The 70,223-nt window shown below is 50.9% G+C and overlaps 1 protein-coding gene across 1 annotated transcript; it reads left to right on the plus strand.

Moving 5' to 3' along the window:
* The first annotated feature begins 270 nt into the window (after window positions 1-270).
* FRZB (frizzled related protein) lies at window positions 271-35,491 on the plus strand. The gene is made up of 6 exons (XM_068137834.1): window positions 271-803; window positions 14,844-14,891; window positions 17,636-17,701; window positions 27,042-27,246; window positions 29,480-29,543; window positions 34,190-35,491. The coding sequence occupies exons 1-6, from the start codon at window positions 350-352 to the stop codon at window positions 34,301-34,303; spliced, it is 951 nt and encodes a 316-aa protein (XP_067993935.1). The 5' UTR covers window positions 271-349; the 3' UTR covers window positions 34,304-35,491.
* The last annotated feature ends 34,732 nt before the right edge of the window (window positions 35,492-70,223 follow it).

The raw sequence follows: 70,223 nt of genomic DNA on the forward strand, positions 1-70,223 counted from the left end.
CATCAGAAAGGGAAGCTTCGCTCGCCCCCGCGGGGGCGGAGCGGTGCCCGCTGCCCCGGCTGCTCCCCCGCCGGGGCTCTTCTTTGTTCGGGGGCCAAACCCCGCGGCGGAGCGGGGCACCCGCAGCCCCGCCGGCTGGCGAGAGGCGGGCCCGGCGGAGCGGCGCGGCCCGGCCCAGCCCGTCCCGTCCCGCCCGAGGCGCGGAGGGGCCGGTCGGCGGGCGGGGCCCCCGCGGCGGCGCGGCTGCCGCTGCCGGCGCCGGAGGAGCCGCCCCCCCGCGCCGAGGTCTGCCCGCTCGGCCCCTCGGCTCGGCGCGGCGTGGCCGGGGCACGCCGTCGGGGCGGGCGGCATGTGGCGGGGGCTGCCGGTGCTGGCCCTGGCCGGGCTGCTGGTGCTGGGGCGGGCGCCGGCGGGGCGGGCGGCGGCCTGCGAGCCGGTGCGCATCCCGCTCTGCAAGCCGCTGCCCTGGAACATGACCAAGATGCCGAACCACCTGCACCACAGCACGCAGGCCAACGCCGTGCTGGCCATGGAGCAGTTCGAGGGGCTGCTGGGCACCAACTGCAGCCCCGACCTCCTCTTCTTCCTCTGCGCCATGTACGCGCCCATCTGCACCATCGACTTCCAGCATGAGCCCATCAAGCCCTGCAAGTCCGTCTGTGAGCGCGCCCGCGCCGGCTGCGAGCCGGTCCTCATCCGCTACCGCCACGCCTGGCCCGACAGCCTGGCCTGCGACGAGCTGCCGCTCTACGACCGCGGCGTCTGCATCTCCCCCGAGGCCATCGTCACCGCCGAGGGCGCCGGTGAGTGCCCCGGGGACGCAATGGGGCCGCTCCGCTCCGCGCCGCCGACCGGACAATGGGCAGCGGGGAGCGGAGCCCACCCCCGGGGAAGCCTTGCTGCACCTCCCGCAGCTTTCCTCCGAGCCTCTTTTCTAACCCTCCACTTTTTTTCCCAACCCTTCGGGGTTGGTTTGTTTTTTTTTCCTCTTCTCCCCGCCTTTCTTAGTCTCCTGGCTGCTCGCAAAGTTTGGCTGCGGGCATGTGTGACAAATGACAGCCCCGTCGAGCTTTTCTGGCAGCGCTCGGATCCCCCGGTTCACCTCACCGGGGACGTGTCGGTGCCCGCGGCCGCTGTTCCCTCTGGCCGGCCGACTCTTGGGAAGGTAGACCTACCCGAGGGAGCGCTACCGGCCCGTGTGTCCCGGTCCCTCACTTCAAGATGGGCAATGAAGTTGGTGGAAGGGTCTGGAGAACAGGTCTTGTGAGGAGGGGCTGAGGAACTGGGGTTGTTTAGGCTGGAGAAGAGGAGGGAGACCTGAAAGGAGAGTGTGGTGAGCTGAGCTCAGTCTCTTCTCCCCAGGAACTAGGGACAGGACTTCAAGTTGCTCCAGGGGAGGTTAAGTTTGATCAATGTGGAAAATTTCTTCCCCAAAACTGTTGTCAAGCCCTGGAACAGGCAGCCCAGGAAAGTGGTGGGGTCACCATCCCTGGGGGGTGTTTAAAAGTCCTGTAAATATAGTGCTGAGGGCCATGGTTTAGTGATGACCTGGCAGTGCTGGGTTAATGGTTGAACTCGATGGTTTTAAAGGTCTTTTCCGTCCCAAACGATTCTGTGATTCTCAGCATCCTTGAGCAAGCCAAAAGGCAGCCTCCAGCACTGAGGCAGCTCCAGCATAGCTCTCATGCTACCTGCCCCCCCACGGGCATCAGAGGGGGTGTTGGAGCCTCTCAGTTTTCTTGCTGAATGCCTTTTCACCGACTTTGCTCACTAGGGTCCCACAGGACAGCTGGCACTGGGTCTCCAGCTGCTCTCTGGGGGTCCTAGGGAGGCAGGGGCGAGGCAGAGGAACCTCCATGCTGCAAACTTACTGCTCCTCAGGGACCCTGCTCGGCTAGGGGTGGGCTCCTGTAGTGGCTGCCTTTGGGCTGAAGGAGTTCTCAGAGCACAGCTCCAAGATGGTGAGCTGAGCACTACAGAAATGCCAAACTGAAGGAGCTATTCAATAGGAGATTGAAGTGAGCCGGGGGGTGGCTGTCACGAGTGAGCTTTGACCTTTGTGGAATGACCACAGTTACAGAATACAGAATTAACCAGGTTGGAAAAGACCTCTGAGGTCATCAAGTCCAACCTATCACCCAACACCATCCAATCAACTCACCCATGGCACTGAGTGCCTCATCCAGGCTGGTTTTAAACACTGCCAGGGATGGTGACTCCACCACCTCCCTGGGCAGCACATCCCAAAGGCCAATCTCTCTGGGAAGAATTTCTTCCTAACATCCAACCTAAACTTCCCCTGATGCAGCTTGAGACTGTGTCCTCTTGTTCTGTTGCTGGTTGCCTGGGAGAAGAGACCAACCCTCACCTGGCTGCAACCTCCTTTCAGGTAGTTGTAGAGAACAATAAGGTCTCCCCTGAGCCTTCTCTTCTCCAGGCTAAGCAACCCCAGCTCCCTCAGCCTCTCCTCACAGAGCTGTGCTCTAGACCCCTGCCCACCCTTGTTGCCCTTCTCTGGACACATTCCAGCATCTCAACATCTTTCTTATAGTGAGGGGCCCAGAACTGGAGGAAAGCATTTGCTGCTGGTGGAACCAAGCTCTGTCTCCTTGCTGGAGGGCTGCAGGGTCAGTGAGGCTGCCAGATCTCTCAATCACAGGGCTGGGAGAGCACAGCTGGGGCAGGAGAGCAGCAGGTAGGGTCAAAGGCTGTGGCACAGAAGCACCCATGGGCTCCTTGTGGTGCCCTCCAGCTCTTTTGGTGCTCCCAGCTGCAGCAGCAGGTTGTGGCATCTTGATGAAGAGCAGCAGATCTCACCTCTCCGTCCTCCCCCAGCAGTGTCCTGTAAACAGAGGATGGAGTTTTTTTCACACCATGCTCAGCACAAGCATTTGACTGTGCTTCTGTGCTGTTACCAAATGCTTCTGTATCCCACTGCCAGCAGTGTCAAACACTGTCATTCCTGTTTTCCTCTCCTAATGGAGTCTCCTGGCTGTGCTCCCCAGCTCAGCCTTCCCAGGTAAGCTGCTCTCTCCAGTCACCCCTATTTATTTGTTGGCCAGCCTAACCCCTGCTTCTTCTCTGTCTGCGCTGAGTTACCTGCTCCACCTCTTCAAATGTCAATGCAGTCATCTCCAGTTCTTTCTATAGAATCATAGAATTGTCAGGGTTGGAAGGGACCTCAAGGATCATCCAGTTCCAGCTCCCCTGCCCTGTGCAGGGACACTTCACACTACAGCAGGTTGCTCACAGCCATATCCAGCCTGGCCTGAGAAAACTCCAGGGATGAGGCTTCCACCACCTCCCTGGGCAACCTCTTCCAGTGTCTCATGGGGAAGAACTTCCTAACATCCAATCTGAATCTACCCGTTTTCTTTCCATCCCCCCAAGTCCTATCATTACCTGACACCCTAAAAAGTCCCTCCCCAGCTCTCTTGTAGCCCCCTTAAAGATTTCTGTTCCTATTGATGTCTGTCTCACCCTTCTAACTGCTCCCCTCTCACCTTTCCACCCTTCCTCCCCCCACTCTTGTTCCCAGCCTGTGAACCCAACCATCTGTTTTTGCCTGCAGCTCCCTCACAGCTGCTCTGTCTCTCTGGGGAGGGGGTGGCCACAAGAGCTGCTGGGATGGGTTGGGCAAATGTGGGGTTTTTTTTTGACCATCAAGCACCTTTCTCTGTGAGGTGCTTTCAGAGCTGCCTTAAAAATGGCTCCATGCTCAAGCAGGCTTGGCAGGTCTGCAGCCCCTGGAAAGCAATTGCATTCAAATCTGGAGGGAGGAAGTTTGGCTAAAATTGCCCCCAAGTTACCTATTTCTGAGGACCTCAGCAGCACAATAAGCTCTTTGAGGGATTCCAGGGCCAGATCCATGAACACTCTCTTTCAGTGAATGAGAACCTGATGACATTTCTCATTTCTGGGCTGCAAATTGTGAACTGATGCTTTATGCACCAGGCTGAAAGAATCCTTCTTGGAGGAATAGAACTGCTCCTTTAGAAAGCAGAGGGGAGCATTCCTGTTCTAGGAAGAGGTAAGGTGAGCACTTCCAAATCCAATTCCCCAAATAAAGGTTTGCAGCCAAGCAGAAGACACAAATAACCAGCTGCCTAATGGGGACCAGGTGGAATAGCTGCTCCTATTTTCTCTGCTAGATACTCTACCCATTATTCTGCCTCTAAACTGCATTTATTGGGCAGGCAGAGACAGAAATCTGTTGGGGTCTTTTATGGTGGTTGTTGGCATTTTCTTCCCATGGGCTCCTGTTGTGGGAGATGATATTGCTTTATTCCTCAGGAGGGGAATTTTGATGTTTTTCTTTCATGTTTTTGCTGCCTGCAAAATAGAATCACAGAATCACTTGTCAGGGTTGGAAGGGAGCTCGAGGATCAGCCAATTCCAGCCCCCCTGCCATGGCCAGGGACACCTCACACTAGAGCAGCTTGCTCACAGCCACATCCAGCCTGGCCTGAATAAACCTCCAGGCATGAGGCTTCCACCACCTCCCTGGGCAACCTCTGCCAGTCTCTCACCACCCTCATGGGGAACAACTTCTTCCTAACATCCAATCTCAATCTACCCACTTCTAGTTTTGCTCCATTGCCCCCAGTCCTATCACTCCCTGACACCCTCAAAAGTCCCTCCCCAGCTTTCTTGTAGCCCCCTTCAGATACTGGAAGTCCACAAGAGGGTCTCCTCAGAGCCTTCTCTTCTCCACACTGAACAACCCCAACTCTCTCACTCTGTCTCCACAGCAGAGCAGCTCCAGCCCTCTGCTCATCCTCATGGCCCTTCTCTGGACACCTTCCAGCACCTCCAGATCCTTCCTGGCACAGAGGCTCCAGAACTGGACACAGTGCTCCAGGTGGGGTCTCAGCAGAGTGGAGCAGAGGGGGAGAATCCCCTCCCTGGCCCTGCTGGCCACACTTCTCTTGCTGCAGCCCAGGCTCTGCTTGGCTCTCTGGGCTGCAAGTGCTCACTGCTGGCTCCTGTTGAGCTTCTCATCCACCAGTACCTTGGGCTGCTGACACACTGGAAGGGGGAAGTAGCTGCTGCTATGTCTGTGGTGGAGAAGGATGATAAGAACAGAAGAAATGCTTAGGGCTCACTTAGAGGAAAAGCTCTGTAGAGCAGCTTGTGCTAGTCTCCAAAACCTGAGTGTGGGCTGCTCCACCAGTTTCCTAGGTTGGAGTTCTGAGGTTCCTCTAGTTGCAGGTGCCAGCATCAGACAGAGATCCCATGGGAAACCTTCTCTTTCTTGGTTTTTCATTGTCTGTGAGAAACAGTGGGGTCCTTTTACACCCAGGTAACTGGGGGATGATCTGAGCGCTGTGTGGCTGTTCTGGAGGGAGGTGTGGTACTGAATAGTTTGGCTTTTCTTGGGAGATCTGAGGCTGGGGTGGGACACAGCCCTGTGAGGAGAGGCTGAGGGAGCTGGGGTTGTTTAGCCTGGAGAAGAGGAGGCTCAGGGGAGACCTTCTTGCTGTCTACAACTCCCTCAAGGGAGGTTGTAACCAGGTGGGGGCTGGTCTCTTCTCCCAGGCAACCAGTGACAGAAGGAGAGGACACAGTCTCAAGCTGTGCAGGGGGAAGTTTAGGCTTGACCTAAGAAAGAAGTTCTTCCCAGAAAGAGAGATTTACCATTGGGATGTGCTGCCCAGGGAGGGGGTGAGGTCGACGGCCCTGGAGATGTTTAAAAAGAGGCCGAATGAGACACTCAGTGCCATGGTCTGGTTGATTAGTTAGGGTTGGGTGATTGGTTGGACTTGATGATTTTGGAGGTCTCCTCCAACCTGGCTGATTCTGTGATTCTATGAAGAAAGCTCTGGACAACATGTTGATGCGCCAGATGTGAGGTCAGTGCATGCTGATGGCTGGTGCGTGGCTTTTATCCTGCATTCCTGCCCTTTGCCTATTAGGGCTGACAGTGTTCTGCACACAGACCTGAATGCAAGCTGGCTCTGTATGCAGGACATCCCATTCACATAGAATCTTAGAATGGTCTGGGCTGGAAGTGACCTCCAAAGCGATCCACTCCAACCCCTCTGCAGTCAGCAGGGACATCCCCAACTAGATCAGGTTGCTCACAGCCCTGTTCAACCTCACCTTGAGTATCTCCAGGCATGGAGCCTCAACCACGTCCCTGGGAAACCTCTTCCAGTGTTCCACCACCCTCAGGCTGCAGAACTTGTTCCTCACATCCAATCTAAATCTGCTCTGCTCTACTTTGAAGCCATTGCCCCTGGTCCTGTCCCTGTAGGCCTTTGCAAACAGTCTCTCTGCAACCTTCTTGTAGCCCCCTTCAGGTCCTGGCAGGTTGCTCTTATGTCTGCCTGGAGCCTTCTCCTCACCAGGCTGAACACCCCCAGCTCCCTCAGCCTGTCCTTGGAGCAGAACTGCTCCAACCCCCTGAGCATTTTCATGGCCCTCCTCTGGACCCTCTCCATCAGGTCCATGTCCTTCCTGTGTTGAGGGCTCCAGACCTGCACACAGCACTGCAGGTGAGGTCTCAGCAGAGCAGAGCAAAGTGGCAGAATCACCTCTCTGGCTCTGCTGGCAATGCTGCTTTGGATGCAGCCCAGGCTGCCCTTGGCCTTCTGTGCTGCAAACTCACACTGCCTGCTCCATGTGTTTTGTTCTCCTTGTGTTGAGGGTGTGTGGTGACTCTACCTCAAATCTATCAAATTGTCTTCTTCCTTTTGTTCATTGTCCTATCAGCAGCAAGGAGTTCATGCAGACAAAAATGGTCATGAATCTGAAATTCCAAGAGTGGGACCTGTTCTTAATTTCCCACATAATCAATGGGCAGCCTGACCCCAGTCCTTGTTGCTGGTGGTGGAATGCTGACTCACTGCATGTGTTTGGCTGCTGCTGTCTGGCAGGGGGTTTGGTGCCTCAAAGTGATTTGTTTGTTCCTGTTTGGAAGAGGGAACTGGCAGCGCACAGAGCAGTGATGGATACCATGTGTATGGGAGGACAGAGCCCTCAGTTGGATATCTGTCTCATCCCATCTTATTTAGACAGAAGATAGCTTGAAGGCATCTTAGGTTGTTAATGAGATGTTGGAGGACCGGGAACCAGCATCACAAGGTATCAACTGTGTGTCCTCCATGCCCAAATTGTTCTGGGTGCTTGTCATGAGATGACTGAAACAGTGTGGCCAGCAGGAGCAGGGAGGTCATTCTGCCCTGTGCTCAGCACTGGTTAGGCCACACCTTGAGTCCTGTGTCCAGTTCTGGGCCCCTCAGTTTAGGAAAGATGTTGAGATGCTGGAAGGTGTCCAGAGAAGGGCAACAAGGCTGGGGAGGGGTCTGGAGCACAGCCCTGTGAGGAGAGGCTGAGGGAGCTGGGGTTGCTTAGCCTGGAGAGGAGGAGGCTCAGGGGAGAGCTTATTGCTCTCTACAACTCCCTGAAGGGAGGTTGTAGCCAGGTGGGGGTTGGTCTCTTCTCCCAGGCAACCAGCACCAGAACAAGAGGACACAGTCTCAAGCTGTGCCAGGGGAGGTTCAGGCTGGATGTTAGGAAGAAATTCTTCCCAGAAAGAGAGATTGGCCATTGGAATGTGCTGCCCAGGGAGGTGGTGGAGTCACCATCCCTGGAGCTGTTTAGGAAGAGACTGGATGGGGTGCTAATGGTGCCATGGTTTAGTTGATTAGGTGGTGTTGGGTGATAGGTTGGACTCGATGATCTCAAAGGTCTCTCTGAACCTGGTCTATTCCTATTCTATTCTATTCTATTCTATTCTATTCTATTCTATTCTATTCTATTCCTAACTCTGAATCATTTTAAAAGAATGCTACCTACTGAACATGAAAGTAATTAAAAGATCATTCAAGTGATGGAGAGGTATTCTCTTCAATCCACAAAACCCTGTCATTTCCCCAGTCAGGCCAAGTCCTGCATCCATGCCTAGCTGAATGTGTAGAAATCCACAAGGTGAATTCTCACAGAATCAAAGAGTGTTAGGTGCTGCAAGGGACCTGGAAAACTCATCCAGTCCAACCCCCCTGCCAGAGCAGCATCACCTACAGCAGGTCACACAGGAACACATCCAGGTGGGGTTTGAATATCTCCAGAGAGGGAGACTCCACAACCCCCCTGGGCAGCCTGCTCCAGGCCTCTGTCATCCTCACAGGATAAAAATTCTTCCTCCTGTTTCCATGGCACTTCCTCTGCCTCAGCTTCCACCACTGCCCCTTGTGCTGGCATTGGGCATCCCCCAGCAGAGCCTGGCTCCAGCCTCTGGGCACTCACCCTGCACAGCTTTAGCAACAGCAATGAGGTCACCTCTCAGGCTCCTCCTCTCCAAGCTCCAGAGCCCTCAGCTCCCTCAGGCTCTCCTCATGAGGAAGATATTCCACTCCCATAATCATCTTTGTAGCTCTGTGCTGGACTCTCTCAAGCAGTTCCCTGAGGTCCTTCTTGAACTGAGGGGCCCAGAACCGGACACAATATTCCAGATGTGGCCTCCCCAGGGCAGAGCAGAGTGGGAGGAGAATCTCTCTCAGGCTACTCACCTCAGCCCTTCTAATCCACCCCAGGATGCCATTGGCCTTCTTGGCCACCAGAGCATATTGCTGGCTCATGGTCAACCTCCCATCCACCAGGACCCCCAGGTCTCTTTCCCCTTCCCTGCTCTCCAGCAGCTCAGTCCCCAACCTATCCTGCTCCATGGGGTTATTCTTTCCCAGGTGCAAGACTCTCCCCTTGCCTTTGTTGAACTTAAATTCTGTGTTGTATCCTTCAAGGAAAGAATGAAGGAGCTGCTTCCCATACTTGTTTCTCATATGTTATTAACTTCATTTCCAAAACAGTGGTTTCCTAACTCCAGATGTTGTTTTCTGTGAGTCAGACTTTGCATAGCTCTGCCTGGAGCAGCAGAAATGCAGAGTGGTGTTAGGAGAGGGTTTTAGACTGTGCTGAGGAGGAGCAGTCATCCCAGGTTGTCATTTTAAAAGTTGAGATTTGTTTTAGGTCTTTGCTCAAGCCTAGGGAGCAGCCTCATTCCTCAGTCACTGAACAAAACCATTGCAAGCTTTAAGCCTTAACTGAAAAACGAAGAGTAAATAAGAGTACTTAAGTCTTGTTCCTGATGATAGCATTGATCATAGAATGGTTTGGGCTGGAAGGGACCTCAGGAAGTCATCCAGTCCCCCTCTGCAGTCAGCAGGGGTGTTCTCAAATCCAGCCTCACCTTGAATATCTCCAGGGATGGAGCCTCAACCACCTCCCTGGGCAACCTCTTCCAGTGTTCCACCACCCTCAGGCTGCAGAACTTGTTCCTCACATCCAATCTCAATCTGCTCTGCTCTACTTTGAAGCCATTGCCCCTGGTCCTGTCCCTGTAGGCCTTTGCAAACAGTCTCTCTGCAGCCTTCTTGTAGCCTCCTTCAGGTCCTGGCAGGTTGCTCTTAGGTCTGCCTGGAGTCTTCTCTTCTGCTTGAACACCCCCAGCTCCGCTCCCTCAGCCTGTCCTTGGAGCAGAGCTGCTCCAACCCCCTGAGCATTTTCAGGGCCCTCCTCTGGACCCTCTCCATCAGGTCCATGTCCTTCCTGTGTTGAGGGCTCCAGACCTGCACACAGCACTGCAGGTGAGGTCTCAGCAGAGCAGAGCAAAGTGGCAGAATCACCTCTCTGGCTCTGCTGGCAATGCTGCTTTGGATGCAGCCCAGGCTGCCCTTGGCCTTCTGTGCTGCAAGCTCACCCTGCCTTCTCCTGTCCAGCTTCTCCCCCACCAGCACCCCCAAGTCCTTTTCCTCAGGGCTGCTTTCTATCCCCTCCTCCCCCAGCCTGTATTGACAGTGAGGATTGTTCCAGCCCTGATGGGATAATGCCATCAGTTCAGCATGGCTGCCTCTGTAGGCTGGGTTACATAGGGTGGCTTTTGCAGTCTGAGCCTCAAGACCTAGGCTGCTAAATGTCCTCAAAAGCCATGAGGATGTGTTCTGTGGAATAACTCATTGTATGTTGTCATAGTGCAGGTTGCTCTGCAACTCAGAGCTCCAGAGATCTTTATCCATTTCTAACCAGCATCAGCTTTACAGCTGCTGCACTTTGCTGTGCATGGCTTTGCAATCAGATTATAGAATGCTGGGGTTTTTTTGGTTGGGAAAGACCTCCAAGGTCATCAAGTTCATCCTAAGACCGCCACAGCCATTAAACCATGTGCTCAAGTGCCATGTCCAAATGTTTCCTGAACACCTCCAGGAAGGGTGACTCCACCACTTCCCTGGGCAGCCTGTTCCAATCCCTGACCACTCTTTCAGTGGGATTTTTTATTTTCCTAGCATCAAATCTTCCCTGTAGTAAGAGCTGAAATAAACTGCAAATAAATCCACATTTGAAGAAGAAAGCCAAGCAGAGCCTGGGCTGCAGCAAGAGAAGTGTGGCCAGCAGGGCCAGGGAGGGGATTCTGCCCCTCTGCTCCACTCTGCTGAGACCCCACCTGGAGCACTGTGTCCAGTTCTGGAGCCTCTATTCCAGGAAGGATCTGGAGGTGCTGGAAGGTGTCCAGGGAAGGGCCATGAGGATGAGCAGAGGGCTGGAGCTGCTCTGCTCTGGAGACAGACTGAGAGAGTTGGGGTTGTTCAGTCTGCACAGGAGGTTCCACCTCAACATGTCTTCACTGTGAGGGTCACAGAGCACTGGAGCAGGCTGCCCAGAGAGGTTGTGGAGTCTCCTTCTCTGGAGCCATTCCATCCCTGTCTGGATGTGTTCCTGTGTGACCTGTGCTGGATTTTATGGTCCTGCTCTGGCAGGGGGCTTGGACTTGACGATCTCCGAGGTCCCTTCCAATCTCTGAGATCCTGTGATCTTGTGATTTGGCTTTTTGAAACACCATGAAGTCATTGCAAATAGGATGATTTAGGTTGGAAAAGTCCTTTTCAAGAAGATTGAGTCCAACCCTTGTTGAGTTAAAACTGTTACAAGTCACAGCTGTGAGTACTGGGTTCTACACTTGGCCACACTTCGCCCATGCAGAGCTACAGGCTGGGGACAGAATGGCTGGAGAGCAGCCAGGTACAGAGGGATCTGGGGGTCCTGGTAGAAAACAGTTGAACATGAGCCAGCAGTGTGCCCAGGCGGCCAAGAAGGCCAATGGCATCCTGGCCTGGATCAGGAATTGTGTGGCCAGCAGGAGCAGGGAAGTCATTGTGCCCCTGTGCTCAGCGCTGGTTAGGCCACACCTTGAGTCCTGTGTCCAGTTCTGGGCCCCTCAGTTTAAGAAAGATGTTGAGATGCTGGAAGGTGTCCAGAGAAGGGCAACAAAGCTGGGGAGAGGCCTTGAGCACAGCCCTGTGAGGAGAGGCTGAGGGAGCTGGGGTAGCTTAGCCTGGAGAAGAGGAGGCTCAGGGGAGACCTTCTTGCTCTCTCCAACTCCCTGCAGGGAGGTTGTAGCCAGGTGGGGGTTGGTCTCTTCTCCCAGGGAACCAGCACCAGAACAAGAGGACACAGTCTCAAACTGTGCCAGGGGAGGTTTAGGCTGGATGTTACAAAGAAGGTCTTTCCAGAAAGAGAGATTGGCCTTTGCTATGTGCTGCCCAGGGAGGTGGTAGAGTCACCATCCCTGGAGGTGTTTAGGAAGAGATTGGATGGGGCACTTGGTGCCATGGTTTAGTTGATCAGATGGTGTTGGGTGATAGGTTGGACTCGATGATCTTTGAGGTCTTTTCCAACCTGGTTATTCTATTCTATTCTATTCTATTCTATTCTATTCTATTCTATTCTATTCTATTCTATTCTATTCTATTCTATTCTATTCCATTCCATTCCATTCCATTCCATTCCATTCCATTCCATTCCATTCCATTCCACTCCACTCCACTCCACTCTACTCTGTTCTCTCTTCTTATGGCCTTGCCCTGCAGGGGAGCTCTGTTTTGCCTGCTGTGTGAGGTAAGGGGAAGGCAGAATGGAGTGGTGGAGGAGGTGAATGGTCCCCTGGATCCATCCGGGGGGGGTCTGAGGAGTTTCTGTGTGGTTCATAAATTGTAAATATACCTATATTGTACCTCTCTTGTATATTTTCTCCCTATCCATTCCATTTCATAGTTCCAGACTGCAGTTTTGCTTGTAAATAGAGCTTCATTTGCTTCCACCCCAAACTGAGCTAAGTGCGGGGGTTTTATCTTGGGGGTAGTTTCTCCAGATTAGTTGTGGAACAGAGGGGTGTGTGAGGGGGTGTAATTTCAACCTACCAGAAATAGGCTTGCTTTTCATGATGAAGTATATGGACAAATCCCTTGAGCTGTGTGATTTAATAAACAGTAGCTTGGAGATGAGAGGACTTTCCCAACGTGGGACACATGCCGCTTACCAACGTGTCTGGAAGCGCAGCTCTTTGGGCCTCGTTTTCCTTCTCTTCCTCATCTGTCCTTCAAAATAATCAGTATTCTCTGTTAAATGAGGGGAAAGGGAATGTCTGAAGCGTGAGAGAGTTGGGGTTGTTCAACCTGGAGAAGAGAAGGCTCCAAAGAGACCTAATTGTGGCCTTCCAGTATCTGAAGAGCGCTATGGGAAAGCTGGGGAGGGACTTTTGAGGGTGTCAGGGAGTGACAGGACTGGGGGGGATGGAGCAAAACTGGAAATGGGTAGATTGAGATTGGATGTTAGGAAGAAGTTGCTCCCCATGAGGGTGCTGAGACACTGGCAGAGGTTGCCCAGGGAGGTGGTGGAAGCCTCATGCCTGGAGGTTTTTGCAGCCAGGCTGGATGTGGCTGTGAGCAAGCTGCTGTAGTGTGAGGTGTCCCTGGCCATGGCAGGGGGGTTGGAACTGGATGATCTTCGAGGTCCCTTCCAGCAATGACAATTCTGTGATTCTATGATTTGTTTTGGCACTTGCTTCAATGATATGATTGTGGTTGGTTGGTTTGAATTTCCTCAGTAACCCCCAAAAGGCCAAAAACCAAAGTAATTTCTCCTTCCTCATCTAATGAAATGCAAACAGTATGTGTGTGCTTTCTGGAGGGGCACTCAGTTCATGCCACAAATTTCCATCCTCTTCCTCAAATTCCCATCCTCTTCCTAAACCTCCCAGGCTGTGCACCAGTAGAAATGTGTGGTGGGTTGAGATTACCCCTCCCTAACTGAGTGGAAATTACCCCCAGAGTAAATTTCCAACCCCCCCACTCACATCTTGGAAGTGAAAAGAAAGTTGTCTTTGCAAAAGGGAAACTAAAATCTAGAATCCTTTCCACACTGAACAACCCCAGCTTTCTCAGTCTGTCCATGGGAGAGGAGCTCCAGCCCTCTGCTCATCCTCATGGCCCTTCTCTGGACACCTTCCAGCACCTCCAGATCCTTCCTGCAATAGAGGCTCCAGAACTGGACACAGTGCTCCAGATGGGATCTCAGCAGAGTGGAGCAGAGGGGCAGAATCCCCTCCCTGGCCCTGCTGGCCACACTTCTCTTGCTGCAGCCCAGGCTGTGGTTGGCTCTCTGGGCTGCAAGTGCACACTGCTGGCTCCTGTTGAGCTTCTCCTCCACCAGCACTCCCAGGTCCTGTATCAAATCCCCTACTTTATTTACCTTTTTCCTCAAAGATGTCCAGAAAGTTTTTATTCTTCTTTATAACTAAGACACTATGCTAAAGTACCAGCCTCAAAGCAAAACAAAGTGGGACACATTTAATTTGCTTCAGCATTTAACGTGCTTCAGGTGAATAGAATAGAATAGAATAAAATAGAATAGAATAGAATAGAATAGAATAGAATAGAATAGAATAGAATAGGAGTAGAGTAGAATAGAATAGAATAGAATAGAATAGAATAGAATAGAATAGAATAGAATAGAATAGAATAGACCTGAATTGAATTGAATTGAATTGAATTGAATTGAATTGAATTGAATTGAATTGAATTGAATTAACCAGGTTGGAAAAGACCTTTGAGATCATCAAGCCAAACCTATCACCCAACACCATCTAATCAACTAAACCATGGCACCAAGTGCCTCATCCAGTCTCTTCCTAAATACCTCCAGGGATGGTGACTCCACCACCTCCCTGGGCAGCACATCCCAATGGCCAATCTCTCTTTCTATGAAGAACTTCTTCCTAACATCCAGCCTAAACCTCCCCTGGCAAAGCTTGAGACTGTGTCCTCTTGTTCTGGTGCTGGGTGCCTGGGAGAAGAGATCAACCCCCACCTGGCTACAACCTCCCTTCAGGGAGTTGTAGAGAGCAATAATGTCTCCCCTGAGCCTCCTCTTCTCCAGGCTAAGCAACCCCAGCTCCCTCAGCCTCTCCTCACAGGGCTGTGCTCCAGACCCCTCCCCAGCTTTGTTGCCCTTCTCTGGACACCTTCCAGCATCTCAACATCTTTCCTAAACTGAGGGGCCCAGAACTGCACACAGGACTCAAGGTGTGGCCTAACCAGTGCTGAGCACAGGGCAGAATGACCTCTGCTCCTGCTGGCCACACTGTTTCTAACCCAGGCCAGGATGCCATTGGCCCTCCTGGCTGCCTGGGCACACTGCTGGCTCATGTTCAGACTACCGTCAGCCAGTACCCCCCAGGTCCCTCTCTGTCTGGCTGCTCTCCAGCCACCCTGACCCCACCCTGTAGCACTGCATGGGGTTGTTGTGGCCAGTGTGTAGAACCCAGCACGTAGATGTGTCCAATCTGATGCCCTTGGCCTCTGCCCATCTGTCCAGCCTGTGAAGCTCACGTAGGAAGTCGTGTCGGCTTTGTAACAGGCTGGCCTGGCAAACGTCATCAGCTGTTTGTTGTCTAGCTTAGGAAGTTTCAATATGCTGCACATCAGAGGAAAAGCAAACATTTCAATAGCAAACCAGTCCAATATGAAACATACTGACCCTTCTTCATGTATTTTGCAAATCCCTGCCAGATTTCCCGATGGATTCCAACAACGGCAACTGCAGAGGCGCCGGCATCGGTAAGTACGTCCAGGTATCAGCCTGGGCCATGAGCTGCAGTCTCCCAAGTCCTTTTAATGTTTGGTTGAGGAAGAAGGATACTGTGTGATCACAGGATCAGAGGATGTCAGGGGTTGGAAGAGACCTCTGGAGATCATCGAGTCCCCCTTCCTAGAGCAGGACCATAGAATCCAGCACAGGTGGCACAGGAATGCATCTAGATGGGTGTGGAAAGGCTCCAGAGAAGGAGACTCCACAACCTCTCTGGGCAGCCTGCCCCAGTGCTCTATGACTCTCACAGTGAAGAAGTTCCTCCTCATGTTGAGGTGGAACCTTCTGTGCTGCAGTTTATATCCATTGCTCCTTGTCCTATCCCAGGGTGCAACTGATCAGAGCCTGTCCCCTCCTTCTTGACTCCCAGCCCTCAGATGTTTACTTTGGACTCATGATCCCCAGAGGTCCATTCCAACCCCTAACATCCTTTGATCCTGTCAAAAGGTTCTGTAAACTGCAGTGGACATCCTTCAAAAAGCCTGCTGCAGTTAGAACAACTTGATAAAAGTATGCCTCTGAATAAGCTTCACTTGAAATTGCCCTGGGCATGGAACTGTGTCTGAAAGGTTTCTCTCCCTTAGGAAGAGAGACTGAGAGCCCTGGGGCTATTTATTTTGGACAAGAGATGCCTGAGAGGGGATCTCAGCCTCTCCTCACCAGGCAGTGCTCCAGTCCCTTCAGCATCCTTGCAGCCCTCCCTTGGACTCTCTCCAGCAGATCCCTGTCCCTCCTGAACTGGGGAGCCCAGAACTGGATGCAACATTTCAGGTGTGGCCTCAGCAGGGCAGAGTAGAGGGGGAGGAGAACCTCCCTGCATCTGCTGGACACACTCCTCTCAATGCACCCCAGGATCCTATTTGCCTTCTTGACCTTCTTGCTGTCCCATGCAGAACTTGTTGTCCACCAGCACTCCCAGGTCCTTCTCCCCAGGGCTGCTCTCCAGCAGATCCCCTCCCAACCTGTACTGCTGCAGTTCATTATTCAAGGGGCAAGGATGGAAACTACAGCACAGGAGGTTCCACCTCAGCATGAGGAAGAACTTCTTCACTGTGAGGCTCACAGAGCACTGGAAGAGGCTGCCCAGAGAGGTTGTGGAGTCTCCTTCTCTGAAGCCTTTCCAGCCCTGTCTGGATGTGTTCCTGTGTGACCTGTGCTGGATTCTGTGGTCCTGCTCTGGCTGAGGGGGTGAACTGTAAGATCTTCTGAGATCTCTTCCAACCCCTAACATCCTCTGATCCTGTGAGCTAAGATAGAGCTTTCATTGAGAACATGGCCAGGTCTACAAGAACAGGACTTACAAAAGGTATTCATCAAACTAATAGCAGAAAAGAATCCAAGACTGTCTCTAAAACTGAGGGGACTGCAAGGTTGTGCTTTCTTCTCTTGTAATTGAGATTATTTTCTTCTGCTTGTGCCACAAAGCAGAAGAGTCTTAAAGTCTATGGCTTGTTGGACTTGAACACTGAGTTTGGGTCCTAGGAGCACATCTCTCATGGCCTGTTCCAATGCAGCTTATAAAATGGGCCATAATTTGGCCTAAAGTATGCCTGTGAGCTCCCCCAGGCAGAAAGGAAGCCAAAAATCACTTCCTCTCCCTGACTTTGTTTTTCTTTAAGCACAAAAGCTGAAGTCTGGAGGGGTTCTATATATAGATTCCTGAGGATGTGTTTGAAATTCAAGGGCACAATAGTACTCTCCTTCTGAAATGTTCTCCTCTTTCCTGTGCTGCATTTTCAACTACCAAAAAAAACCCATAAAAGACCCCAAACCCAAAGCAACCCTTTCAATAGAAAGGGTTGAGGAAGATAAAGGTAAAGGGTTGAGAAAGATTTGAGAAATCCCTAACCATGACATTCCATGCTTGGTTTGGTTTTAATATGCAGAAATCTTACACAGCAAATCACAGAATCACAGAACATTAGAGGTTGGAAGGCACCTCCAGAGATCAGAGACAGCAAGTTCTGCATGGGACAGCAATGTGCCCTTGTGGCTAAGAGGGTCAATGGGATCCTGGGGTGCAGCAAGCAAAGTGCGGCCAGCAGGGCTAGGGAGGTTCTGCTCCCTCTCTGCTCTGCCCTGCTGAGACCACACCTGCAATACTGTGACCAATTCTGGCCTCCCCAGTTCAAGAGAGACAGAGAGCTGCTGCAGAGAGTCCAAGGGAGAGCCAGGAGGATGCTTAGGGGACTTGAGCATCTCCCCTGTGAAGAGAGACTGAGAGCCCTGGGGCTGTTTAGTCTGGAGAAGAGAAGGCTGAGAGGGGATCTGATCAATGTCTATCAAGAGCTGAGGGCTGGGGGTCAAGTGGAGGGGGCCAAGCTCTTTTGGGTGCTGCACAGCAATAAGCCAAGGACCAATGGAGACAAACTTGACCAGAGAAGGTTTCAGCTCAACATGAGGAGAAACTTCTTTGCAGTGAGGGTGACAGAGGCCTGGAGCAGGCTGCCCAGAGAAGCTGTGGAGTCTTTCTCTGGAGCCTTTCCATCCCCAGCTGGATGCATTCCTGTGCAGACTCCCCTGGGTGATGCTGCCGTGGCAGGGGGGTTGGACTGGGTGATCTCTGGAGGTCCCTTCCAACCTCTAATGTACTGTGGTGCTGTGATTCTCCTACCTCTTGATAGCCACCCTTCCTGTCCTTCAGGTGGTTACGAGGTCTCCCCTAAGCCTTCTCTCCTGTTTTCTGCCTAAAGCAAGCTTTCTGGTTTCACAGAGCGCTGCAAGTGCAAGCCGATAAAAGCCACCCAGAAGACCTATCTGCGAAACAACTACAACTACGGTAAGAGCAGCTGCTTGGCCAGCTCCCAGCTCCTCCAAGCCCACACTAAGGGGAAGTTTCTCATTAAAAAACAACAACAAAACCCCCAGACAAACAAACAAACAGAAAGCCAACAGTATCCATTTCCTGTGGTTAATGCAGTGGTGCTTATTCTATGATCAGGTGGATCATAGAACGGTGGATGTGGGGCAGGCTGTGGATGTGGTCTACCTGGTCTTCAGCAAGGCCTTTGACACTGTCCCCCACAGCAAACTGCTGGCTAAGCTGTCAGCCCCTGGCTTGGAGGGGAGCACACTGTGATGGGTTAGGAACTGGCTGGAGGCCGAGCCCAGAGAGCAGTGGTGAATGGTGCCACATCCAGCTGGCAGCCAGTCACTAGTGGTGTGCCCCAGGGATCAGTGCTGGGCCCCATCCTGTTTAACACCTTTATTGATGATCTGGATGAGGGCATTGAGTCCATCATCAGTAAATTTGCAGATGACAGCAAGCTGGGGGCAGGAGTTGATCTGCTGGAGGGTAGAGAGGCTCTGCAGAGAGACCTCGACAGGCTGGACAGATGGGCAGAGTCCAAGGGCAGGAGATTGAACACATCCAAGTGCCAGGTTCTGCACATTGGCCACAGCAACCCCAGGCAGAGCTACAGGCTGGGGTCAGAGTGGCTGAGAGCAGCCAGGCAGAGAGGGACCTGGGGGTGCTGGTTGATGATAGTCTGAACATGAGCCAGCAGTGTGCCCAGGCAGCCAAGAGGGCCAATGGCATCCTGGCCTGCATCAGGAACAGTGTGGCCAGCAGGAGCAGGGAGGTCATTCTGCCCCTGTACCCTGCACTGGTTAGGCCACACCTCGAGTCCTGTGTCCAGTTCTGGGCCCCACAGTTTATGAAGGAGGTTGACTTGCTGGAAGGTGTCCAGAGAAGGACAACAAAGTTGGTGAGGGGCTTGGAACACAGCCCTGTGAGGAGAGGCTGAGGGAGCTGGGGCTGCTTAGCCTGGAGAAGAGAAGGCTCAGAGGAGACCTTATTGCTGTCTACAACTCCCTGAAGGGAGGTTGTAGACAGGCAGAGTTTGGTCTCTTCTCCCAGGCAACCAGCACCAGAACAAGAGGACACAGTCTCAGGCTGTGCCAGGGGAGGTTTAGGCTGGAGGTGAGGAGGAAGTTCTATACAGAGAGAGTGATTGCCCATTGGAATGGGCTGCCTGGGGAGGTGGCAGAGTCACCATCACTGGAGGTGTTCAGGAGGAGACTTGATAGGGTGCTTGGTTGCATGGTCTAGTTGATTAGGTGTTGTTGGATGATAGGTTGGACGTGATGATCTTGAAGGTCTCTTCCAACCTGGTCTATTCTATTCTATTCTATTCTATTCTGTTCTGTTCTGTTCTGTTCTGTTCTGTTCTGTTCTGTTCTACTTAGCCCCCACAAGAACACAGCCAAGGTCAGGAAGCCAGAAGCAGCAACCAGTTAGTATCTGTTAGAGCACAGAGACTAGAAAGAGCTGAGAAAGTTAGTTTATACAACTAGCCTTGTGTTAGTTCTCAGACCAAGGGGATTATTTAGACCCCTTATAATTATTTTCCCTTTTCCATCCAACAGTAATTTCTTTACATTCTATCACTTGTCCTCAAGAGCTGTGGAAAACTTTCCTAGGCGTCAGCCTAAAACTGCCACAGATGCTGCGCCTGAACAGCCCCCTTGATTTCCAGCCCTGGGTTATGCTGCCAGGAACACCCAGGAAAGTGCATGGTGTCCATCTCATGTCTTCTCTTGTCCAGCTTGTCCTGGTCTTCAGGCATAGCACAGGGCCAGTGTGGTGGGTTGAAATTGCACACACACCCACTCCCCCTCCCCCCAGCTAATCTGGAGATCTACCCCCCCAGATAAATCAGCAGACTTAGCTGAGTTCAGGATGGAAGCAAGTGAAGCTCTATTTACAAGCAAACTGAAGTCTAGAGACATGAAATGCAATGGACATGGACAAAACATAGAAGAGATGTACACTAGATAGGTACTTACAATGTACACACAACACAGAAACTCCTCAGACCCCCCTGGGTTGATCCAGGGGGACCATTCACCTCCTCCCTCGCTCCCTTCCTCCTTCCTGTTACCTCACACAGTAGTCAAAACAGACCAAGGGGATTATTTAGAGCTCATCATTATTTGCCCTTTACATCCAATGGTAATTTCTTTACATTCTACCACTTTCTGCTCAGTCTGTGGAAAGCTTTCCTAGGCATCAGCCTACAGCTGCCACACCTGGCAAGGCCACAGAAGAGAGAGAAGTTGCAAGCAGAAGGGACAGAAGAAGAGCAAGAACTGTTTGTGCCTCTGCTCTATATCCCCACTAGCAAGCCAATGAACTCTATAGACCTTAGCATTAGTTTTCTTTTGCATCCAATGGCAATAGTTTGATTTTTGCTTTCAGTCTTTGCAGCCAGGGACTAGGCTAAAGTTTCCCCTTAGAATCATAGAATTGTCAGGGTTGGAAGGGACCTCAAGGATCAGCCAGTTCCAACCCCCCTGCCATGGCCAGGGACACCTCACACTACAGCAGCTTGCTCACAGCCACATCCAGCCTGGCCTGAAAAACCTCCAGGGTTGAGGCTTCCACCACCTCCCTGGGCAACCTCTGCCAGTCTCTCACCACCCTCATGGGGAACAGCCTCATCCTAACATCCAATCTCAATCTACCCATTTCTAGTTTTGCTCCATTCCCCCCAGTCCTATCACTCCCTGACACCCTCAAAAGTCCCTCCCCAGCTTTCCTGTAGCCCCCTTCAGATACTGGAAGGCCACAAGAAGGCCTCAGAGCCTTCTCTTCTCCAGACTGTAAAACCCCAATTCTCTCACTCTGTCTCCAGAGCAGAGCAGCTCCAGCCTTCTGCTCATCCTCATGGCCCTTCTCTGGACACCTTCCAGCACCTCCAGACCCTTCCTGGAATAGAGGCTCCAGAACTGGACACAGTGCTCCAGGTGGGGTCTCAGCAGAGTGGAGCAGAGGGGGAGAATCCCCTCCCTGGCCCTGCTTGGCTTTCTGGGCTGCAAGTGCACACTGCTGGCTCCTGTTGAGCTTCTGCTCCCCCAGCATCCCCAAAGCCTTTTCTTCAGGGCTGCTCTCAAGCCAGTCCCTGCCCAGCCTATATAAGTGCCTGGGATTGCCCTGACACAGCTGCAGGACCTTGCACTTGGTCTTGTTGAACCTCATGAGGTTGTCATGGGCCCTGCTCTCCAGCCTGTCCAAAGTCCCCCTGGATGGATCCCTTCCCTCCAGCCTGTCTGCTGCACCACACAGCTAGGTGTCATCAGCAAGCCTTCTGAGGGTACCTCAATGCCACTGTCCATGGCACCAACAAAGATGTTAAACAAGCCTGGTCCCAGTACGGACTCCACTTGCCACTGGCCTCCACTTAAAGATCAAACTGTGACAGCCAGTGTGGCCTTTTAGGCTGGATACCTCAAAAAAGAAGAAGCCCCAACATTGAAACCTCCAGTGAGTAGAGTGCCCAGCCCTGTGGGTGGACACAGGCAGTAGTCTAGTTCTTCCCATAAATCCTGCACCCTCATGGATCTGGCTGCAAAGTGTGGCAGTTGTAGGCTGATGCCTAGGAAAATTCCCCACAGATTGAACAGAAAGTGGTAGGGTGTAAAGAAATTGACATTGGATGCAAAAGAAAGATCATGATAAGGTGTAACTCACAGAATCACCAAGGTTGGAAGAGACCTCGAGGATCATCGAGTCCAACCTGTCACCACAGACCTCATGACTAAACCATGGCCCCAAGTGCCACATCCAATCCCCTCTTGAACACCTCCAGGGATGGTGACTCCACCACCTCCCTGGGCAGCACATCCCAATGGCTAACAACTCTCTCAGGGAAGAACTTTCTCCTCACCTCCAGCCTAAACTTCCCCTGGCACAGCTTGAGACTGTGTCCTCTTGTTCTGGTGCTGGTTGCCTGGGAGAAGAGACCAACCCCCAACCTGGCTACAACCTCCCTTCAGGTCGTTGTAGACATAATCCCCTTGGTCTGTTACTAATATAAAGTTAGTTGTGTAAGCTTTCTCTCTTTCTGACTTCTTTGCTCTAGCAGATACCAGCTGGTAGCTTTTGCTTGGCTGCTGCTGACCTTGGCTACGTTCTTTGCTGTGGCTAAGTACTAAAAAGCTATTCTCTGCTCATCTCTCTCTCTCTCTTACCTTCTATAAGGTAGGGGGAAGGGAGCAGGGAGGTGGCGAAGCTGGTGGTAACCCCCTGGTTTTATCCAGGGGGGTTCTTGTGTTGTTTGTGTATCATAATTCCATGTAAATATTGAATGTTTTGTACAGATTCATTGCATTTCCTGCTTGAGATTGGAGCTTTGCTTGCAAACAGAGCTTCATTTGCTTTTCCAGCTGAGCTGCTCTGGCAATTTCATTTTGGGGATAATTTCAACCCACCCCACAAAGTTACTGTCTCTCTCTTTCTTCCCTCTCTGCCCCCATGGGAGAGAGACTCTCTCTTACCTGGTAATGATGGGGGAGTAGCAGAGGCCTCTTTGGCCTGGCTAACTTTTATTTCCTGCACAAGCTTGGCCTGTTCAGGCCTAATGCCAGGGTGAAAAGGATGGGGGCAGTTCAGGTCTGGCCAGCCTGAAAGCATCCTAGCAATGGGTGGGGAGGAAGAAAGAGCCTTGGGGGTTTGGGTGAACCTCAGGTAGGGAGAAGTGTTGGGGTTTTTGGTCTGGTGTAAAGGAACTTGGATGTTAAGTTTAGACTGGGGATTTCTTTGGACTTTACATGTTTCTGTGCTCCCCACTGTGCTTGGTAGTTTGTGTAGTGTATGAATTGCTTTTCCATTTGACCTTTCCCTCACTCTCCAATCCATTTGTGTGTCAGCCTTACTGTTTCGCCCCTTTTGTAGCACCAGAGCAACCTGTTCCCCTCTCCAACTAGGACAGCCAGGCTGCTATTTTCCCTCACACTGTTTGCAGCACATCAGGGCTGATGAAGGCAGTGAGTACACACCACAGGAACTGAAGAGCTGGGCCATCCTTTCCTCCATTGATCATGGGAATGGCCTTAGGCTCAGTGAACTTTAAAGGCTTCATTTCAATGGCAGTGATTGCATAATATATAATATAGATCTAGAAATGGAATGCATTTATATCTTAATACAAATATCAAATAGAGATATAGTTATATATTAATATAGATATAGAACTGTGTAGATCTAGGAATACATTTATGTCTTAATATATATATCAAATAGATATATAGTTATATATTAATATAGATATAGAACTGTATAGATCTAGAAAGGGAATACATTTATGTCTTAATGTATATATCAAATAGAGATATAGTTACATATTAATATAGATATAGAACTGTATTGATCTAGAAAGGGAATACATTTATGTCTTAATGTATATATCAAATAGAGATATAGTTACATATTAATATAGATATAGAACTGTATTGATCTAGAAAGGGAATACATTTATGTCTTAATGTATATATCAAATAGAGATATAGTTATATATTAATATAGATATAGAATTACATATTAATATACACTTATATATTATATATATAGAGAGAAATCCAATATATTTCTAAAGATGATGGATTTATATGGATTTATATCACTTCTCCTCAAGAGCTGTGGAAAACTTTCCTAGGCATCAGCCTAAAACTGCCACAGATGCTATGCCTGAACAGCCCCCTTGATTTCCAGCCCTGGGTTATGCTGCCAGGAACACCCAGGAAAGTGCATGGTGTCCATCTCATGTCTTCTCTTGTCCAGCTTGTCCTGGTCTTCAGGCATATCACAGGGCCATTGTGGTGGGTTGGTCAGATAACCATGGTCAGATAACCATGGTCAGATATGCCTTTGTTACAGTTTCTATTAAACTTCAATAATGGCAACAACAACAACAACAACAATAGTAATAATAGTATCACTCAAACATCATTGGGTGGTTCATTTATTCTTTACTTTTTTTAGGGGACTGCTCAGTTTTATCTTGTTTGGGTGGATTTGTCTGGAAAACAATTCCAGAGGGACTGCTCTGGGCTCCTGCAGGTGGTGGAGAGTTGCTGAGCGTGCTCCTGCTCATCATCTCTCCAGGGTTGGGAAAGGAAAGAGGTTTCAAAACCCCTGTGAAATAAGTCCAGATGAAAGCAAGGGGAAGGGTTTGGTTTGCTCTTAAAATAAGGAAGTGGAGCACTTGGGGTCAGTTGTATCTGTTGGATGCACAACTGTTGGATGCTCAAAGCAGAGTTTGAGTTGAATCTAGCCAGGGAGATTAAAGGGAATACTAAGAACTTTTACAGGTATATTAATGGGAAGAAGAAGACTAGGGAAGGTGTGGGCCCCCTCAGAAAGGAAAATGGTGACATGGTCACATGTGATGAGGAAAAGGCTGAGGTACTTAATAACTTCTTTACCTCAGTCTTCACTGCAAGGGCCTCTAGCCACACTCCTGATGTTATAGAAGACAAAGCCAGGGACGGGGAGGAAGAACTGCCCATTGTAAGTGCAGATCAGGTTCGTGATCATCTGAAGAACCTGAAAGTGTTCAAGTCCATGGGACCCGACGGGTTACACCCACGGGTGCTGAGAGAACTGGCAGATGAGGTTGCTAAACCCCTCTCTATTATATTTCAAAAGTCCTGGCAGTCTGGTGAAGTCCCCACAGACTGGAAAAGGGGAAACATTGCCCCCATCTTCAAAAAGGGCAAGAAGGAGGAACCAGGGAACTACAGGCCAGTCAGTCTCACCTCTGTGCCTGGAAAGATCATGGAACAGATCCTCCTGGAGTCACTGCTCGCTCAAAAGAATAGTGAAGAGGTGATTGGGAACAGTCAGCATGGCTTTGCCAAGGGCAAATCCTGCCTGACCAACCTGGTGGCCTTCTATGAGCAGGTGACAAAATTAATAGATGAGGGGCGAGCAACTGATGTCATTTACCTGGACCTGAGCAAAGCCTTCGACACTGTCCCGCACCACATCCTGGTCTCCAAACTGGTGACACATGGGTTTGATGGGTGGACCACTAGATGGATAAGGAACTGGCTTGATGGCCGCACCCAAAGAGTGGCTGTCAATGGCTCCATGTCCCAGTGGAGGCCAGTGACAAGTGGAGTCCCTCAGGGATCAGTCCTGGGACCTGTCTTATTCAACATCTTTATGGGGGACATGGACAGTGGCATTGAGTGCACCCTCAGCAAGTTTGCTGATGACACCAAGCTGTGTGGTGCAGCAGACACGCTGGAGGGAAGGGAGGCCATCCAGAGGGACCTTGACAGGCTGGAGAGGTGGGCACAAGCCAACCTCATGAAGTTCAATAAGAGCAAGTGCAGGGTCCTGCATCTGGGTCGAGGCAATCCCAGGCACAAATACAGGCTGGGCAGTGACTGGCTGGAGGGTAGCCCTGAGGAGAGAGACTTGGGGGTGCTGGTGGACAAAAAGCTCAACAGGAGCTCTCAGTGTGCACTTGCAGCCCACAAAGCCAATCAGATCCTGGGCTGCATCAGGAGAAGTGTGGCTAGCAGGTCGAGGGAGGTGATCCTCCCCCTCTACTCAGCCCTGGTGAGACCCCACCTGGAGTACTGTGTCCAGTTCTGGAGCCCCTATTACAAGAGGGATGTGGAGGTGCTGGAACGTGTCCAGAGAAGGGCCACGAGGATGATCAGAGGGCTGGAGCACCTCTCCTATGAGGACAGACTGAAGGAGTTGGGGCTGTACAGTCTGCAGAAGAGAAGGCTCCGAGGAGACCTAATTGTCGCCTTCCAGTATCTGAAGGGGGCCTACAGGAAGGCTGGGGAAGGACTTCTCAGGATATCAGGTAGTGATAGGACTAGGGGGAATGGAATGAAGCTGGAGGTGGGGAGATTCAGGCTGGATGTGAGGAGGAGGTTCTTCACCATGAGAGTGGTGAAACCCTGGAATGGGTTGTCCAGGGAGGTGGTCGAGGCCCCGTCCCTGGGGGTGTTTAAGAGCAGGCTGGATGAGGCTCTGTCCAGCCTGATCTAGTGTGGGGTGTCCCTGCCCATGGCAGGGGGGTTGGAACTAGATGATCCTTGTGGTCCCTTCCAACCCTGAATGAAACTATGAAACTATGAAACTATACTAATTGCTGGCAGCTGTAGTTAAGGTGGCAGCAATATGTTGCCGATTGATGCTCTATATGGGCAGTGTATGTGAAGAGAGGAGATGTTCCCTGGGTCTTTTACTTCTATACTCCCTTTTCCCCCCCATAGGTTAGGAGGAATTTGGAATGCAGGGGATCTGTTTGTGGAAGGGGAGTCTTGTTTGCTGGCTGTGAAAGACTGGGCATTGTCTTGAGGATGGCCTCAGGATTGGCTTTGCATTTGGAGGTGGTGTTCAGCTCCCTGCTCACCACGAGAGAAATGGAAAATTGTAGTTAAGGAGGCTGCAATATGTTGCTGATGGATGGTCTGTATGGGCAGTGCATGAGAAGAGAGAAGATGTTCCCTGGTTCTTTGTCTTCCATATTCCCTTTATTTATTGCATAGCTAAAGGAGAAATTTGGAATGCAGGGGACCTGTTTGTGGAAGGGGAGTCTTGTTTGCTGGGTGTGAAAGATTGGGGCATCATCCTCTGGAGCATGGCCTCAGAATTGGCTTTGTATTTGGAGGTGGTGCTCAGCTCCCTGCTCACCATGAGAGAAATGGATTGCCTCTGAAAGGCAAATAGAAAGGAAGGGTGAGGGAGGAAACAATTAGATGGGTCAGCAGGTCACAATCAGGAGCGTTTGGAGTTCATAAAGAGCAGGGCAGATTGGTGCTGGGCAGTGCACTGAAGGGAGAATAAAACTGGTGAGGGCCTGTCATGTAGCAGAAGTAGTGAAACAAGCAGCTTTGATGCACATCCCCCTGTCCTTGAAAGGTTGAGAGTGGCAAATGAAGTTTGGTCATCGGTGCGGCAAGCAAAGAGGGAGCAGATACAGCTTGAGGGAGCAGATACAGCTTGAGGGAGGAGGAGAGCGCATGGTTGCATATACTTAAAGTAGGAAGGGTGCAGAAGAAGGGATGCTAAAGCCCAACTTGCAAAGACATGAATCCAACTTCAACAGCCCTGTTTAAGGCCAACTTCAACAGGACATAAATCCAGCCCCCATGTAGCTGCTGCTCGTGGCCATGCTGTTAGAAGCTAGACTGAGCTGGCTGGAGCCTCTTGGTGGATGGTGCAGTGAGGAAATGAAGAGATGGGGGCAGGGAGTTCAGCTAAGCTTTTGATAATGAACCATACAAAAGACTAATCCCAGAGGTCACCCAAAGCAGCTCAGGGGGGAGCTGCATTCTCTGCTGCTAACTGCTCTCTTTGTGCCTTTCCCAAGTCATCCGGGCTAAAGTGAAGGAGGTGAAGACTAAATGTCACGATGTCACTGCAGTAGTGGAAGTAAAGGAGGTCCTCAAATCTTCCCTGGTCAACATCCCAAAGGACACTGTAAACCTTCACACCAACTCTGGCTGCCTGTGCCCCCCTCTCAGCGCCAATGAGGAGTACATCATTATGGGCTATGAAGATGAGGAGCGCTCCAGGTAACGCTTCCTGCGTTGTGCTTGAAGCTGGTTTTGTTGCCCTGCCTGTAAAGCTGAACTTCAGAGCCACCAGGAAAGGCAAACTTGCTGTTACTCTCTTGTGGTGGGGTTGAGATTACTCCCCCCCTCCCCCCAGCTAATTGGAAATTACCCTCAGAATACATTCCCCCCCCCCAAAAAAAAAAGCCCCCAAACTCAGAATTCAGAAGGGAAATGAAAGTTATATTTACAAAAGGTAAACTTAAATCTACAAGTATAAAATGTGATGAATGTGTGCCAAATAGATTTACAGGTATTTGCAATTCAGGAAAAAAATAAACAAATACAAGCTTTCCCTTGTACAGAACTACACCTCCCTGGATAGCCTCCTTCAAATCAACTTCCCTTCCCTTCCCTTCCCTTCCCTTCCCTTCCCTTCCCTTCCCTTCCCTTCCCTTCCCTTCCCTTCCCTTCCCTTCCCTTCCCTTCCCTTCCCTTCCCTTCCCTTCCCTTCCCTTCCCTTCCCTTCCCTTCCCTTCCCTTCCCTTCCCTTCCCTTCCCTTCCCTTTTCCCTTCCCTTCCCCTTCCCTTTTCCCTTCCCTTCCCTTCCCTTCCCTTCCCTTCCCTTCCCTTCCCTTCCCTTCCCTTCCCTTCCCTTCCCTTCCCTTCCCTTCCCTTCCCTTCCCTTCCCTTCCCTTCCCTTTTCCCTTCCCTTCCCTTCCCTTTTCCCTTCCCTTTTCCCTTCCCTTCCCTTCCCTTCCCTCTTCCCTTCCCTTCCCTTCCCTTCCCTTCCCTTCCCTTCCCTTCCCTTCCCTTCCCTTCCCTTCCCTTCCCTTCCCTTCCCTTCCCTTCCCTTCCCTTCCCTTCCCTTCCCTTCCCTTCCCTTCCCTTTTCCCTTCCCTTCCCTTCCCTTTTCCCTTCCCTTCCCTTCCCTTCCCTTTTCCCTTCCCTTCCCTTCCCTTTTCCCTTCCCTTCCCTTCCCTTTTCCCTTCCCTTCCCTTCCCTTTTCCCTTCCCTTTTCCCTTCCCTTCCCTTCCCTTTTCCCTTCCCTTCCCTTCCCTTCCCTTCCCTTCCCTTCCCTTCCCTTCCCTTCCCTTCCCTTCCCTTCCCTTCCCTTCCCTTCCCTTCCCTTCCCTTCCCTTCCCTTCCCTTCCCTTCCCTTCCCTTTTCCCTTCCCTTCCCTTTTCCCTTCCCTTCCCTTCCCTTCCCTTCCCTTCCCTTCCCTTCCCTTCCCTTCCCTTCCCTTCCCTTCCCTTCCCTTCCCTTCCCTTCCCTTCCCTTCCCTTCCCTTCCCTTCCCTTCCCTTTTCCCTTCCCTTCCCTTTTCCCTTCCCTTTTCCCTTCCCTTTTCCCTTCCCTTTTCCCTTCCCTTTTCCCTTCCCTTCTGTGATTCTAGGAAAATATCCAATATTTACATGTATTTACAATTTATAAACAACACAAGAACCTCCCCCAGACAAAAAAACCCCAGGGGGTTACTAACAGCTTCCCCCTTCCTGCACCCTTCCCCCACTCTATACAGGGAAAAGAGAAAGAGAAGAGCAGAGAGTAGCTTGGTAGTACTTAGCCACCACAAAAAAGACAGCCAGGGTCAGATACAGTCAAGCAAAAGCTACCAGCTAGACTTAGAATCACAGAATTGTCAGGGTTGGAAGGGACCTCAAGGATAAGCCAGTTCCAACCCCCCTGCCATGGCCAGGGACACCTCACACTACAGCAGCTTGCTCACAGCCACAGCCTGGCTGCAAAAACCTCCAGGCATGAGGCTTCCACCACCTCCCTGGGCAACCTGTGCCAGTCTCTCACCACCCTCATGGGGAAGAACTTCTTCCTAACATCCAATCCCAATCTACCCATTTCTAGTTTTGCTCCATTCCCCCCAGTCCTGTCACTCCCTGACACCCTCAAAAGTCCCTTCCCAGCTTTCTTGTAGCTCCCTTCAGATACTGGAAGGCCACAAGAAGGTCTCCTTGGAGCCTTCTCTTCTCCAGACTGAACAATCCCAACTCCCTCAGTCTGTCCTTATAGGAGAGGAGCTCCAGCCCTCTGCTCATCCTTGTGGCCCTTCTCTGGACACATCCCAGCAATTAAGACGCTAGGCTAAAGTACCAGTCTCAAGCTATGACATCTCTGTATATCTCCTAAGTGGAATTCAGGGAGGAGAAGGCTCTCTGCAAGCACAGAGACCTTAGTCCTGCAGGTGTATAGCTTGTGCCTGTGTGCTGACAGAGTGACTGGTTGTCTGTGCTGTGCAGGTTGCTCCTGGTGGAAGGCTCCATAGCTGAGAAATGGAAAGATCGTCTTGGCAAGAAAGTCAAGGTAAGGAAATACCTCCCCCCAAGCAGATACCCTGCAGATACCATGAAGCATCTGCCTGGACCTGGTCTTGCTTTCTTTGACAAAGTGACTATGTCAGGAGATAAGGGATGACCTATGGATCTGATTACAGAATCAGCTGGGATGGAAGAGACCCATAAGATCACCAAGTGCAACCAATCACCCAGCCCTATCGTATCAGCCAGACCTTGGCACTGAGTGCCTCATCCAGGGATGTCAACCCCACTACCCCTCTGGGCAGCACATCCTAATGGCCAAGCTCTTTCTGGGAAGAATTTCTTTCTAAGATCAAGCCTAAACTTCCCCCTGCACAGCTTGAGACTGTGTCCTCTTGTTCTGTCACTGTAGCCTAGGAGACGACATAAACCCCCACCTGGCTGCAGCCTCCCTTCAGGGAGGTGTCGAGAGCAAGAAGGTCTTCCCTGAGCCTCCTATTCTCCTGTGTAAACACCCCCAGTTCCCTCAGCCTCTCCTCACAGGGCTGTGCTCCAGACCCCTCCCTAGCCTCCTTGCCTTTCTCTGGACACATTCAAGCATCTTAACATCTTTCTTTGGCACACTCCCTCACAACATCCTGCTGGCCAATTGGAGAGATACGGAATTGCTGGGTGGAGTGTTCAGACGGTAAGGAATTGGCTGGGTGGTCCCATCCAGAGGGTGATGCTCAATGGCTTGGAGTCCAGATGGAGAGTAGTGACAGTGATGGCCCTCAGGGGTCCTTAGTGGGACCTGTGCTGTTTAATACTTCTGTCAGTGCTGTAGACACAGAGATTGCATGCACCATCAGCAGTGTGCAGATGGCACCGAGCTGAGTGGTGCTGTTGATGCCCCAGAGGGACAGGATGGCATCCAGAGGGACCTGGACAGGCTGCAGAGGTGGTGCCCAGGGGAACCTCATGAGGCTCAACAACTGGGCTGGAACAATCCTCACTGTCAATACAGGCTGGGGGAGGAGGGGATAGAAAGCAGCCCTGAGGAAAAGGACTTGGGGGTGCTGGTGGATGAGAAGCTGGACAGGAGCAGGCAGGGTGAGCTTGCAGCACAGAAGGCCAAGGGCAGCCTGGGCTGCATCCAAAGCAGCATTGGCAGCAGAGCCAGAGAGGTGATTCTGCCACTTTGCTCTGCTCTGCTGAGACCTCACCTGCAGTGCTGTGTGCAGGTCTGGAGCCCTCAACACAGGAAGGACATGGACCTGATGGAGAGGGCCCTGAAAATGCTCAGGGTGTTGGAGCAGCTTTCCTTTCAGCCAGGCTGAAAGGACTGGGGGTGTTCAGCCTGGAGAGGAGAAGGCTCTTGGGAGACATTAGAGCTGCATTTCAATATCTGAAGAGGATCTACAGGAGGGCTGGGGAGGGACTGTGTAGAAGGCATGGTGGTGATGAGGGGCAATGGTCTGAATGTCTGTCAATATCTGAGGGCTGGGGGTCAAGAGGGAGGAGACCAATCAAGAGGCTCTGCTCAGCTGCACCCTGGGATATACAAGGTACAGTGGATGGAAACTACAGCACAGGAGGTTCTACCTCAACATGAGGAGGAACTTCTTCAGTGTGAGGGTCACAGCACTGGAGTAGGCTGCCCAGAAACAGTGTGGAGTCTCCTTCTCTGGAGCGTTTCAAGCCCCACCTGGATGCATTCCTGTGCAGACTACCCTGAGTGATGCTGCTCTGGCAGGGGGTTTGGACTGGATGATCTCTGGAGGTCCCTTCCAACTTCTAATGTACTGTGAGACTGTGTGACATCCTCAACTATAGAATCACAGAATGGTCCAGGGCAGAAGGGACCTCCAAAGGTCATCCAGTCCAACAATCATCAGGGGCATCCCCAACTAGATCAGGTTGCTCACAGCCCTCTCCAGCCTCACCTTGAATATCTCCAGGGATGGGGCCTCAACCACCTCCCTGGGCAACCTCTTCCAGTGTTCCACCACCCTCATGGTGCAGAACTTCTTCCTCACATCCAATCTAAATCTGCTCTGCTCTGCTTTGAAGCCATTGCCCCGGTCCTGTCCCTGCAGGCCTTTGCAAACAGTCTCTCTGCAGCCTTCTTGTAGCCCCCTTCAGGTCCTGGCAGGTTGCTCTTAGGTCTCCCTGGAGCCTTCTCTTCTCCTTGCTAAACACCCCCAGCTCCCTCAGCCTGTCCTCACAGCAGAGCTGCTCCAACCCCTGATCATGGCCCTCCTCTGGACCCTCTCCATCAGGTCCATGTCCTTCCTGTGTTGAGGGCTCCAGACCTGCACACAGCACTGCAGGTGAGGTCTCAGCAGAGCAGAGCAAAGTGGCAGAATCACCTCTCTGGCTCTGCTGGCAATGCTGCTTTGGATGCAGCCCAGGCTGCCCTTGGCCTTCTGTGCTGCAAGCTCACCCTGCCTGCTCCTGTCCATATATTGCAATATTTTCTAATTTGGATGGATTCCAAGTTGTGGAAGGATTTCCTTTCCATCTTCTGCTGCACTGCAAAGTATCAGCAATTTCAGCATGGTTAGGTGTGCCTTTCTAGACAGAATGTTCTTGTTTTGACACCATTTCTCCATTCCTGATTCAACACTGGTGGTGCAAACCAGGCTGCTCTCCCACTCAGCACTTCCTTCAGCAATGTGAAAGGTGGCTGACAGGACAGCAAAGTTCTGGTCACAGACATGGGATTTGCTGTGCACATCCACAGAGATTACATGAGTGAAGATACAAGGATGTTATTTCAAGTTGTTGCTTGATTTGGCAGAACTTTCATTGGAGCAGAGGATGTTAGGGCTTGGAAGAGACCTCTGGAGATCATCGAGTCCAACCCCCCTGCCAGAGCAGGACCAGAGAATCCAGCACAGGTCACACAGGAACACATCCAGATGGGGCTGGAAAGGCTTCAGAGAAGGAGACTCCACAACCTCTCTGGGCAGCCTGCTCCAGGCCTCTGTGACCCTCACAGTGAAGAAGTTCCTCCTCATGTTGAGGTGGAACCTCCTGTGCTGTCGTTTATATCCATTGCCCCTTGCCCTCTCCTGGGGTGCAACTGAGCAGAGCCTCTCCCTGTCCCTTCCTTCTTGACCCCCAGCCCTCAGATATTGATAGACATTGATCAGATCCCCTCTCAGTCTTCTCTCCACACTAAACAGCCCCAGGGCTCTCAGCCTCTCCTCACCAGGCAGTGCTCCAGTCCCTTCAGCATCCTTGCAGCCCTCCCTTGGACTCTCTCCAGCAGATCCCTGTCCCTCCTGAACTGGGGAGCCCAGAGCTGGATGCAATATTTCAGGTGTGGCCTCAGCAGGACAGAGTAGAGGGGGAGGAGAACCTCCCTGCATCTGCTGGACACACTCCTCTCAATGCACCCCAGGATCCCATTGGCCTTCTTGGCCATCAGCACTACATCTATGCCTCTTTCTTTCTTCTTCTGCGACCTCTTTTGTAAGTATGGTCAGCAGGAGCAGGGAGGTCATTCTGCCCTGTGCTCAGCAATGGTTAGGCCACACCTTGAGTCCTGTGTCCAGTTCTGGGCACCTCAGTTTAAGAAAGATGTTGAGATGCTGGAAGGTTTCCAGAGAAGGGCAACAAAGCTGGGGAGGGGTCTGGAGCACAAGGCTGAGGAGGGGTCTGGAGCACAGCCCTGTGAGAAGAGGCTGAGGGAGCTGGGGTTGCTTAGCCTGGAGAAGAGGAGGCTCAGGGGAGACCGTCTTGCTTTCTACAACTGCCTGAAGAGAGGCTGTAGCCAGGTGGGGGTTGGTCTCTTCTCCCAGGCAACAGTGACAGAAGGAGAGGACACAGTCTCAAGCTGCACCAGGGGAGGTTTGGGCTGGATGTGAGGAAGAAATACTTCACAGGAATACAGACTGGCTGTTGGATGTACTGCCCAGGGAGGTGGTGGAGTCACCATCCCTGGCAGTGTTTAAAACCAGCCTGGATGAGGCACTCAGTGCCATGGGTGAGTTGGTTAGATGATGTTGAGTGATAGGTTGGACCTGATGACCCTGAAGGTCTTTTCACAGAATCATAGAATCAACAAGGTTGGAAAAGACCTAAAAGATCATCAAGTCCAACCTGTCACCCAGCACCTCATGACTACTAAACCATGGCACCAAGTGCCACGTCCAGTCCCCTCTTGAGCAGTTCCAGGGATGGTGACTCCACCACCTCCCTGGGCAGCACATCCCAATGGCTAACAACTCTCTGTGAAGAACTTTGGAGTAGAGTAGAGAGAGTAGAGTGAGCAGAGTAGAGTAGAGTAGAGTAGAGTAGAATAGAATAAGGATAGAATAGAATAGAATAGAATAGAATAGAATAGAATAGAATAGAATAGAATAGAATAGAATAGAATAGAATAGAATAGAATAGAATAGAATAGAATAGAATAGAATAGAATAGACCAGGTTGGAAGAGACCTTTGAGATCATTAAGTCCAACCTATCATCCAGCACTACCTAATCAACTAAACCATGGCACCAAGCACCCCATCCAGTCTCCTCCTAAACACCTCCAGGGATGGTGACTCCACCACCTCCCTGGGCAGCACATTCCCATGGCCAAGCTCTCTCTCTGTGAAGAATTTCCTCCTGACATCCAGTCTGAACCTCCTTCTCCTCACCTCCAGCCTAACCTGGTTAATTGTGTGTTCTTAATTCGCTTCTCTTGTCCTTCCTGCAGCGCTGGGACCAGAAGCTTCGCCCCCTGGGGAAGGGGAAGGGAGAGGCTGGGCACAGCGAGGCTGTGGCCCCCAGGCCTGGCAGAGCCAGCAGTGCCCGGCAGGCACGGAGCTAGAGGTGGGCCGCCCTGCGCTGGACATGCAGTGGGGGGGGGGCCTCTCTCCCAAGACTTCACTGTTGGAGCAGCCAAGGAGAAATTGCACTATTGCACGTTATATTCTATTGTTTACTACAAAATAATTGGGTTTAGCTTATCATAGTTGGGTTGGGTTTTATCCTCCCTCTTCTCTCCTTTTCTGCCTCTTGTTTTTTTCCTTCTGGATATGTGCAAGCAAGATCTGGAAAGAACTTTTTGTCTTCTTGTTGGTTTGTGGTTTTTTTATCCCCCCTTCTTTTGCCTTTGGTTTATTTTTTCCCCCCCACCTGTTACTAAGAACTGTAGGAAACTGCCCTTGTGAGATGGGTTAAGACAAGGAGGTGGTGAATTGACCATTCTAGCTCCTGGGCCTTCTTAGGGAGAAAAAGCCTGCAAGCAGGAATGAGCTCTGGCAAAAGCCAGCACTTAAAGTTGTGACTCTGTAGTGGCTTCTCCCTTCACCCTCTTCCTTGGCCACTTTCCTGTGTTGGAGGGAGGCTGTTACCTGGTCTGAAGTGCCCTCATTTGTTTTGGGTTTTATTCTTAGTTGTTATTCTGCAATATCTCTCAAGGGATCCTGTTAAGAGAATGGTTTGAATCAGTACACCTTTGTATAAGCTCTCTTAAAAAATAAACCACTTGTGTAAGCCAAAGCCTAACTGAAAATGTTTCCTGCAGCAAGACCTGGTGTGCTTGTACACAGGGGCCCTGGGGTTTTTGCAGTGCTCTTGCAGGGGAGGTTGTGTGGTTCTGTTCCACAGTCACAGAATGGGCTGGCTTGGAAGGGACCTCCAAAGCTTATCCAGTCCAACCCCCTCTGCAGTCAGCAGGAGCATCCCCAACTCAATCAGGTTGCCCAGAGCCCTCTCCAGCCTCACCTTGAAGATCTCCAGGGATGTGGACCCAACCCCAGGACCTGATGTACAATTTACTTCTCCTCTTACAATGGCAGGTTTGGTTTTTTTTTTTCCTCCCCCTTTTCTTTCTTTTCTCTGCTGAGGTGTAGGAGTAGACAGACTTACCAGGCCTGCTTCTCAGCACAGGTCTGCACTTTTATCCTTTGGATTTTGTGGTGTTATTCTTCAATCTGTGCCTACATAAACAAGCATTCAGTGCTCAGTAAAATATGTCCAATAAAAAGAACTGTAGTTGCCAACACAGACCTTATCTCACTCCTGAACCAGTGTCATTCTTTGTTGTGCTCCTGGTGAAAATAGGGGGGGGGGGGGGAGGGGAAGAAAAAAAGAGGAAAAGAAATCCTCTTCATTTTTGTGCTCTTGCAGAATTCTTTGCAGATAGCCACAACACACAGGAAATCACCCTTCTGTTTTCCTGCTCTCCCATACTCACAAAGAGAGTCACAGATGGCATTGGGTTGGAAGGGACCCTCAAAGCTCATCTTGTCCAATCCCCCTGCAGGCAGCAGGGACAGCCCCAGCTAGAGCAGGCTGACCAGGGCCACATCGAGTCTGATTGTGAATGTCTCCAGGGATGGGGCACATCTCTGGGCAACCTGTTCCAGTATTACACCACTCTCATTGAGCAGAACTTCCTCCTGAGGACCAACCTAAATCTGCCCAGCGTGAAGACAGGATAGCTTTCATCTTCCCTTTTTACCTGCAAACTAGAGCATCATGGTCAATCACTCAGGAGCATTTGAGTCGCTCTGGGAAGAGTGCTCCATAACCCTTAGGAACATTTGCTTGTTTCCTTTCAGAAGGAGTTGGCTTGGAGCAATCTCAAGCACTGATACAGGCTGGGCAGGGACTGGCTTGAGAGCAGCCCTGAAGAAAAGGCTGTGGGGGTGCTGGGGGATGAGAAGCTCAACAGGAGCCAGCAGTGAGCACTTGCAGCCCAGAGAGCCAAGCAGAGCCTGGGCTGCAGCAAGAGAAGTGTGGCCAGCAGGGCCAGGGAGGGGATTCTGCCCCTCTGCTCCACTCTGCTGAGACCCCACCTGGAGCACTGTGTCCAGTTCTGGAGCCTCTATTCCAGGAAGGATCTGGAGGTGCTGGAAGGTGTCCAGAGAAGGGCCAAGAGGATGAGCAGAGGGCTGGAGCTGCTCTGCTGTGGAGACAGACAGAGAGTTGGGGTTGTTCAGTCTGGAGAAGAGAAGGCTCCAAGGAGACCTTCTTGTGGCCTTCCAGTATCTGCAGGGGGCTACAGGAAAGCTGGGGAGGGACTTTTGAGGGTGTGAGGGAGGGATAGGACTGGGGGAATGGAGCAAAACTAGAAATGGGTAGATTGAGATTGGATGTTAGGAAGAAGTTGTTCCCCATGAGGGTGGTGAGAGACTGGCAGAGGTTGCCCAGGGAGGTGGTGGAAGCCTCATCCCTGGAGGTGTTGAAGGCCCAGACTGGATGTGGCAGTGAGCAAGCTGCTGTAGTGTGAGGTGTCCCTGCCCATGGCAGTGGAGTTGGAACTGGCTGATCCTTGAGGTCCCTTCCAACCCTGACAATTCTGTAATCTGTTTGTTGGGAGCCATCACTACAAGCTTACAGAAGGGAGGCAAACAGGCTGGCATGTAGCAGCCAACTCATGAGCTGGGGACAAGGTGCTTATTTTGCAGGGTAGCACACACAGCTCCGTGTGCATGCGTGCCCAAGTGTCATGGGATGTATAGAAGGGGCTGATTGAAGCCAGGCCTTTCCCACAGCTGGCTTACATTAGTGCAGAGAGAAAAATATGCAGCTTTTAAACCTCTGGGGCTAATTAGCCCGACATGGTGCTTATCAGAAGGCACCTGTGGTAGGTTGAAATGGCCTCCCCCCCCCCAGCCCAGCATAAAATCGCCAGATCAGATCAGTTGGCAAGCAGCTGAAGCTCTATTTACAAGCAGGACTGCAATCTAGAAATAAGGAATGCAGTGAATATGTCCAAAATATACAACATGTACCATTTATAAACAGCACAAGAACCCCCCCTGGACAAAACCAGGGGGTTACCCACAACTTCCCCTTCTCCTCTCCCTTCCCCCCACTACAAGGCAAGAGGGAGAGAAGAGCAGAGAGTAGCTTGTTAATGATTTCTTTGCATCCTACTTACCTGATAAGTCATTTGCATTCTATTTACATGGCAATTTACTTCATTCTACCACTTTGCTACTGGATGTATGGAAAATTATCCTAGGCAGCAGCACAATCCTTGCCCTGAGCAGCTCAGCGAGGCAGGAGGAATAAACCCCAAAGCTGCTTATTGCCAAGCAACCTCTCCAGTGCCTGGCTTGCCTCGACTTATGGCTTTCATAAACCTCCTCTGGAGATGTTGGCAATGGCAGGAAAATTAAGGCAGACGGAGTTGAGCCCGGCTGTGGTTATTTTGGTTCCCTGAAAGCCGGCCACAAGCAGAGCGTAGATGGTGAGAACAACTTTCCCATTCATGCTAATGAGAAGAGCAGGATTCAGCTGGAGGGGGCTGCAGTGGGCAGCTGGAGGCCTCCTGCTTTCAGAAAGCTTTTGTTCAGAGAAAAATGCAAACTTGAGCTCCTCGGGGAGGCTGGGGGTGTGCTGTGTGTGTGCTGCGGTGCCAGGGGGCAAGTGGAATTTGTCAGCGGTTTTAAAGGGAGAAAAAGCTATCACACGGGATGTGTCCCAGAGCTCAGCTGGAATCAGGGGAGGAGGAGGGGGATCACAGACTCACAGAATGGCAAGGGTCAGGAGGGACCTCTGGAAACCATCTAGTCCGACACCGCCCTGCTAAAGCAGGTTCATCCAGAGCAGGTTGCAGCCTTGATAAGGCTTCTAGGCATCCGGTCCATCGAGGCTGAAAAAGGGAACAGACACATAGAATCAGAAACGTTCATTCAGGTGGGAAAAGAGCCTCAGCATCACCAAGTCCAGCCCAGAACCCTACTCTACAAGGATCACCCCTAAACCACAGCCCCAAGCACCACATCCGAACCACTGTGAAACACATCCAGCCTTGGGGACTCCACCACCTCCCTGGGCAGCACATTCCAAGCCCTGACCACTCTTGATGGGAAAAAAAATTCTTCCTCCTGTCCAGTCTGAACCTGCCCTGCTGCAGCTTGAGGCTCTTCCCTCTTCTCCTATGGCTAATGAGCTGTGAGAAGAGACCAGCACCAAGCTCTCCACAACCTCCTTTCAGGGAACTGTAGAGAGCCATGAGGTCTCCCCTCAGCCTCCTCTGCTTCACACTAACCATCCCCAGCTCCTTCAGTTGCTCTCCATCAGATTTCTTCTCCAGGCCCTTCCCAGCTTCCTTGCCCTCCTCTGCCCTGGCTCCAGCACCTCCACATCTCTCTTGTCTTGAGGTGCCCAGAACTGGACACAGCATTCGAGGTGTGGCCTCCCCAGAGCTGAGTGCCAGGGGACAATCCCCTCCCTGCTGCTGCTGGACACAGCATTGCTGATCCCAGCCAGGATGCATTTGGCTTTCTTGGCCAGCTGGGCACACTGCTGGCTCCTTTCAGGTACCTGTAGAGAGCCATGAGGTCTCCCCTCAGTCTCCTCTTTTCCAAACTAACCATCCCCAGCTCCCTCAGCTGCTCTTCATAAAAGCCAAAGCATTGGCCAAGAGTAGTATCAATGGGTTGATGAAAGAACTCTACTCCGAGTTACACCCTGGCCACATCCAGTGCCTGCTGACAAAAGCTTTTGGGGGCTGCCAGTTCCAGTCTTCAGTTCCCATGCATATGACTGCTCTTCTGTAAAGTGCCAAAATCAATACCATAAAAGGCTGTAATCAGGTCTGGAGCCTTCAATATAGGAAGGACATGGACCTGATGGAGCAGGTCCAGTGGAGGGCCACAAAAATGATGAAGGGGTTGGAGCAGCTCTGCTCTGAGGACAGGCTGAGGGAGCTGGGGTGTTCAGCCTACAACTTCCTGAAGGGAGGTTGTAGCCAGGTGGGGGTTAGCCTCTTCTGCCAGGCAACCAGTGACAGAAGGAGAGGACACAGTCTCAAGCTGCACCAGGGGAGGTTTGGGCTGGATGTGAGAAAGAAATTCTTCCCAGAAAGAGAGATTGGCCATTGGGATGTGCTGCCCAGGGAGGTGGTGGAGTCACCATCCCTGGCAGTGTTTAAAACCAGCCTGGATGAGGCACTCAGTGCCATGGGTGAGTTGATTAGATGGTGTTGGGTGATAGGTTGGACTTGATGATCTCTGAGGTCTTTTCCAGCCTGGTTGATTCTGTGCTCCCTCTTCTGCACTACACTTACTGAACGCCCTCCTTCCTGCACCTTGAATCATAGAATCATTTAGGCTGGAAAAGGCCTTTAAGGTGCTGAAGCCCAACAGGTAGTCCAACGCTACGAAGTCTGCTGCTGAGGTGTCCCTCAAAGGTCTTTTCTGACCTGGTTAATTCTGTGATATTTTGGGTTTGTTTTCTTGGTTTATTGGGCTTTTTTGGTTGGTTGGTTGGGGTTTTTGTTTGGTCTTTTTTGGTTGGTTGGAGTATTTTTGTTTGGTCTTTTTTGGTTGGTTGGGTTTTTTTGTTTGGTCTTTTTTGGTTGGTTGGAGTATTTTTGTTTGGTCTTTTTTGGTTGGTTGGGGTTTCGTGTTTGGTCTTTTCTGGTTGGTTGGTTGGTGGGGTTTTCTTTGTTGTTGTTTGTGGGGGGTATTGGTTTGTTTGGTTTTGGTTTTGGGGTTTTTTTTGGGGGGTGTGTGTGGTTTTTTGTTGTTCCCAGATTGAGTATCTGAGTAAGTGAACCTTGGTCACCAGGTTTGACCTCTGTAATCCCAGCTTGTTCAAGCTGTTTGTCCAAGTGCCTGTTCCCCTCCAAAGTGTGGGATAATCAGGCTTCTCCAGCCCCTCTTCCCATGGACTTCACAGAGAACCTCTTAGTCCCTGTGCTCCCCCTTGCTGGTGTTGTTTTCCTGCTTCCCAGGCCACACAGAGCCTTTACCCTGGCGCCCTTGCTCCGACAGCCCATCTGATGTTTCCTGAGGGCTTCCTCTGCGATAGAGGCTTCCCTCCCGTTCCCCGCTGGATGCCGATCCTGCCTTTCCCCTTGCAGCTCTCTCTTTCTGCTTGCTTGTGGCTTTCTGCCCTGCTCTCCCCTGCCTGCTTCCTGGCTGCTTATCTCCCTTTCTTCCGCTCATTGTCCCCCGTGCCTGCAGCTGGAGCCAAGCCTGCTGCCGCTGGCTGATGGCTGCCAGGGACGTTTCTGAATCACAGAATGGCCTGGGTTGAAAGAGACCTCCCAAGGTCATCTAGTCCAATCCTCTCTGCAGTCAGCAGCATCATCCTTAACTAGTTCAGGTTTGCCTCCTCCCCTCACCTTGTGTTTCCCTTTCAAGGTGGGCCGCGGGAGTCAGTTAGGGTAACACATCCAGGTTTGGGGACTCCAGCACCTCCCTGGGCAGCACATTCCAAGGTCTGACCACTCTTGATGGGAAAAAAGCATTCCTACTCTCCAATCTAAACCTACCCAGTCATAGCTTGAGGCTCTTCCCTCTTGTTCTATGGCTAATCACCTGTGAGAAGAGATCATCACCAAGCTCTCCACAACCTCCTTTCAGGGAGCTGTAGAGAGCCAGGAGGCCTCCCCTCAGCCTCCTCTGCTTCACACTAACCATCCCCAGCTCCTTCAGTTGCTCTTCATCAGATTTCTTCTCCAGGCCCTTCACAGCTTCCTGCCCAAGCTTCATAAAGGATAAACTTCTTTACAGTGAGGGTGACAGAACCCTGGAGCAGGCTGCCCAGAGAGGCTGTGGAGTCTCCTTCTCTGGAGCCTTTCCAACCCCACCTGGGTGCATTCCTGTTCAGACTCCCCTGGGTGATGCTGCTGTGGCAGGGAGATTAGACTGGATGATCTCTGGAGGTCCTTTTGAATCTCTAACATTCAGTGATAAACTGAAATTCCCAAGAGCTCTTGGTACATCCTTGACTCTGTGACAGCCCTCATGTCAAATCTCAGATTTCTTCCCCCAGCCCACCCCAGCCTGCCAAGGACTGCATATGCTGGAGCTGCTGAGAGGGAGGCCTGGCTTCATCTCACCTGCGTGGGTGGACAAAAGATTCTTTTCTTGCTTTGCCCTCCTGGAAATGACTGTGCCTGAAACCAGAGCAAAACAAACCAGCCCCAGCCCCCAAACAGCTGATAGTTCATATTGCAGGCTGTGCAACTATTCAGTGGCTTAAATATTCCAGCTCAAGCCTGACAGCTTGGCAAGAGAGAGCTGGATGTGATTAGAAGGAGAAGTGTTGGGCAGCCTTAAATACCACAATGTTGAGAAGCCCTTCAGCTGATATCTAAGTACTGACTAACACCACATTGCCCAGCATGGCCAGTTCCTCCTCCAGCACAAAACACAGCACAGGATGTTCTTAGCATACTACTTAAGGAATTAATAAAAGAAGATAGTTGACTCTCAGGCCATGGTTTTAGCACGTTCCTGCTTGCTTAACGTCACAGTGCATCTGCAGCTGGCAGGAGGGCTGGCTGGGGACAGGGCTGGGGAGGATATTCAGCCCACAAGCTCTGCTTCAAAGAGGTTCTCATCCAGCCAGCTGTGGCAACTGTTTGGTATCACAGAATCACAGAAACATTCAGGTTGGAAAAGAGCCTCAGCATCACCAAGTCCAGCCCAGAACCCTACTCTACAAGGATCACCCCTAAACCACAGCCCCAAGCATCACATCCAAAACACCTTCAAACACATCCAGCCTTGGGGACTCCACCACCTCCCTGGGCAGCACATTCCAATCCCTGACCACTCCTGATGTGAAAAAATTCTTCCTCGTGTCCAGTCTAAGCCTGCCCTGCTGCAGATTGAAGCTCTTCCTTCTTCTTCTATGGCTAATCACCTGTGAGAAGAGACCAGCACCAAGCTCTCCACAACCTCCTTTCAAGGAACTGAGGACTCCCCTCAGCCTCCTCTGCTTCACACTAACCATCCCCAGCTCCTTCAGTTGCTCTTCATCAGATTTCTTCTCCAGGCCCTTCCCAGCTTCCTTGCCCTCCTCTGCCCTGGCTCCAGCACCTCCACATCTCTCTTGTCTTGAGGTGCCCAAAACTGGACACAGCACTGGAGGTGTGGCCTCCCCAGAGCTGAGTGCCAGGGGACAATCCCCTCCCTGCTGCTGCTGGACACAGCATTGCTGATCCCAGCCAGGATGCCTTTGGCTTTCTTGGCCAGCTGGGCACACTGCTGGCTCCTCTTCAGCTGCTTGTCCATTAGCACCCCCAGGTCCCTTTCTGCCAGCAGTTTTCCAGCCACACTGCCCCAAGCCTGGAACACTGCTTGGGGTTGTTGCAACCCAAGTGTAGGTCTTAGCACTTAGCTTTGTCAAAGCTCATAAGTGGAGCCCAAAATATTCTTGTGCATTCCAGGTGTTTCTGGATGTGGCTTCAGTGTGGTGGGTTGAGGAAATACTCCCCCCAGCATGACTTCTGAGAAATTCCCCCCAAATATATCACCAGACTAGCTCAGAAGGTTTTGGAAGGAAATTAAAGTCTATTTACAAGCAGTGAATATCTACAATCTCTCTCTCTCTCTCTCTTTCTCTCTCTCTCTCTCCCTCTCTCTGTCTCTATCATGTCTCTCATCTTTATAGAATAGAATAGAATAGAATAGAATAGAATAGAATAGAATAGAATAGAATAGAATAGAATAGACCAGGTTGGAAGAGACCTTCAAGATCATCATGTCCAACCTATCATCCAATACCACCCAACCAACTAACCCATGCAACCAAGCACCCTGTCAAGTCTCCTCCTGAACACCTCCAATGATGGTGACTCCACCACCTCCCTGGGCAGCACATTCCAATGGCCATTCTCTCTGTGTAAAACTTCCTCCTGACCTCCAGCCTGAACCTCCCCTGGTGCAGCCTGAGACTGTGTCCTCTTGTTCTGGTACTGGCTGCCTGGGAGAAGAGACCAACCTCTGCCTGTCTACAACTCCCCTTCAGGTAGTTGTAGAGGGCAATAAGGTCACCCCTGAGTCTCCTCTTCTTCAGGCTAAGCAACCCCTGCTCCCTCAGCCTCTCCTCACAGGGCTGTGGTCCAAGCCCCTCACCAACTTTATTGCCCTTCTCTGGACACGCTCCAGCGAGTCAACCTCCTTCCTAAACTGAGGTGCCCAGAACTGGACACAGTATCTCTCTCTCTCTCTCTCTGTCTCTCTCATCTTTATCTCATCTCTCTCTCTATCTCTATCTCTGTCATCTCTCATCTCTATATCTCTATCTCTACCCCATCTCATCTCTCTTTCTCTCTCTTTACTATTTATAAGCAACACAGAGACTCCCCTGGATGAAACCAGGGCGCTACCAAGAGCTTCCCTTCCTCCATCTCTTTCTCCCCCTTGCCCCTGTACAAGGGAAAGAGAGAAAGGAGAAAGCAGAGAGTGTAGCTGTTAGCACTTAGCCACAACAAAGAACACAGCCGAGGTCAGCAACAGCCAAGCAGAAGCCACCAGCTAGTATCAGCTAGAGCCAAGAGAGAGAGACAGAACAGTTTATACAACTAACTTTATGCCAGTCAGCAGGCCAAGGGAGGTATTTAGACCTTATCATTGTTTTCCTTTTGCCTCCAGTGGTGATTTACAGTATCACAGTATCACAGTATAACTTAGGTTGGAAAGGACCTCGAGGATCATCGAGTCCAACCTATCAACACAGACCCCATGACTAGAGCATGGCACCAAGTGCCACGTCCAATCTCCCCTTGAACATCTCCAGGGACGGTGACTCCACCACCTCCCTGGGCAGCACATTCCAATGACGAATGACTCCAGGGACGGTTTATTAACATGTCTACTATTTTCTGTGGGAGTTTCCCCAGGCATCAGCCTAAACTGCCACCTTCAGAAAGCCAAGAAGTGCAATTTCACCTTAAATGGCCCTGAAGAGCAAGTCAGGCTTTGGTCCTTTCCCCCTGCTTACCGTCACAGAGTAAATGGGGAAGCAAATGCTGATGGGCACATTCCTTCCACCAGTGCCCTGAGAGCAGGTGAACTCCAAGGTCTTTAACCCTTGAATTTTCATGCTGGCAAGCTTCCCTTATCCATTGGAAAGTCTCTGTTAATTCCCAGATGACTGTTTGACTCTCTGCAGCTAATATCCTGGTTTATTCTTGTTTTGTTTTGTTTTATTTTATTTTATTTTAAATTTATTTTATTTTCTTTATTTTTATTTTATTTTATTTTTATGTTTAAAATTTTATTTTAATTTAATTTAATTTTAAAATTTAATTTAATTTTATTTTTTAAATTTTCTTTTATTTTCTTTTAATTTAATTTAATTTAATTTTTTATTTTTATTTTATGTCTAAAATTTTAATTTAATTTAATTTAATTTTTATTTTTATTTTATTATTTTTAATTTAATTTAAATTTTTATTTTAATTTTATTTAATTTTATTTTATTATTTTATTTTATTTTTATTTTTTAAAATTTTAATTTAATTTAATGTTTTTTATTTTATTATTTTTAATTTAATTTAAATTTTTATTTTAATTTAATTTAAATTTTATTTTTTATTTTATTTTATTTTTATTTATTTTTATTTTTATTTTTATGTTATTATTTTTAAATTAATTTTTATTTTTATTTTAGTTTCTTTTTCTTTTTCTTTTTCTTTTTATTTATTTTATTATTTGTAATTTAATTTTTATTTTTATTTTAGTTTCTTTTTATTTTTATTTCAGCATTTTTACATTTTAATTTAATTTATTGGATTTTAAAAAAAATTAAATTAAATCTAATTTAAATTAAATTTAATTTAATTTTAAATTTAAATTTTAATTTAATTTAATTCTGCTTTTTTATTATTTTCTTATTTTATTTCATATTATTATTCTTTCATTTCATTCATTTATTTATTTTCCCTCTTTTGCTGTCCTTTCCCCCTGATTTGCATCTCCATCTCTCCTACTTTTTAGGGAGATTTCAGATGTCTCTGGGGCTCCATTTACATTTGTAGCAAAGGCTTTGTGAGGGCTCCTGGGGAACACTTGTGATGAACCCAGTGGTGAAGAGGTTTCAGGGAGCTTTCCTGTGCCAGCCCATGTGGTCACAGGCAGAGGCTTTCTTGCCATTGCCTGTCCCTCTGGGACCAGCCAGATGTTTGGCTCCAGGAGGGTTCATTTGTCTTCCTTGCACACTGCTTGCCAGAGGTGAGGGGGGGAGTTCTCCAGTGCTCTGTGAATGGGATGAATGGGAATGATGGGAAAGCTCTGAGCAGCAGCTGCACAAGACTGGTGGGCATCCTATGTGCTTCCAGAGGCTGAATTTGCAAGAGATTAAGGTTGGGACTTTGTTGCTCATCCCAGCCACCACTTGGCCATATCTGTGAATCACCCTCTGCTGTGCAGTAGTTTATAAGTGGCACCAAGGCAGGGGGGGTTGGAACTCGATGATCTTTGCAGTCCCTTCCAGCCCTAACAATTCTATGATTCTGTGCAATCAGCATTTCATTTCCAAGAACTTCCCCATGCCAGAAACCAGACTCTATGAGCAGAGAGCTGGAGGGGATGAGAAGCTCAACAGGAGCCAGCAGTGTGCACTTGCAGCCCAGAAAGCCAACCACAGCCTGGGCTGCAGCAAGAGAAGTGTGGCCAGCAGGGCCAGGGAGGTGATTCTCCCCCTCTGCTCCACTCTGCTGAGACCCCACCTGGAGCACTGTGTCCAGTTCTGGAGCCTCTGTTCCAGGAAGGATCTGGAGGTGCTGGAAGGTGTCCAGAGAAGGGCCATGAGGATGAGCAGAGAGCTGGAGCTGCTCTGCTCTGGAGACAGACTGAGAGAGTTGGGGCTGTTCAGTGTGGAGAACAGAAGGCGCTGAGGAGATCTTCTTGTGGCCTTCCAGTATCTGAAGGAAAGCTGGGGAAGGACTTTTGAGGGTGTCAGGGAGTGATAGGAATGGGGGGAATGGAGCAAAACTAGAAATGGGTAGATTGAGATTGGATGTCAGGAAGAAGTTGTTCCTCATGAGGGTGGTGAGAGACTGGCAGAGGTTGCCCAGGGAGGTGGTGGAAGCCTCATCCCTGGAGGTTTTTGCAGCCAGACTGGATGTGGCTGTGAGCAAGCTGCTCTAGTGTGAGGTGTCCCTGGCCATGGCAGGGGGGCTGGAACTGAATGATCCTTGAGGACCCTTCCAACCCTGACAATTCTATGATTCTATGTGCACCCTAAAGTCTGTCCAGAGCTTTTGCTCCTGCTGGCTGACCTGCATGCATTTGAATTTCAGAGCAGGTTTTTAAAGGTCGCAGTTTCAGTGAGGAAGGAGTTAACCTTTCCTGCCTGGGAGCAAGGAAATGCTTTGTTTTAGTGGTGCAGACATTTTTGCAGGGTTAGAGGGCTGGATCAACCCTGGGGAATGAATTCATACCCTCTGTGAGCTTGAACAGGGAGACAGATCATGGCAAACAAATGTGCCAAAGGCAGCTTCCACAGGAGCCAGCAGACATCTCTTTTCAGTCAGCTGGATTTCAGAGTGTTTAGCTCCTGGAAGGTGGAGAGGGAAAGGTAAATGTCAGGGTGTTTTGCCAGTCTGTTCGTGGAAAACCTATTTTAACAAACAGCTTTCCCTTCACTGCTCTCACTCCCTGCTCCCTCCCCCCTGACCAAAGGTCTCTTTCAGCCCCTCAGGGCTCTCTCAATGCACCCTTCACAAAAGAGTGCCCTGTGACCCTGGAGGATCTGAGGCAGAGTTTTCTCCCTCCTCCTTTTTTATGCCATTCCTGTCTTCCACCAACGTTTCATCTCTCTCCCCTTAGTTCCATGCATTCCACTACACTTTTTTTGGCAATGCATCTTTCCTGTTGCACCTCTTGTCCCTTCCTGAGTATTCTCCTCCTGAGTATTCCCTCTGCCCCTCTGCTCTGCTCAGATCTCAGCTGCAACATGGCCATTAACAGTCCTGGGGGGCAAAACCCACCAGTGCAGAAGGTTCCAGAGGGGGAAGAAGGATATGGCTGGGAGGGGAGGGAAGGCCTGCAGGTGCTAGTAAAGTTGGGGACTAGAAAGATGGACACATTTGTGCTGTGTGATGTCTTTCCAAGGCTGTTCAGCCCAGTAAGTGCTGTGCTGAATGGAACTGGGGGCAAATGTGGCAGGGAGGCAGGATCAGGCAGGGCTGCAGGCTAGGAAAGTGCTAGAATCATAGGATGGGACAGGCTGGAAAGGACCTCCAAAGGTCATCCAGACCAACCCCGCTACAGTCAGCAGAGACATCCTCAGCTGCATCAGGTTGCCCAGAGCCCTGTCCAGCATCACCTTGAATATCTACAGGGATGGGGCCCCAACAACCTCCCTGGGCAACCTGTTCCAGTGTTCCACCACCCTCATGGTGCAGAACTTCTTCCTCACATCCAGTCTAAATCTGCTCTGCTCTACTTTGAAGCCATTGCCCCTGGTCCTGTCCCTGCAGGCCTTTGCAAACAGTCTCTCTGCAGCCTTCTTGTAGCCCCTCCAGGTCCTGGCAGGTTGCTCTTAAGTCTCCCTGGAGCCTTCTCTTCTCCAGACTGAACACCCCCAGCTCCCTCAGCCTGGGGCAGAGCCTGGAGTAGTCTGCTCTGGTTAGGCCGCACCTTGAGTACTGTGTCCAGTTCTGGGCTCCTCAGTTTAAGAAGGACATTGAGACACTTGAGCGTGTCCAGAGAAGGGCAACAAGGCTGGTGAGAGGCCTTGAACACAAGCCCTATGAGGAGAGGCTGAGGGAGCTGGGATTGTTTAGCCTGGAGAAGAGGAGGCTCAGGGGTGACCTTATTGCCCTCTACAACTACCTGAAGGGAGGTTGTAGCCAGGAGGGAGTTGGCCTCTTCTCCCAGGCAACCAGCACCAGAACAAGGGGACACAGTCTCAAGCTGCGCCAGGGGAGGTTCAGACTCGAGGTGAGGAGGAAGTTCTTCACCGAGCGAGTCATTTGTCATTGGAATGGGTTGCCCAGGGAGGTGGTTGAGTCATCGACCCTGGAGGCGTTCAAGGGGAGATTGGACGTGGCACTTGGTGCCATGGTCTAGTCATGGGGTCTGTGGTGTCAGGTTGGACTCGATGATCCCCGAGGTCCTTTCCAACCTAAGTGATACTGTGATACTGTGATACTGTGAGGTGTTGGGTGACAGGCTGGACTTGATGATCTTTGAGGTCTCTTCCAACCTTAGTGATTCTATGATTCTGTGTCCCCCAGCACCACATCCCCACGGCCTTCAGACCCACATCTCTTTAACAGTGTCTTTTATCCCCTACTTGCAGCGTGCTCTTGAGAGCAGCCACCTTCCTATCTACTGAAATAAGAGCTAGAATTTTAGGTCACTTTATAAGAGCCTTTTGGATATCTACTACAATTTTAAAGAGCATTTTGCCAAACCACTAGAAGGAGGAAACAGGCCAGGAAAGCTGCTGATCCTACCCCAAGCCCCAGCCCTGTGTCCAGCTCTTTCAGCAGAGAGGGCTGATTTCCATTTGGTGTCAGTGGTTGATGACTTCCACATGCCCCAGCATCTTAAACAACTTCATCTGGTCATATTCTGAGGGTGTTTGTTTGGACTCTGGGGCTGATTCTCAAACTCTTTCAAGGCAGGAGTCATTTCATATGCTTCAGTGCTGTGTGGAAGGTGGGGGGTGTGACACTTCCACCTCTAACACTACTGAAGTAGGCTCTGCTCATGATGTTGGAAATGAAGTTTGAGTTCATCTCTGGTTAACTTCCATTGTTTTGAGGATAGATTAGCATAAAAAGAAAAAGCAAAATATTTAAAGACTCATCTTTTGCAATCAGTTAAATAATAGACCCTGAATCCCTTGCCAAAAGAAATGGGCTTGGCTGTCTAAGCACATCACAGAACCACAGAATTGTCAGGGCTGGAAGGGACCTCAAGGATCAGCCAGTTCCAACCCCCCTGCCATGGCCAGGGACACCTCACACTACAGCAGCTTGCTCACAGCCACATCCAGCCTGGCTGCAAAAACCTCCAGGCATGAGGTTTCCACCACCTCCCTGGGCAACCTCTGCCAGTCTCTCACCACCCTCATGGGGAACAACCTCATCCTAACATCCAATCTCAATCTACCCACTTCTAGTTTTGCTCCATTCCCCCCATTCCTATCACTCCCTGACACCCTCAAAAGTCCCTCCCCAGCTTTCCTGTAGCCCCCTGCAGATACTGGAAGGCCACAAGAAGGTCTCCTCAGAGCCTTCTCTTCTCCACACTGAACAACCCCAACTCTCTGTCTGTCCTCATAGGATAGCAGCTCCAGCCCTCTGCTCATCCTCGTGGCCCTTCTCAGGGCACCTTCCAGCACCTCCAGATCCTTCCTGGAATAGAAGCTCCAGAACTGGACACAGTGCTCCAGGTGGGGTCTCAGCAGAGTGGAGCAGAGGGGGAGAATCCCCTCCCTGGCCCTGCTGGCCACACTTCTCTTGCTGCAGCCCAGGCTCTGCTTGGCTCTCTGGGCTGCAAGTGCTCACTGCTGGCTCCTGTTGAGCTTCTCCTCCACCAGCACTCCCCAGGCCTTTTCTCCAGGGCCTCTCTCAAGCCAGACCCTGCCCAGCCTCTATTGGTGCCTGGGATTGCCCCGACCCAGATGCAGGACCTTGCCCTTTTTCTTGTTGAACCTCATGAGGTTGGCTTGGGCCCTGCTCTGCAGCCTGTCCAGGTCCCTCTGGACCTTGGAATTTCCTTGGAGTTGACTCTGTAGAGTCTCAAGGATGCCAAGTCTTGGTGATTACTGAGATCAAGATATTCACATCCTGATGACTGTGCTCAGTTTTGAGGCGCTCACTACACGAAAGAAGGCAACTGAGATCCTGGAGCAGATCCAGAAAAGCTCATCAAAACAGGTCTTAGGAGGAGCTGCTGAGAGAACTGGGGTTGCTTCGTCTGGAGAAAAGGAGGCTCAGGGGAGACCTCATTGCTCTCTGCAACTGTCTGAAAGGAGGTTGAAGCCAGGAGGGGGTTGGTCTCTCCATCCGTTTAACAAATGATAGAGTAAGAGGAAATGGCCTCATGTTTTGAGAGAGGAGTTTTAGGTTGGATATTAGAAGAATTATCTTCACTGGAAGGCTTCTCAAAGGCTATGGAGACGGTTGGATCCCTATCCCTGGTGATGAGGGGCATCATATAGCACCAACCTTGGCAGAGTTTGATAATGCTTGGACCTGGGAGTACTGGTGGACAGCAAGTTCTGCATGGGACAGCAATGTGCCCTGGGGGCCAAGAAGGCCAAGGGGATCCTGGGGTGCATTGAGAGGAGTGTGTCCAGCAGATCCAGGGAGGTTCTCCTCCCTCTCTCTTTGGCCCTGGTGAGGCCACACCTGGAATATTGCATCCAGTTAAAGAGGGATAGGGATCAGCTGGAGAGAGTCCAAGGGAGGGCTGCAAGGATGCTGAAGGGACTGGAGCACTGCCTGGTGAGGAGAGGCTGAGAGCCCTGGGGCTGTTCATTCTGGAGAGGAGAAGACTGAGAGGGGATCTGATCAATGTCTATCAGTAGCTGAGGGCTGGGGGTCAGGGAGGAAGGGACAGGGACAGGCTCTGCTCAGTTGCACCCTGTGATAGGACAAGGGACAATGGATGGAAACTCCAGCACAGGAGGTTCCACCTTAACATGAGGAGGAACTTCTTCACTGTGAGCGTCACAGAGCACTGGAAGAGGCTGCCCAGAGAGGTTGTGGAGTCTCCTCTGGAGACTTTCCAGCCCTATTTGGATGTGTTCCTGTATGACCTGTGCTGGATTCTGTGGCAGAGGGGGTTGGACTCGATGACATTTGGAAGTCCCTTCCAACCCTTAACATCCTCTGATGCTGTGATAAGTAAAATGTGTTTGGAAATGGAGCTCCTATCTGACTCTGCTTCAGGTCTCAACCCTTGCTCTCTGGATATGTTATTCTGACCTCTCCCTTCCACAGTCAGTTCCTTAAAACACCTGTACCTGAGCAGGGGTGGTGCTGCTCTTAGAGACAAAGGAAACCCAGAAACTGAGTGAAGCTCCTGCCCCTGGTGAGCAGCCTCATGTCCAGCTGAAGCTCTTCCAGCCAGGTCCTTTCCTTTCCTGTTAAAAATTGCTCCCCTGTCTGCTTTCTATATTTAGTTTAGTTATTCCCTAACTCTCTGGCACCTCTGCTTCTTACTGCTAAGCACTTTCTACCCTGCAGGCACCCTGTGCATGGCCTTTGTTAAACTTCTTAATTTCAAGGGTGCCAGAGCACTGGAACAGGCTTTCCAGACAGGTCATGGACTCTCCTTCTCTGGGGACTTTCAGAACACTCCTGGGTGTGATCCTGGGCAACCTGATCTGGGTGAGCCTGCTTTAGCAGGGGGGTTGGACTAGATGATCTTTGGACTAGATGGTCTGTGATCCTTTCAACCCCAGGCATTCTGTGATTGCCCAGTCAATTGTAAGCAAAGCAAAGCAAACACCAAATCTACCCACTGTCAATATAGCCTTCACTGGAGTCATAGAATCACCCAGGTTGGAAGGAACCAGAAAAGGTCATCCAGTCCAACCCCCTCTGCAGTCAGCAGGGACATCCAGGTTGCCCAGAGCCCTCTCCAGCCTCACCTTGAATATCTCCAGGGATGGGGCCTCAACCACCTCCCTGGGAAACCTCTGCCAGTGTTCCACCACCCTCCTGGTGCAGAACTTGTTCCTAACATCCAATCTGAATCTACTCTGCTCTAGTTTGAAGCCATTGTCCCTGGTCCTGTCCCTGCAGGCCTTTGCAAACAGTCTCTCTGCAGCCTTCTTGTAGCCTCCTTCAGGTCCTGGCAGGTTGCTCTTAGGTCTGCCTGGAACCTTCTCCTCTCCAGGCTGAACACCCCCAGCTCCCTCAGCCTGTCCTCAGAGCAGAGCTGCTCCAACCCCCTGAGCATTTTTGTGGCCCTCCTCTGGACCCTCTCCATCAGGTCCATGTCTTTCCTGTGTTGAGGGCTCCAGACCTGCACACAGCACTGCAGGTGAGGTCTCAGCAGAGCAGAGCAGTGGCAGAATCACCTCTCTGGCTCTGCTGGCAATGCTGCTTTGGATGCAGCCCAGGCTGCCCTTGGCCTTCTGTGCTGCAAGCTCACCCTGCCTGCTCCTGTCCAGCTTCTCCCCCACCAGCACCCCCAAGTCCTTTTCCTCAGGGCTGCTTTCTATCCCCTCCTCCCCAAGCCTGTAGTGACAGTGAGGATTGTTCCAGCCCAGGTGCAGAACCCTGCACTTGCTCTTGTTGAGCCTTATGAGTCATAGAATCAGAATCTACCTGCTCCTTCTCCTAAGGATTCCAAGGAACCCTGTAGGCAGTAATATCCAGGGAAATCTGAGCATGTGAACCACCAAAAGACACATAAGGGCTCTGCAAAGCTTCTGGGAGGAAGTCTGAGGGTTATTCCAGGGACAATGGTTGGCACTGGGAGTGGAAAATCACTTCCAGAGTGCTAAACTCTCTCCTTGTCTTCTGCTGTATGAACTGATGGCTCCTCTTGGGCACCTCACCTCTGACTGCTTGCTTAACCAAGGCAGAAAACTAAGAGGGCTTCCCATTGCTGTGCTAGGTGTTAAGACCACAGATTAAACCAACACATAAGTCTTTAACCCACTCAGCTGGGTAAGTGAAAAAGGTTTTTAAAGCCCTGCCTGATGCATTCCAGGCTGCCACAGCTGCTTTGGGCTGTGCATCACCCACAAGTACAAAGCCTCACTTCATAGCAAAAAGGTTGAATAAATTCAAACTCTAATAAAAAACCAACAAAAAAAGATCTTTTCTTGGTACAAGTGTCCCAGGTTTTCTTTGGCCTCCTTTGTATTTTCTGGCTGCTGAGCAGAACTAAAAGCAAACACAAGACTGGAGTAAAGGGGTTCAAGCTCCAAGCTGTGTCCATGCAGTGGAGGCATTTCTATATGTATGGAGATAGAAGGCTTGCAGTATTTTCAAGGGAAAAGTGCCTTGTTTGGGTGGAAACGGTGCTAAATATGAGCTAAATGCCACTTTAAGTAAAGGAGGGAGGTGTGAGGTAAGTCAGAGACCATAGAATCATGGAATCAGAGAACCACAGAATCACAGGGTCATGGAATCATCAAATCATAGAACCACAGAGTCATAGAATCACAGAATCATGGAATCATAGAATGGTCCAGGCCAGAAGTGACTTTCAAAGGTCATCCAGTCCAACCCCTCTGCAGTCAGCAGAGACATCCCCAACTAGATCAAGTTGCCCACAGCCCTCTTCAAGCTCACCTTGAATATCTCCAGGGATGGAGCCTCAACCACCTCCCTGGGCAACCTGTTCCAGTGTTCCACAACCTTCATGGTGCAGAACTTCTTCCTAATAGCCAATCTAAATCTGCTCTGCTCTAGCTTAATTGATACCAGCTGTGGACTGTTAGTGGCCCTTCTGATAGGGAAAGAAAAGGGCTAATTAGAGGAGTTCGGCAAAAAGTAGACCATAAGGTATGGCAGGGATTGACCTACTGCAACTGCAAGTCCTGCAGCTGGCTCAGGGCAATCCCAGGCACTGATATAGGCTGGGCAGGGACTGGCTTGAGAGCAGCCCTGGAGAGAAGGCCTTGGGGGTGTTGGGGGATGAGAAGCTCAACAGGAGCCAGCAGTGTGCACTTGCAGCCCAGAGAGCCAAGCAGAGCCTGGGCTGCAGCAAGAGAAGTGTGGCCAGCAGGGCCAGGGAGGGGATTCTCCCCTTCTGCTCCACTCTGCTGAGACCCCACCTGGAGCACTGTGTCCAGTTCTGGAGCCTCTATTCCTGGAAGGATCTGGAGGTGCTGGAAGGTGTCCAGAGAAGGGCCAAGAGGATAAGCAGAGGGCTGGAGCTGCTCTGCTCTGGAGACAGACTGAGAGAGTTGGGGTTGTTCAGTCTGGAGAAGAGAAGGCGCTGAGGAGACCTTCTTGTGGCCTTCCAGTATCTGCAGGGGGCTACAGAAAAGCTGGGAAGGGACTTTCTAGCGTGTCAGGGAGTGATAGGACTGGGGGAATGGAGCAAAACTAGAAGTGGGTAGATTGAGATTGGATGATAGGAAGAAGTTGTTCCCCATGAGGGTGGTGAGAGACTGGCAGAGGTTGCCCAGGGAGGTGGTGGAAGCCTCATCCCTGGAGGTTTTTGAGGCCAGGCTGGATGTGGCTGTGAGCAAGCTGCTGTAGTGTGAGGTGTCCCTGCCCAATGCAGGGGGAGTTGGAACTGGCTGATCCTTGAGGTCTCTTCCAACCCTGACAATTCTGTGATTCTGTGATGTGCTTAGACAACCTAGCCCATTTCTTTTGGCAAGGGATTCAGGGCATATTCCACAAGAGGACACAGTCTCAAGCTGCACCAGGGGAAGTTTAGGCTGGAGGTGAGGAGAAAGTTCTTCCCAGAGAGAGTTGTTTGACATTGGAATGTGCTGCCCAGGGAGGTGGTGGAGTCACCATCCCAGGAGGTGTTCAAGAGGGGATTGGACGTGACACTTGGTGCCATGGTTTAGTAGTCATGAGGTCCTGGGTGACAGGTTGGACTTGATGATCTTTGAGGTCTTTTCCAACCTTATTGATTCTATGATTCTGTGAAATAGTGTATGAGATAGAGCTCACAGCCATTCATCCCCCATGGGATGATGAGAGGACTAGAACAGCTGTCTTAGGAGGAGAGGTTGAGAGGCCCTTCAGCCTAGAAATGAGAAGACTCAGAGAGTATCTTACCAGTATCTAAAAGGTGGAGATCATGAGACTGGGGCTGAGCACTTTTCAGTGATGCCAGGATGAGAGGCATGGGATGCAAACTGGAACACTGCAAGTTCAACCTCAAACACGAGGAGAAACTTAACTGTGAAGGTGTCAGAGCCCTGGAGCAGGCTGCCCAGGGGGGTTGTGGAGTCTCCTTCTCTGGACACCTTCAAAACACTCCTGGATGTGTTCCTCTGTGACCTGCCCTAGGTGATTCTGCATTGGAAGATGGGGTTGGACCAGCTCTCCAGAGGTCCCTTCCAACCCCTACTGCTCTGTGATCTCAATAAATGGTCTTGCAGGGTTTTATTTTTAATATATAGCTTCTGCACGGGCAAGAAATAATTAAATTGCTGAATACTTTCCTGCCTGGGTGCCCTTCCTGTGTACCAGCACAGACTGAGGGAGGAGCAGAGATTGAAAGCTCAGATCCCTGTTCCTGTAGCGCCATCTGCCACCAAGCCTCTGCAGCTGCACAGCCCTGGGGTGCAGCTGATTTTGTAGAGACAGTTACAAAACACGTGGAAATGATTTTTGTTAGGGGGGTTCTACATGGGCAGGGTGTTTGGTAATGCCACATCCCTCGTGGTGAGTTTGCTGATGCTTACCTGTGCATGGATGTGGAGATCAGCTTCCCAAATGGGGCTCTTGGGGGTCAGCAGAGCTAGAGCACAGGAGGTTTCACAGTACCACAGTACATTAGAGGTTGGAAGGGACCTCCAGAGATCAGCCAGTCCAAGCCCCCTGACACAGCAGCATCACCCAGGGGAGTCTGCACAGGAAAGACTCCACAACCACTCTGGGCAGCCTGCTCCAGGCCTCTGTCACCCTCACTGCAAAGAAGTTTCTCCTCATGTTGAGCTGAAACCTTCTCTCTTCAAGTTTGTCTCCATTGGTCCTTGACTTATTGCTGTGCACCACCCAAAAGAGCTTGGCCCCCTCCACTTGACCCCCAGCCCTCAGCTCTTGATAGACATTGATCAGATCCCCTCTCAGCCTTCTCTTCTCCAGACTAAACAGCCCCAGGGCTCTCAGTCTCTCTTCACAGGGGAGATGCTCAAGTCCCCTAAGCATCCTCCTGGCTCTCCCTTGGACTCTCTGCAGCAGGTCTCTGTCTCTCTTGAACTGGAGAGCCCCAAACTGGACACAGGATTGCAGGTTGCTCAGGGGCATGTCCAAACTATCCTTGAACACCACCCTGGGCATCCAATGCCTCACCAGCCACACAGGGAAAGAATTTATTCCTAATGTCCAGTTTAAACCTGCCTCCTTCCAGCTTAAAGCTGTTGCTCCTGACTATCACTACTCGAACAACCCCCTCCATGAGTAACAGAGCCTTCCAGGTGAGGGCAGGGAGAAAAGGCAGCATAGCTTTTTAAAATCCATTCATCTGAGGCAGGTGCCAGAGGTGTTCTGCACCTCCCAACCAAACAATGCTTTCAAACAGAAGCTTAGATTAGCAGCTTAATGACACACTCCCTGAGGTAGCATGGCAGAGCAGAAATGCTCTGCTCTGAGCAAGCTGCTCTAGTGTGAGGTGTCCCTGGCCATGGCAGGGGGGTTGGAACTGGATGATCCTTGAGGTCCCTTCTAACCCTGACAATTCTGTGATTTATGCTTTTGAAAACTGCAGGCCTGGTGACAATTTGATCCAGAAATGGACAACAGAAAGTGCTGTGAACCTTCAGAAGGGGCCTGGGTGCTTTACTAACAGGCAGAAACCCAGCTCAACTGGCCATGAGCACAGTGCTGCATTGATTGGCCTCCTTCCCTAGATAGCTCAACTGTGGTGTTAGTCAGGCTGTAACTAGGAGAACCTCAGCCAAGTCTGAGGTACAGCTCAGTGTTTTTCTCTTTTTCCTTCCTTCCTTCCTTCCTTCCTTCCTTCCTTCCTTCCTTCCTTCCTTCCTTCCTTCCTTCCTTCCTTCCTTCCTTCCTTCCTTCCTTCCTTCCTTCCTTCCTTCCTTCCTTCCTTCCTTCCTTCCTTCCTTCCTTCCTTCCTTCCTTCCTTCCTTCCTTCCTTCCTTCCTTCCTTCCTTCCTTCCTTCCTTCCTTCCTTCCTTCCTTCCTTCCTTCCTTCCTTCCTTCCTTCCTTCCTTCCTTCCTTCCTTCCTTCCTTCCTTCCTTCCTTCCTTCCTTCCTTCCTTCCTTCCTTCCTTCCTCCCTCCCTCCCTCCCTCCCTCCCTCCCTCCCTCCCTCCCTTCCTGTCCTCCCTTTCCTTCCTTTCCTTTCTGTTCTCCTCATCTTGTGTAGAAGTTACCTGTGGAACATGTTACAGAACCACAGCAACATTCATGTTGCAAAAGTCTGTGATTCTACAATGCCCTGCATCAACAGAGTTCAGTCTGCCCTTGAGTGCTTCTCTCAGCCAGGCCTTCATCTTTCACTGGAAGACCCATAGGTAGCAGGAGGTCATAGGCAAACAAGAACCAGAACTGGGGCGGGGGGAAGGGTGGCCAATCAATAATGCTAGCAATTGTTCCTCACAGTGAATCACAGAATCACACAGAATCAACCAGGTCAGAAAAGACCTCAGAGATCATCAAGTCCAACCTATTCCCTAATACCTAACACATCCTGACAACTAAACCATGGCTCCAAGTGCCACATCCAAGCCTTTTGTGAACACCTCCAAGGACGGTGACTCCACCACCTCCCTGGGCAGCACATCCCAATGGCAAATAAACAGTGAGAGCTTTATTAGCATGGGGTCCATAACCTCATTCATGTTGATAAAGCTGTGCAGGGTTTGTGCCCAGAGGCTGGAGCCAGGCTCTGCTGGGGGATGCCCAATGCCAGCACAAGGGGCAGTGGTGGAAGCTGAGGCAGAGGAGGCATGGAAACATGGGGAAGAATTTTTTCCCTGTGAGGGTGACAGAGGCCTGGAGCAGGCTGCCCAGGGGGGTTGTGGAGTCTCCCTCTCTGGAGATCTTCAAACCCACCTGGATGTGTTCCTGTGTGACCTGCTCTAGGTGATGTTGTTCTGGCAGGGGGGTTGGACTGGATAAGCTTTCCAGGTCCCTTCCAGCCCCTGAAATTCTGTGATTCTGTTGATTCTGTCCTGAGGGCTGACCAGAAGCTCTTGCAGTGGTTTGGGCACTTGCTGTGGGCATGCCTGTCAGCAGAGGCCAGCACACACCTCTGTGGCTTGCATCCATGCATCAGATTTGAGCTCTCCTTCCTGTGCTATGGAGGAGGCTGTGATTTCTGCCACTCTGGAAAAAGGGGATTTGCACACATGAGAAACAGAATTGTTATCCAGGCATACACAGTTTGAAAGAATATTCACCCCACCTGGAGCACTGTGTCCAGCTCTGGAGCCTCTATTGCAGGAAGGATCTGGAGGTGCTGGAAGGTGTCCAGAGAAGGGCCACGAGGATGAGCAGAGGGCTGGAGCTGCTCTGCTCTGGAAACAGACTGACAGAGTTGGAGCTGTTCAGTCTGGAGAAGAGAAGGCTCCAAGGAGACCTTCTTGTGGTCTTCCGGTATGTGAAGGGGGCTATAGGAAAGCTGGAAAGGGGCTTTTAAAGGTGTCATGTAGTGATAGAACTTTTGAGGGTGTCAGGGAGTGATAGGACTGGGGAGGATGGATCCAAGCTAGAAATGGGTAGATTGAGATTGGATGTTAGGAGGAAGTTGTTCCCCATGAGGGTGGTGAGAGACTGGCAGAGGTTGCCCAGGGAGGTGGTGGAAGCCTCATCCCTGGAGGTTTTTCAGGCCAGGCTGGATGTGGCTGTGAGCAAGCTGCTCTAGTGTGAGGTGTCCCTGGCCATGGCAGGGGGGTGGAACTGGCTGATCCTTGAGGTCCCTTCCCACCCTGACAATTCTGTGATTCTATAACATAAATCCCCACAGCACCACCAAGATGTGGTCTTTCTGGGGTTTAGTGAAGATCCCTTCCTCCCTCTCTTCCCTCATGGAAGAGGATGCTCTGCAGTTTAAATTATGCATCAGCCTATTAGAGAATAATCAGTGCTAAGTACATATGCATACAGAGAGCACAGTAAATTATGGATCCTCCCTTAATATTGCATGAGTAAGAGTCATGACATCTATTGATTTCCTTTAAAAACCAGTTTGAGGGACCACTTAAGCCTATTGCTATTTTGGAACCCATGAATCATCATAAAAGGGCTGCTGAGGGGCTTTCAGGGAGATGGACATTGAGTTTGCTGAGTTGGAGCCAGCCTGATAATCAAATTAATGTTTTGAACAAGTGCCCAAGGAAAGCCAAGGAGAGCCATTCCATCTTGCTCTTGGAGCAGGAGCCATTCTTTTTTAATATATACATATTAAGATGTGGGTGAATATTTATATATTTAATGGAGGAAATCCAAGGAGGCCTCCACTGAGAAACTGGAGTCTGCCTGAGTCTGGGGTCCCCCCCATATCATCATGAATTTCAGTAGCCATCCGAGAATCTGAGTCGCATCCAGAGGGTGGTGCTGAGTGGCTTGAAGTCCAGATGGAGAGCAGTGACAGTGGTGGAACTCAAGGGTCCTTACTGGGAACTCTGCTGTTTAATGTATTTATCAATGTTGTGGACAGCAGGATCCAGGCACTATCAGCAGTGTGCAGATGGCACCAAGCTGAGTGGTGCTGTTGATGCCCCAGAGGGACAGGATGGCATCCAGAGGGACAGGGACAGGATGGCATCCAGAGGGACCTGGACAGGCTGCAGAGGTGGTGCCCAGGGGAACCTCATGAGGCTCAACAAGAGCAAGTGCAGGGTTCTGCACCTGGGCTGGAACAATCCTCACTGTCAATGCAGGCTGGGGGAGGAGGGGATAGAAAGCAGCCCTGAGGAAAAGGACTTGGGGGTGCTGGTGGATGAGAAGCTGGACAGGAGCAGGCAGGGTGAGCTTGCAGCACAGAAGGCCAAGGGCAGCCTGGGCTGCATCCAAAGCAGCATTGCCAGCAGAGCCAGAGAGGTGATTCTGCCACTTTGCTCTGCTCTGCTGAGACCTCACCTGCAGTGCTGTGTGCAGGTCTGGAGCCCTCAACACAGGAAAGACATGGACCTGATGGAGAGGGTCCAGAGGAGGGCCATGAAAATGCTCAGGGGGTTGGAGCAGCTCTGCTCCAAGGACAGGCTGAGGGAGCTGGGGGTGTTCAGCCTGGAGAAGAGAAGGCTGCAGGGAGACCTAAGAGCAACCTGCCAGGACCTGAAGGAGGCTACAAGAAGGCTGCAGAGAGACTGTTTGCAAAGGCCTGCAGGGACAGGACCAGGGACAATGGCTTCAAAGTAGATCAGAGCAGATGTAGATTGGATGTGAGGAACAAGTTCTGCACCAGGAGGGTGGTGGAACACTGGCAGAGGTTGCCCAGGGAGGTGGTTGAGGCCCCATGCCTGGAGATATTCATGGTGAGGCTGGAGAGGACTGTGGGCAGCCTGATCTAGCCTGATCTGCTGACTGCAGAGGCATTGGACTGGATCACCTTTGGAGGTCCCTCTCCATCCTGACTATTCTATTATTCCATGATGCTAGGAAATATGAGAAAGCTATCTCCAAGCCACCAAGAGCTAAGTTGCTCCTTCTTCTATTGCCCAAGACATGGCCATGTTGAAGGCTGAGCCATAGCCCTGCCTGGATGAGTGAGGAGGCAGCATCTCTTCCTCAGCTCATGAGGCCTCATTTTCTACCTAATGAAATTGCAGGGATTCTTTTCTGCCCTACAAGATAGAGGGAAATTTAATTTTTATAGAACAAAACGTTCAAAAGCTCTTCCAGGAGACAAGAGCTTCTTACTGGCACATGTGGGGGCTCTGACCGAACACAGGAGACGGCTTAAGCCTGGACCAGGTGGTAAGATGAGGACTTGCAGCTGTTTCCCTGGGCAGATGCCCAAACTCCTGGTGTCAAGCACCTTAACAGTTTACACCCCAGGCTTTGTCTTCTCCAAGACAGCTGTTCACAGAACCACAGAGTGTTAGGGGCTGGAAGGGACCTCCAGAGATCATCCAGTCCAACCCCCCTGCCAGAGCAGCATCACCTAGAGCAGGTCACACAGGAACACATCCAGGTGGGGTTTGAAGATCTCCAGAGAGGGAAACTCCACAACCCCCCTGGGTAGCCTCCTCCAGGCCTCTGTCACCCTCACAGGTTAAAAATTCTTCCTCCTGTTTCCATGGCACTTTCTCTGCCTCAGCTTCCACCACTGCCCCTTGTGCTGGCATTGGGCATCCCCCAGCAGAGCCTGGCTCCAGCCTCTGGGCACTCACCCTGCACAGCTTTATCAACAGCAATGAGGTCACCTCTCAGGCTCCTCCTCTCCAAGCTCCAGAGCCCTCAGCTCCCTCAGGTTCTCCTCATGAGGAAGATGTTCCACTGCCTTCAGCATCTTTATGGCTCTGTGCTGGACTCTCTCAAGCAGTTCCCTGAGGTCCTTCCTGAACTGAGGGTCCCAGAACTGGACACAATATTCCAGATGTGTCCTCAGCAGGGCAGAGTAGAGAGGGAGGAAAACCTCTCTTGCCCTACCAACCACAGTCCTTCAAATCCACTCCAGGATGCCATTAGCCTGCTAGTCCACTAGGCCACATTGCTGGCTCATGACCAGCCTCCTGTCCATCAGGACCCCCAGCTCTGGGTCTACATTGCCTCTACTGTTAGTGTTTTCTGCAGTGTAGTTGAATAAGCCCTTTCTGTTGTCCTTGACTTCCCTTGCAAGGGTCCATTCCCTGGGGACCTTAGCTTCCCTAGCTGCCTCCCTACATCCTCTGGCCACAGCCTTATACTCCTCCCAAGTGCCCAGTTCCTCCCATGATCTGTAGACCCTCTTCTTCCACTTGAGTATGACCACCAGTTCTCTATTTAACCCTGCAGGTCTCTTGGCTCCCCTTGATTTCCTATCTGTAGGTATGCTCTGATCTGATCCTGAACCTCAGGTCCTTTTCCCCTTCACTGCTCTCCATCAGGTCCAAGCATTGAGATGAATTTGTGTCTTCAGTGGAGAGCTCAGAAAGGATGAAGAAGTCTCACCTCAAGAAAATGGGTGCATTAAATAGGTCCTTTGATTTGGCCCTGGTGGAAAAGGAAGCTGTGCTTTCTAGAACAAGCCTGCCGTACAAACACCTTCTGTTCTTGGATTTGCAGAAGAAAGTCACAGAATCACCAAGGTTGGAAGAGACCTCAAAGATCATCAAGTCCAACCTGTCACCACAGACCTCATGACTAAACCATGGCACCAAGTATCACGTCCAATCCCCTCGAAGACCTCCAGGGATGGTGACTCCACCACCTCCCTGTTGAACCATCTTGAGCAAAAACTTCACCTCTAATGGCTCTTTGTGATATTGTTGTGCTTTGCTTTCACAAGGCATTTGTGCAGGGAACCAAGAAAAGCAGCCCAGACCTTACCTATGGTACTAAATTTAAGGAGCTGATCATTTGCTGTGTGTTAGGATAAGAATCATGGAATCACAGAAACATTCAGGTGGCAAAAGAGCCTCAGCATCTCCAAGTCCAACCCAGAACCCTACTCTACAAGGATCACCCCTAAACCACAGCCCCAAGCACCACAGCCAAACCACCTTCAAACACATCCAGCCTTGGGGACTCCACTACTTCCCTGGGCAGCACATTCCAAGCCCTGACCACTCTGGATGGGAAAAAATTCTTCCTCCTGTCCAGTCTGAACCTGCCCTGCTGCAGCTTGAGGCTCTTCCCTCTTGTCCTGTGGCTAATGACCTGTGAGAAGAGACCAGCACTGACCTGGGCTCCTCAGTTCAGGAAAGACCTCAGGGAACTGCTTGAGAGAATCCAGCACAGAGCCACAAAGATGATGAAGGCAGTGGAACATCTTCCTCATGAGGAGAGCCTGAGGGAGCTGAGGGCTCTGGAGCTTGGAGAAGAGGAGCCTGAGAGGTGACCTCATTGCTGTTGCTAAAGCTGTGAAGGGGGAGTGCCCAGAGGCTGGAGCCAGGCTCTGCTGGGGGATGCCCAATGCCAGCACAAGGGGCAGTGGTGGAAGCTGAGGCAGAGAAAGTGCCATGGAATCAGGAGGAACAATTTTTTTCCCTGAGAGGGTGACAAAGGCCTGGAGCAGGCTGCCCAGGGGGGTTGTGGAGTCTCCCTCCCTGGAGCTCTTCAAACCCCACCTGGATGTGTTCCTGTGTGACCTGCTGTAGGTGATGCTGCTCTGGCAGGGGGGTTGGACTGGATGAGCTTTCCAGGTCCCTTCCAGCTCCTAACATTCTGTGACTCTGTCCTCTAATGGCATCAAAATTCAGTTACAGCTCCTTTGAATAAAATAAATTCTGAGTGTTAGGTGATAAGTCTAAAATTAGGTCATGCCACACCTTATGGCTGTCAGTTCCTCCTGTGAGATGAGTCAAAGCTTTACACATTTACTACACAAATGCCTTTCCCCCCTGCCCCATTTCTGCTCTGAGGTTCTTTGTAAAAAGAAAAGACTGTTTGAGAAATGGCTGAAATGGGTGGATCCTTTAAACCACAATTTTCAGATGTGATCTCCCCTTCTAACAAAAGAATTGCTGTGGCTGTTTCAGGCCAGCAGAAGGGTAAAGGTAATGCAAAATTCTGTGTGCTTAGAGGAAAGGTAGGAGAGGCAGGGACAGCCTATAGATGTGCTGCTCATGGACCCCTTGCAGCATATGTCTGGCACTGAGCTATTCATAGAGTCATAGAATCACAGAATTGTCAGGGTTGGAAGGGACCTCAAGGATCATCCAGTTCCAACCCCCCTGCCATGGGCAGGGACACCTCACACTACAGCAGCTTGCTCACAGCCACATCCAGCCTGGCCTGAAAAACCTCCAGGCATGAGGCTTCCACCACCTCCCTGGGCAACCTCTTCCAGTGTCTCACCATCCTCATGGGGAAGAACTTCTTCCTAACATCCAATCTCAATCTACCCATTTCTAGTTTTGCTTTTTTCCATTCCCCCCCATTCCTATCACTCCCTGACACCCTAAAAAGTCCCTCCCCAGCTATCTTGTAGCCCCCTTCAGATATTGGAAGGCCACAAGGAGGTCTCCTCAGAGCCTGCTCTTCTCCACACTGAACAACCACAACTCTCTCTGTCTGTCTCCATAGCAAAGCAGCTCCAGCCCTCTGCTCATCCTTGTGACCTTCCAGCACCTTCCTGTAACAGAAGCTCCAGAGCTGGACACAGTGCTCCAGGTGGGGTCTCACCATGTGAAGCAGAAGGGGAAAAAATCACAGAATGTTAGGGGCTGGAAGGGACCTGGAAAGCTCATCCAGTCCAAGCCCCCTGCCAGAGCAGCATCACCTACAGCAGGTCACACAGGAACACATCCAGGTGGCTTTGGAGTATCTCCAGAGAGGGAGACTCCACAACCCCCCTGGGCAGCCTGCTCCAGGCCTCTGTCACCCTCACAGGGAAAATGTTTTTTCTATGTGCACGTGGAACCTTCAATGCTCCACCTTGTACCCATTCCCCTTGTCCTGTCATTGGAGATCTCTGGGTACATCACCCTCACAGGGAAAAAATTCTTCCTCCTGTTTCCATGGCACTTCCTCTGCCTCAGCTTCCACCACTGCCCCTTGTGCTGGCATTGGGCATCCCCCAGCAGAGCCTGGCTCCAGCCTCTGGGCACTCACCCTGCACAGCTTTATCAACAGCAATGAGGTCACCTCTCAGGCTCCTCCTCTCCAAGCTCCAGAGCCCTCAGCTCCCTCAGGCTCTCCTCATGAGGAAGATGTTCCACTACCTTCATCATCTTTGTGCTCTGCACTGGATTCTCTCAAGCTGTCTGACCCCCTGCCTTCCATAGCTGCCAACACCCATGGATTCTTCTCTACCTGCTTTGAGCCCTTGCAGGCTTTTCACCTTCACAGGGTCCTTTGTCAGTGAGGTCTGCAAATCAGCTGCATCTGTCCTCATAAAGATGTCTCCTGCCAGGCAGAGGACAGCCTGAGGCTAATGTCCCTGTTAGGTCCTCTGTAAATCCTGAGTGAAAGCAGGGAGAGCTGCCCAGTCCTTGAGGACAACACCGGTCCCTTAACTGTGGCTTAAGACTCGAGCTCCAGGTGCCTGTGATGGGAAGCTTTTGTCATCTCCCCAGCAAGAATTCATTGGGATTTTCATAGCTGATAATGTGTGAGGGAAAAAAAACCCTACTTCTTGCAAGTGGAAAAAATCATTTCTATTAACAGCATCGTGTTGGAAAACTCCCTGCTTCTGCACCTGAAACCAAGCTGCTCTGCAACCCTGATTTCTCCAACCATCTCCATCTGAAAAGGAGATAGAAATGTTACTATTGACCTAAAAACGCCAGAGCTGCCAGCAGGTGGGTGCAGGCTGCTTGGCATGCTTTGATGTCTTTGTCCTCACAGAAGCTGTGGAGGACAAAGCGGTGGAGTAGTGACCCTGGTTTCCAGCTTGGCATTTTTAACTCCTGAGCTGCTGTCTCTCTTCCACCAGCCCTTTTTGTACAGCATGAGTGTGGTCACAGGATCAGAGGATGTTAGGGGTTGGAAAAGACCTCCAGAGGTCATCAGGTCCAACCCCTCTGCCAGAGCAGGACCAGAGAATCCAGCACAGGTCACACAGGAACACATCCAGACTGGGCTGGAGAGTCTCCAGAGAAGGAGACTCCACAACCTCTCTGGGCAGCCTCTTCCAGGGCTCTGTCACCCTCACAGTGAAGAAGTTCCTCCTCATGTTGAGGTGGAACCTCCTGTGCTGTAGTTTCCATCCCTTGCCCCTTGTCCTATCCCAGGATGCAACTGAGCAGAGCCTGTCCCCTCCCTCTAGACCCCCAGCCCTCAGATATTGATAGACATTGATCAGATCCCTTCTCAGTCTTCTCCTTTCCAGACTAAACAGCCCCAGGGCACTCAGCCTCTCAGCCTCACCAGGCAGTGCTGCAGTGCCTTCAGCATCCTTGGAGCCCTCCCTTGGTCCCTCTCCAGTCCTGTCCCTCTTGAACTGGGGAGCCTCGAACTGGATGCAACGATCCCAAATCCCCTCTCAGTATTCTTTTCTCCAGATCAAACAGCCCCAGGGCTCTCAGCCTCTCCTGGTGAATGTTCTTAATCACTTCAAGGAAAGCAGAGAGGAGATGACGTCAGAAGTGCTTCAGCCTGTTGGGCAGCAGCAGCTGGAACGCCTCAGTGCTGCAGTCATAGTTGATGGTGCGTGCCTGAGGAACGCTGCCAAGGGGCATTTTAGTCCTACCTCACTCTGCTCTATGCAGAGGGAAAAAGATAAATATTGGATTTCCATGCCCTTTTTTTTTGGCCAGAAAGTGCCTGTAGATCATCCCATTCCTTGACCAGGTTGGAACCAAGGCTTGCCTTGGAGCAAAAAGTGCTGAGAGAGCTGATCATCATGCTGAGAGTCAGGGCTTTACCGAAAGGCTCTGACAAGGGCAAAGGGAGAGGTGGTGCTTCCCCAGGCCGCTCCCCCAGGGCTAAACTCTGCCCTGGTGAGGCCACCCCTGGAATATTGCATCCACTTCTGGACTCCCCAGTTCAGGAGGGACAGGGATCTGCTGGAGAGAGTCCAAGGGAGGGCTGCAAGGATGCTGAAGGGACTGGAGCCCTGCCTGGTGAGGAGAGGCTGAGAGCTCTGGGGCTGTTTAGTGTGGAGAGAAGACCGAGAGGGGATCTGATCAATGTCTATCAATAGCTGAGGGCTGGGTATTAAGAAGGAGGGGACAGGCTTTGCTGAGTTGCACTCTGGGATAGGACAAGGGACAATGGATGGAAATTACAGCACAGGAGGCTCCACCTCAACATGGAAGAACTTCTTCACTGTGAGGGTCCCAGAACACTGGAAGAGGCTGCCCAGGGAGGTTGGGTTGTGGAGTCTCCTTCTCTGGAGCCTTTTAATCCCTGTCTGGATGTATTCCTGTGTGACCTGTGCTGGATTCTATGGTCCTGCTCTGGCAGAGGAATGGACTCAAGGATTTCCAGAGGTCCCTTCCAACCCCTAATATCTCCTGATCCTGTGAACTACAGTCAGACCCACCCCCACCCATGGCCCCAGGACAAGGCATCTGCCTCTTAAATGTGTTTTTAATCTTAATAGAAGTGGGTTTGTAACTCTTTGTCATAATACCTCATTAGCCTCCAAGTCATGTGTGGCTGTGCTGGGACCTGCTGTGAATGCATCAAGATTTAGTTCTGGTTTGAGTGGTAGGGAAACTTTCCCCTATCTATTTCCTTAACCTTGCCAACACTCTGCCACTGTCTTTCCCCAGCAAATGGAAGACCAAAAATTCCCAGCTCTGCAGATCACTTTTTAAGGTTTGTTTCTCAGTCATGGTGAGTGTAGACCTGCTGTCCTAAAGTCGGCTCCTCATTTTGAGTTCATCTGGGGACAGAGGTTTTCCCAGTATGGTTAACGTGCCCAGCATCCAAGTGTTCCCTCCCTCCTGAATTGCCATTGCATATTCCTGCAGGAAAGAACAACCCCATGGAGCAGGAGAGGTTGGGGACTGACCTGCTTGAGAGCAGGGAAGGGGAAAAGGACCTGGGGGTCCTAGGGGATGGGAAGTTTACCATGAGCCAGCAATGTGCTCTGGTGGCCAAGAAGGCCAATGGCATCCTGGGGTGGATTAGAAGGGCTCTGGTTAGTAGGTGGAGAGAGGTTCTCCTCCCTCTCTACTCTGCCCTGCTGAGGCCACATCTGGAATATTGTGTCCAGGTCTGGGACCCTCAGAACTTTTCTGAACTCAAAGAACTGCTTGAGAGAGTCCAGCACAGAGCCACAAAGATGATGAAGGCAGTGGAACATCTTCCTCATGAGGAGAGCCTGAGGGAGCTGAGGGCTCTGTAGCTCGGAGAGGAGGAGCCTGAGAGGTGACCTCCTTGCTGTTGCTAAAGCTGTGCAGGGTGAGTGCCCAGAGGCTGGAGCCAGGCTCTGCTGGGGGATGCCCAATGCCAGCACAAGGGGCAGTGGTGGAAGCTGAGGCAGAGGAAGTTCCATGGAAAGAGGAGGAAGAATTTTTTCCCTGTGAGGGTGACAGAGGCCTGGAGCAGGCTGCCCAGAGGGGTTGTGGAGTCTCCCTCTCTGGAGATACTCCAAAGCCACCTGGATGTGTTCCTGTGTGACCTGCTGTAGGTGCTGCTGCTCTGGCAGGGGGCTTGGACTGGATGAGCTTTCCAGGTCCGTTCCAAGCCCTCATGTTCTGTGATTGTGTGAAAACACAGCACCACTTGCCCTTCCCACAACACCTGGCCTGCCCAGCTGAGGTTGGTGTTGCTTAGCTACAAGACTCTATAAATAAGAACTGGAGCCACAGGGAAGCAGGTGGTGGAACATTTCAAACACCACAACACCCTAAGGATGCTCATCAGTGTATGTGCAGGAGTAACACAGGGCCCAGATGCTGAGGTTTTAGTGACCATGACTGCTAGCTTTTAGTTCACACAGCTCTGGTTATTACTTAGATGGTGTTGGGTGATAGGTTGGATGAGATGATCTTGAAGGTCTTTTCCAACCTGATCTATTCTATTCTATTCTATTCTATTCTATTCTATTCTATTCTGCAGCTGGAGCTGGAGCTGGAGCTGGAGCTGGAGCTGGAGCTGGAACTGGAGCTGGAGCTGGGTGGTTTGAAGACTTTGGCCAGGAAGGTGGATTTTGATGAATGTGTGTGTTTGGGGGGAAACTGTTGAATGGAAATCCTTGAAAGAGGCACATGGTAGGAGAGGAGCTCTTGGGAGTGAGGAATCAATCTGGAACAATCCAGCCTGTGGTGCTGTCGATACCCCAGAGGGACAGGATGGCATCCAGAGGGACCTGGACAGGCTGCAGAGGTGGTGCCCAGGGGAACTCATGAGGCTCAACAAGAGCAAGTGCAGGGTTCTGCTCCTGGGCTGGAACAATCCTCACTGTCAATACAGGCTGGGGGAGGAGGGGATAGAAAGCAGCCCTGAGGGAAAGGACTTGGGGGTGCTGGTGGGGGAGAAGCTGGACAGGAGCAGGCAGTGTGAGCTTGCAGCACAGAAGGCCAAGGGCAGCCTGGGCTGCATCCAAAGCAGCATTGCCAGCAGAGCCAGAGAGGTGATTCTGCCACTTTGCTCTGCTCTGCTGAGACCTCACCTGCAGTGCTGTGGTGCAGGTCTGGAGCCCTCAACACAGGAAGGACATGGACCTGATGGAGAGGGACCAGAGGAGGGTGATGAAAATGATGAGGGAGTTGGAGCAGCTCTGCTCTGAGGACAGGCTGAGGGAGCTGAGGGTGTTCAGCCTGGAGAAGAGAAGGCTCTGGGGAGACCTAAGAGCAACCTTCCAGGACCTGAAGGGGGCTACAAGAAGGCTGCAGAGAGACTGTTTGCAAAGGCCTGCAGGGACAGGATGAGGGACAATGGCTTCAAAGTAGAGCAGAGCAGATTTAGATTGGATGTTAGGAAGAAGTTCTGCACCAGGAGGGTGGTGGAACACTGGAACAGGTTGCCGAGGGAGGTGGTTGAGGCCCCATCCCTGGAGATATTCAAGGTGAGGCTGGAGAGGGCTGTGGGCAACCTGATCTAGCTGGGGACATCCCTGCTGACTGGAGGGGTGTTGGACTGGATGACCTTTGGAGGTCCCTTCCAGTCCAGACCATTCTATGACACTATGACTCTATGAAAAACTCCTTTTGGAGAGTGGAGGCTTGGCTGCTGGACTCAGGTTTTTGGATGCATTATCAACGTGAAGTGTGGAATTGGCCACACAAGCAGCGTAAGCTCTGATCTGCACCCTCAGCAGCAGCAGTGCTCCTCAGCTTTTTGCTTGCCAGCTTGCACAGGGGAACTTGTTTTATAGCTCTGCAAACTGCAGTTCCATTTTTGCAGTCTCATGAAAATGTGTTGCCACCAATTGCCCAGGACAGAGGTTTGGCTCCCACAGCAGCTCTACATGAAAGAAAACTGCACTCTGCTTCCAGCAACAGTCATTAATAGTCTGGAGGTGAGTGCTCAGCTCCCCAGCTGAATTTAATAGCAGCTCATCTGAATGCAGGAGGCATCTCTGAACCTCCAGCAGAATCTAGTGGAATCACAGAATTGTCAGGGTTAGAAGGGACCTCAAGGATCAGCCAGTTCCAACCACCCTGCCATGGCCAGGGATACCTCACACTAGAGCAGCTTGCTCAGAGCTACATTCAGGTACTGGAAGGCTACTCTAGATCTCCCTGGAGCCTTCTGTTCTCCAGGCTGAACAGAACACTCTCCCCCCCACCCCAAACTAAAAATAATCCAGATTCTACACTTGGTGTGAAGAAGTTTCTTCTCTCAGGTTCCAGCTGTGTTATGACAAGAAGACCTCAGCAACCTGTGGACCCACTCAGGGCAGAAATGTCATCTGAGAATCACAGAATTGT

Source organism: Melanerpes formicivorus, unplaced genomic scaffold, assembly GCF_026170545.1.
Source record: "Melanerpes formicivorus ecotype bairdi unplaced genomic scaffold, bMelFor1.0.p_v2 SCAF_5, whole genome shotgun sequence".
Classification (NCBI taxonomy): Eukaryota; Metazoa; Chordata; class Aves; order Piciformes; family Picidae; genus Melanerpes; species Melanerpes formicivorus.

Excerpts from the sequence above, each read along its gene's own strand:
- FRZB (XM_068137834.1), top strand. The coding sequence starts at position 350 with ATGTGGCGGGGGCTGCCGGTGCTGGCCCTGGCCGGGCTGCTGGTGCTG. Across the intron at positions 14,892-17,635 it reads CTGCAGAGGCGCCGGCATCG|AGCGCTGCAAGTGCAAGCCG; the intron begins GTAAGTACGTCC and ends CTGGTTTCACAG. Across the intron at positions 17,702-27,041 it reads GCGAAACAACTACAACTACG|TCATCCGGGCTAAAGTGAAG; the intron begins GTAAGAGCAGCT and ends GCCTTTCCCAAG.